The sequence below is a fragment of the Anoplopoma fimbria genome, chromosome 9, assembly GCF_027596085.1.
Source record: "Anoplopoma fimbria isolate UVic2021 breed Golden Eagle Sablefish chromosome 9, Afim_UVic_2022, whole genome shotgun sequence".
Taxonomy (NCBI): domain Eukaryota; kingdom Metazoa; phylum Chordata; class Actinopteri; order Perciformes; family Anoplopomatidae; genus Anoplopoma; species Anoplopoma fimbria.
The window spans coordinates 15,897,262-15,969,350 of NC_072457.1; positions in this window are offsets into that span (position 1 = coordinate 15,897,262).

Here is a 72,089-nt window from a genome sequence, read left to right on the forward strand (position 1 = left end):
GACAGAGGTTTTTATTTGACAGCAGTTCCAGTTGGGTAAAGACTTGTAAGAGGGGGTAGACTACGCTTCAACTTGCTTCCTTGTTTAAACTCAAACCCAGAAAACCACAGGGATTAAACTTCTGTCATCCCAAACTTGTCCTGCTCTGAGGGACTCACACACGCACACACAGAAAACACACAACTTCTGCAAATACAAAGTGTTTTCCTGGGAAGAACTAAAATTCATGCAGTCCTTCCACAATACTTGACAAGAAGTGGCAGTCCTGTGTGATCGTGTGTGTGTGTGTGTGTGTGTGTGTGTGTGTGTGTGTGTGTGTGTGTGTGTGTGTGTGTGTGTGTGTGTGTGTGTGTGTGTGTGTGTGTGTGTGTGTGTGTGTGTGTGTACATGCATGTGTTGTGTGTTTCTTTTGGCTCACACCCGGCACGCCTGCACCTGTTTAGCAGAGTGGAACTGAGAACAGGGCTCTACTCCTGCCTCTCTGTCCATAGTTTTGATGCTTGTAGAGCAGCGGGAGTGAAGGGGCTCGCTCCACACCATTAGGCCTGGGTTGGGGTGAGGGGAACTGGGGGAGGCTCCCTCGACTCTGCCCCTTGCCTCTGTACAAACGCCAGCCCCCCTCAGGACATCCAGGAGCTAGCTAAGGGGCCCATCCACTGAGCTGTCACCTGCCAACAGGAGGCCCTTAGTGGGAAGAGAGGAGTCTGGAGGACTGGAATTACAGTGGGAGGAGGAGGAGGAGGAGGAGGAGGAGGAGGAGGAGGAGGGAAAAATGTCAGTTGGCAAGTCTCAATGCATCCTCTGATGTTTTTCCTTTAATGAGAAGGTGCCAGAGCATCCAGCTGAAGGTACCAGCTCTGCCAGTTATTTACATGATGAGAATTAATCTAACTATTATTTGCTCATTTCATTGTGTATAAAATCAAAAAAATGTCAATTTCCAATTAGCCTGGGACAACGTTTTTGTAAAATCATGTAGTTTGTACAGGCAGCTAAAGACCTTTCTCGGTCCTACCACCAAAATCTAGTTTGAATAAGTAGTGAGCTGGAGATAAAAAGACATTGAAGCATTTCATCAGAGATGCCTAAATTATTAGCCTACACTATAGTGATGTAACAGAAGGACGGTTGTTGATCCGTGATCAGTTCACGTTTCATGATGTTTTTTAATTGAATCTTGTAAAATGTAGTTTTTGGTGAGAAACCTGCATAAATAAAAAAATTTTTTAAGGAGATCTTTTCACAGCAATATAAAATATACATTGGAGAGAATTTTTGATGGTTTACATTGACTTCAGAGCGGTTGAAAGTCTTTTTTGTGTAGGTGGTGGAAAAAAATAGTCTGGAGCCTTGTTTACCAGCTGCTATAACAAATCAAAGCAACAAAAACGCAAATCTGCATTGGACAATATGGATCATTGATGATGAGCAACTGGCATTGGCTGCAAAAAAATCAAGATTGGAGCATCTCTAAAAGTTAGATTTGCTCCCTTTCTTCTTTTTTGCGGACCCGATTCCTGACTTTTATGATCCGTTGCACCCCTAGCTGTTGAGTTTTTTCGTCCATGTCCCCTCCTTTCCTGCATATGTCTGAGAATAAGTATGGAAACGTGATACATTTTGGAGAGTATGACGGGAAACTTAATCTCTTCAGGCATAGCTGCCCAACTGAGGCATCTTCCCGCTCTTATCACACCATTCTTTAACACTGGGTCAAGCTTGTATATGCTACTTGTCTTTTTGATGCCTGTTGCCATTTCTTCTGTAAGGCACTTCTTTATGTTGGGCAGATGATTGATTTCTCTGCTTTCCAGCGTAATGGTTTGTCCACCCACTTTGGCTTTGACACTTTGACACAACATTTCCAGTGCCTTGAATGACTATGTTTGAGGCACTTATAGTGGAATGAAAGTCTCTTATTTTGCGAGTCAGCAGTTTTAACGTTACTTTGAGTTCCAGATCCCATGCTACTGCAAATTTCAGTTTTCTCCAGCTCTAGAAGTACATAAGAAGCTTGTCTATAAGATTCTCATTGCCTTTGGCAATAACTGTACTTACAGTAGGGTTAGTTTTGACCTCTGTGTCATCGAAAGAGAATGAGACGAACTCCAGGGGAAACTCTCTGACATCCACAGTATATTTGGGCCATGAATCCATCTCAGTTTTTACATAAACTCCTCAGCTTTCTGACACCTGGAGCCAACATCAGCAGAGGTGATCTTTGTGTTTTACATATCTCCATTGAGTCATCTCTGCGGCCTCCCTAATGATGGAGATCCTGTTTGCGACAAATGTGTGGAATCTTGTGTGTTGGTTTGCTATGTACTTTAGCACTGATGGCTAACGGGCCAAAACATAGGGCTTTCAAGCTGCAGCAGCTAGCTCCATCCTGGAGATTGTAATGTTCTTAAGGGGAGCCCATTTTTGCCTTTCCCATCATGAATGAAACACGAGTGTTGTTCTTGTCAATCACCAATCTCAAATAGCTCACAGTGCCATAACCTTGCTCACTTACATCAGAGAAATGTGGAAGTTGTGCACGTGTGTGTCTGTCAAAGTCATTGGGCTTTAGGCAACTTCTAACCTTGAACCAGTGATCTTCAGGAGATCTAATATCCTTTTAACCCATTGCCCAGAGTACATCTTGGAGAGTCCTTATCCCATCCGTAGTTCATGCTCCATAGCCCATGCAATAGCAGTTAAGAAGGCAGAGTTATGGGTGAAAGAAACCATAAAGGATCATAGATGTAGCTGACCATAGACAATATCCCCCTCCACGTGTGTGCGTGTGGCTTTATGGCGACATTAAATAAAAATTTGTCATCTTCCACACACCTATGCACACCAAGTGCTCTCTCAGTTGGAGGTCAATCTCTCTCCAGGTTGAGTGCTTTCACCTCTTTAGCTCTGTCTTCTCCTAGAATTAAGGACAGCACTAGCGGCTGTTGGTTATTCATGTGGGAGTTGGAAACATTCCCTGTGACATGCAGCTGTGAGCCCCTTGATGAGCTGTACTGCTTCAACCTTCTTTAAGCTGTCATCAACATAGATATTGTTCAACATTGTGTCAATCACATCCGGTCAGTGTTTCCTGATATCCTCAACCGTCATTCTGAGTGATAAATATAGTTTCCACAGCTGGGTGATGAAACCGCTCCAAAAAGGTGAATAATCAGTCTCAGGATTCAGACTTCAGACTAGTGAGGACAGTTATGAATTGAGTTTTCATAGGATTTTTCAGTGAAATCAGTATTGTTATGTGTGACCAGGAAGTCATGATGGTAGAGGGTCCTTGCTGCATATGGGTCCTCTCATTGGCTGTTAAGGATTTGCAATGGTTTCATTACCTTAGGGACATTAGTGCCAATCAGAGAGCCAATGTCTCGATTGATGTCCTTTGTGTAATGTCCACCATGATAAATCCTTTTGGTTGGAAATATTTGTTTTGTAAGGCATGGTTTTGTGGGGTGTAAAACATCTAGCTCATTCACCTCAAAACCTGTCACCATATGACTACTGACAGTCTTTTCTTGACCCATGGGGCCGAGAAGGATGTTAGTTCTCTTTTCTGTCATGTTCGGCTGATACATGAGCCTGTTTTTGCAAAATTAGACGGAACTGTGAGGGTAAAGGCATGCGTACGTTTCCACAAATTGATTGTTGGATTTTACTTCAACAGATATAAAGACAGCACACACTCTTTTACTACGTGCCAAATATTCACACATACTTTCATAGAAATCTTTGCAGCAGTCTTTGATGTTTAACTTGCTCACTTGCTTCTGATGTCGTTCCTTGAACAACTGAATCCCAGTTTGGTGGTTTTGATCAGTGGCGGGCCGTCAGGGCCAGCAAGGCCTTCTCTGCTGGCCTAAACTTCATCAGAATATAAATTATATATTTTTTCCACAAATATGTATTCAATTATTCCCCATAGTCTATTCTCTTCATTTCATAGCTTTTCACTTGGTTGCGCTACTTCCAGCCTCAGGTCGAGATCGGAGGGCTAGAGCTTTTATCCAATCGTATTTCAGCCATCATGTGTTGCTAGGGTCCAAGAAATCTGCCCTTAGGCCTTCAGAATCAACAGGTTCGTTCGAGATGAGCCAGTCCTGCACAGAATCGATCACCGGCGGTCGCCGCACAATGCATGCCGGTTAGATTTGTGTCCGACTTGATCCCGACTTGCTCTGACGTCATGAACACGTGGGCAACGATGACCTCACAAGAGCGAGGCGGCTGCAGGTTTTAGAGCCAGGCGCCGCAGACCCCGTTTAATATAACTCTGTTGTACTGGACTATGTTAAGGTGATGCAACGCCCAGTTATAACGCGTTTCTGTCTAAATGTATATTTTCTAGAGCCATGGCGTCATAATGATGGCATTAAGAGGTGGATTCATTCAGGTAGGACTGTGTAGGACATCACTGAAGGCCTAGGGGTGAAATGCACGGCCCACTACTGCTTTTGATTGCACACTTTACATGACTGTTCCAGCAGTCTTTGAACATGTGCCTTTGTAAAAAAGAAAAGTAAATAAAAACAGATTACCCTTTCCTTTAGGAAGCTTATCTTCTCTCTGTGCATTTTCCATACAGACATGCATCTATTGTATGTTTACCTGAACAAAACAGACAGACTGTCTTTTTTCAGCTTGAGGGTGAGGGTGGTCAATGTTTCTTTTACTGGTCAGTGTTTCCTACAGGGCATTGTGACACTATGGTGGGTGGACATGCTCCCCTGTAATACAAAGTTAAATACATCATTATAGTGAGTGCAAAATCAAGAGGCCATGAATATCTTTGTGCACTTGTTCTAGCAGTGGTGGATTGTAACTCAGTACACTTAGGCCAACACAATTCTGTAATGTACTTGTGTAAAATTTGAGGTACTTGTAACCAACTTTACTTGCTTATTTCCATTTTATGTACGTTTTTTAAAACATTGTTTTTATTATGAAACTGCTGGAATAAAATTGACTTGGCGGTTCACTTGATGTTCAGTGAACTTTACCAAATCACTGAATCCGACCTCGCTTTTTCACTTTTCCTGTAGCACTTTTCCAGGAGTTTATAAGTCAACTTGGGTCTAGAGCTTTTAGGTTGGAAGATTATGGAGGTTTCTCCATAGTATGTGATTTTCTTCATGACATTACATCACCTTCTTAAATATAGGGAATAGGCCTCTGAGGCTTTAGAGTTCTTAGGTTTGATGCGGCACACTGACTGGGCCTCTTCTAAATATGGACTAGCTATCTTAAACTTGTTGCCCTAATTCTCTTGGAGGAGGTATTTTTTCACTTTAAATATCCCCTATCTGGGTCTATGAACAAGCATTTTCTGACATGTTCCTACAGTTCCCCAAGTCTACTGTTCCAAATAGTACAACCTTTCTTTTCTGCAGACAGTTTTGACTTCAGTGGTGTGCTCGAAAGCCCTCAGAAATGAACTGTTTTCAACTGGACCCCCTTCAAAGACATTGATGTCCTTTTGGGGCAACCAGGAATGATTCTGTGGCATAACAAGAGAGGCAGTAATGAAATTTGGGGTCTGTGAAATGCTCCAGAATTGTGTCTGGTATGGGGTTATTGTGTTTCCTTAAAAGTTCTGTCCTCTGTTACGTTTCTTGAATAAGATGCTTTGCCAGACCACGTGGCATCAAGTTGTTTTTGAACTGAAGGGTGTGCTGTTTTGGGCTCTCCTTGTGCCTTCGTAGTTCTCCTATACGCTGATTTTCTTGTTGTGCATGCGATGCTCTACCATTTCAGAAATGCTTTTTTTCCCCATTTCGTCATAACATTCATTAATTCAACTTGGATTCCAGCTCCAAAGTTTCCCGTATTTTCCTTAGTTGCTGCATCTGCTTGTTGAGTTCCTGCTCTTCCTCATCTAATGCAAACTTGTCCTGGGAGAGGGAGTGGGTGACACTCTTTAGCGTGCCTCCCTTGAGACCTGTTTGAAACTACAAATGTACTGTTGCCAAGAGCAGCATGATCATCAGGCCTGGTTGTGAAACACAAAAGCCATTTAGTCAAATTAACCGTAGAGTCATCAACATTGTGTATTTTGGATTGAAATCAAGCTTCACTCTCACATGTTTTCATTCACACCCTTCAACAGCGTTTGCTAGTTCAGGTGTGCTTATGTAGAGCTTTCCAATAAAGAGAACAAATTCTCTCTTTAACTTCCTCTGTTTTTTCTGCGTGTTAGACATATAAGCCTGCCTTTTTAGGGTTAGCATGTTTTTGTATCATGTTCCTCGTTCACAACAGTTACTAAGGTTTCATCCGTCCGTTGTCTTCCTCTTATCCGGGGTCCTGTCCTGGGGGCAGACGTCCCTCTCCTCAGCAACACTTTCTAGCTCTTCCTGGGGAACCCTGCAGTGTTCCCTAGTCAGAAAAGATATGTGTTCTCTCTAGTGTGTTCTGGGTCTATCCCGGGGCCTCATACAAGTAAGAAGTGCCTGGAAAATCTCTAACGGTAGGCGTCCAGTAGGCATCCTGATCAGATGCCCGGACCACCTGAGCTGGCCCCTTTTGACGCGAAGGAGGAGCAGCTCTACTCCGAGCAGCTCTACTCCGAGCTCCCTACGGATAACTGATCATCACCCCATCGCTGAGGCCGAACCCAACCACCCGGCTCATGACTATAGGTGAGGATCGGAACGTAGATGGACTGGCAAAAAAGAGAGCTTTGCCTTTTGGCTCAGCTCCTTCTTCAACACAACCGTCCAGTACAATGCTATTAGAGCGCAGTCCTTTTTTGTTAGACAATCCCAATGAATTGCCAATTCCATGTGTGTCAAATGCATTCACATAGTGCTCCTGAATAAGCTTTCAACCGCCCTTTAACCAATCAAGTTTCAGGCGTTACTTTTTACATTTTGAGTCTTTGCAACTTCATTTACCCTGTGTTGTGTTGAGTCAGGCCGCAGAGTCCATTGTCCTTTGTTATGATGTCTCTCTGTTTCAACAAAACACCTATCCTTGAAAAGAATCCAAAGCAAGTTTTAAGACTAATGTAGTCAACACGGTATCCATTTGTTGTAATCAATTTGTGTTAATCACTCTTGGGCTGACTGAGACATTGAAAGTTGGTTGAGAAAAATGGAATGTCCAGATGCGATTCAAAAGTTGAATTAATTTTATTTATTTGCACCTTGTTTTAGAACGGTTGCAAGAGAAAAAAATGCTTGGCGGTAGCACCTCTCCTTTACACACTGACCTGCAGGGGTTACCAGGCATATGTTACGTACACATGCATACACCGGGTTGCTATGTGTGTGGGTTGACGCTAATTCAACACCATATGCGTATACGTAGCATTGCACAGAGTGTGATGTATGTGTGTGTGTAGCGGGTGGAAAACTTCACGAACCGATCCATTAAGCAGTTAACTTGTTGCAACTATGAAGTGATAATAGCTGCTTATTTCAAAAAAGCAAAATGAGGAAAGAGAGGAGGAGGCTAGTCGGGAGGGAGAGACTTCATTACTCACTGATGATGTCGACAGTGCAGGCAGGGAGAAACCGCCAGAGCCAGTTGATTAAAACCTGTGATGGAAGAAGTTTCAAGATCTTTTATTTAGGTAAAAGTTATCAAGATTTTAAAAAAACGCATTGTTACAAGTAAAACTCTTGCAAGTATGTATAATTAGAAAATGTACTTAAAGCTATAAAAGTAAAAGTACTGACTGAGCAGTTAAATGGGCTCTTTTGTTGTTTCATTATAATATATAATAATAGATTATTATTGATGCAGTAATATGTAAGATGAATTTTGATGTTGTAGCTTGCTACAATAGAGATATTTCTTATACGTTTTGGTGGTTTTATCCATTGCACAGCAATGCATTCATTTCATATGCTCATTACAGTGTTTTAAAATTTTCATCTGAAAACTACTATTTAGTAGTAAATAGAGTCATCAGCTAAACGTGGTGGAGTCAAAAGTACAATATTTGCCTCAGAAATGTAGTAGAAAGTAGTATAAAATGTAAATACTCAAGTAAAATACAAGTACATCGAAATTGGGGCCTTGCTGTTATTCCTGAGTGATAGTGGCACCTTGCATGGTAACCTGCCATCAGTGTATGAATGGGTGTGAATGGCATGGCTTTTTAATTGGTCTGAAGACTAGAAAGTCCGTTTAGCAACAATAAACCATGCTTTACCCAAAAGGGGTGCGACCAAGTCATGAGCTACGTACCTGTGGAAAACTTAGCCTGCCGGCTCTGAGGGCGTTTGGGGTTTCCAGATGGTTGTGAAAAAATATATAAAAAGAAAACATATTCTAAATCTAAAATTACATGATTTAAGCTGGGAAATGTTTTTTTTTTTTTTTTTTTTTTTACAATACATTTCCTGCATTGATGTAGATTGCGGAATTAATATCATTTTTAATAGAATAGACATTTTAGGGGCGGCTGTGGCTCAGTGGGGAGCAGGGTCGTCCCCCAATCAGAGGATCGGCGGTTCGATCCCTGGCTCCGGCAGTCCATGTCGATGTGTCCTTGGGCAAGACACTAACCCCAAATTGCTCCCGCAGGCTGTTCCTGCGGTGTGTGTATGAATGTTAGTTAGGGTCCTGATGGTCAGGTGGCACCTTGCATGGTAGCTCCTGTCATCAGTGTATGAATGGGTGTGATTGGGTGAATGATTAGTAATGTAAAAGCGCTTTGAGTGGTCGGAAGACTAGAAAAGCGCTATACAAGTACAGTCCATTTACCATTTACCATTTATTGATTGCCATGGAAAGTATCAGAAATCTACAGTGCCTACAGCACTTTGGACCACCCTTATGGGTTGCCAACGGCAACCTGATTATTTTTGGAGGTCAAGACTTGAAAAGGTTGATAACCATTGACTTAATAAATGACTTCAATCAATTAACAAAATGTCAGTTCAATCCTATTATTTTCTGTTTGTTATTTTCTAACACTACTGACAGACTTGATTTCAATGCTGTTTAGGAAGTGCCTAAACCACATAAAGTCTATTTATGTACAACACCGTATGTCTTGTTTATTTATCCTTTAAAGAGACAGTTTTGTCCGTTGTCAGCAGTGTCTCGTCATGTGCTCTGTCAGTACTTACAGTCATCTTGACTTGGACAGGTGATTGATGGCTGCCATCATTCTCTCTCAACCTGCTGTAGGAGTTCAAGATAAAAATGATCAGCTCACAGACGGCCAGCTTGTTGAACCCTTCAAAATGCAGTCTAGATTTTGAAAAATGTATGACTTTTTTGTCTCTGGCAGCAATTGTATTGTATTTTCCCAATAGGTAGACAAATGCAAATGTATTGTTATTCATATTCAAGATATATCCATCTGCTCAGCATTGGATTGATGGATTTACCACACAAACAGATCTGCAGCAGTTTGGTTTTATTAAAAACTCCTCCAGAATCACATACTGTACCGTTGGTGAAGATGCTAAAGATGGTGATAGCTGATGGCAGCTGCTAACTGGTTAGAAATGTACTGGACTGATGCAAGTATGAAATTAAACAGGAAACCTACACTAAATGACCCAGACCTACAATGCAACCTTTGGCAAAAGCTGTTGAACAAATATGATCAGTTGCTCCAGTATGCGTTAATAAATGTTCTGTACAGGGTGTTTTAATCAGAGCACTTATATTTATATAAAATATAAAAAGTGCACACACACACACACAAAATCGTACCCACAAAAAAAATATATAAACGGTGATTTTTTTATGTTGTAAAATATACTGTACTTGGCCTCTGTCTAATGATATAATTCTTAATCAAATATAAATAAATAGGACAAACTGTCCATATCAATTTTTTTTTATATTTAAGTTTTTCCTCTCTAAGACTTGAGACTACATCCCAGTCGATGCTTTGTTGCTCATAGTGATCATAATTATTACTGTGAGATAAAGTCAAGTCAAGTTTTATTTCGACAGCCCAGAATTAAAATTTGTCGCCGAGGGCGTTACAATCTGTTCATCATACGACACCCTGCATCCTTGATATGGAAAAAAAGGAAAATACTGAGAGAAGAAACCTCAGCAAGAGCAACAGGACAGAGATATGTCCCCCAGGATGGAGGGGGGGGGGGTAATGTTGTACAGTAGACAGACATGGCATCAGTAGAATTCCAACATCAAGCAAGAAAGAGATAAGGTACATTATAACAAGTAAATTATTTAATTTCAGGCAGAAACTAAGAGTGAGAAGAGGAAGGTGTGAGTGTGTGTGTGTGTATGTGTGTGTGTGTGTGTGTGTGTGTGTGTGTGTGTGTGTGTGTGAGATTTAAGGCAGACAGCGACATAATTGGACACGCTCTATCCTCACATGACCCTGAAGAGGGAAATGATGATAGAAATAATTTACATAATTACAGTATGTCGATTTGAATCTCTCAGAACGCAATCTGTTGTTACCTTTTTATCCATTCTTTCATCCACTGTTTAATTTTATCAAATAGAATGACTAAAACGTTTTTACTGTTGAATTGAAAATAGTTAGTATTCAATTCAATTCAGTTTATTTTGTATAGCCCAGAATCACAAATTACAAATTTGCCTCAGAGGGCTTTACAATCTGTGCACATGCGACATCCTCTGTCCTTCCCTCACATCGGCACAGGAAAAACTCCCCTAAAAACCCCTTTAACAGGGAGAAAAAAGGAAGAAACCTCTGGGAGAACGACAGAGGAGGGATCCTTCTCCCAGGATGGACAGAATGCAATAGATGTCATGTGAACAGAATGAGCAGCATAACAGAGATACAACACATTCAATGTATATGACATAAATGATTCATATAATAAGACTACTTATAATAACAGCAGCAATTATTACAGTAGAATTATAGCCATGAAAATAGGGATAGTAATGTGACTAATAATAATAATCGAAGTAGCAGTGGGTGTCAGTATTATCTTCAATTACCACGAAACTGCCCTGTTTCCACTAAAAATGTATACATTTCATCACAGATCAAATAGGGTTCATAGAGAAAAAACTAAAAGGGGAGAAAAACTATTCAAACAAACACGGGACACAACACGTTCATTTTGTTTACTTTAACTAGTTCTGAGACATATAATTAACAATGTTACATTACCAGTTCATCAACCTGAAAATATTAAAGTGAAATAAATGCTATTACTTGAATTATTATTAGAAGCAGTCTACTTGGAAAAAAAACACTACATGTAAAAATAAACTATAAATTCACATGTTTACAATTAGTCTTTTTTTATATGCATTTTATGTTGTCTTCATATCTTCATCATCACAGTTTTGGGTGAATGGATGACACCGCTGAAATGTGCAAACACTGTTTATTTATGTAGATAATAGTGCACGTCTCTGTGACATTTTATAATGCACTCATCGTTTTTCTTTGTAAATTTGACACATTTTCACATCCTTTGTGTCTTTTTTGTATAAATGTATTTGTTTTTCCTGTTATACATTTAAATTCCCATATGCCTTTTCTAACGGGTGTTACTGGGAGGGTCGGTGCTGCTGTGGTACTTTCCCAGCTTGTCTTCCTTAGTGTCCTCATCAGTAGATGGCGCTACAGAGCTGCTGTCAGGATTACTGTCCAATAAACACACACACACACACACACAGGTACACATATGCAGTGTCATATTATGTGCTCATATTTAGGAGCATGTACATATTATGTACAAAACATTGTTTAATCCCTGTTTATATATGAACGTGTGTGTGTGTGTGTGTGTGTGTGTGTGTGTGTGTGTGTGTGTGTGTGTGTGTGTGTGTGTGTGTGTGTGAGACACAGAATGATTTATTTTTGTTTTATTAAAGCTCCACCTCTTTCAGTAGATTTTTCAGACCTCAGAATCTGAATTTTCAAACCTCAAATCAGGTTTTTTGTAGAAAGCCAGCAGTCATTTTTGTATTGTACTTAAAACACTTTAAAAAAAATAAAATGACATACAGTGAGTAAATCATGAATATCTGGCAGAATTTTTGTGTTTTTAGTATTTTCAATTTTCCATGAAATTCTTTCCTTGAAAGACGAGTGACCTCAAGTGACTCCTACTCTCTCTCTCTCTCTTTCCCTTCAGCTGCCTCCATCTTTCAATCTGTTGCTGAAATGCAGGAGTGGAAAACAGCTCATGTAAGTCAATTTGATTGTATTCCTCCCCCTTTTCCTCCTCATTCCATTTCCTCTCTCGCTCCTTGCTTCCATTTCCTTCTCGATACTTCATTTTTCCCTTCCTCTCTCCTCCCCCTTTACTCGCTGTTGTTCCTCCCTTCCATCATTTTTTCCACACTCTCTTATTCCCTCATTCCATGTGTTCTTCATTCTCTCCTTTCTCCTCAACCTCTTTCCTTCCTTCTGGTCTTCCCTTCTTCCTGTCATCCCTCCTTCCTCTACTGCCATCTTCATTTTTTTTTATATATCTGTCTTTCTTTTTTTCATCTCCTTCTTTTTTTCTTCCTCCCTTTCTTTGTTCACACCCCCCTATTTTGTTTTATACTTCTTACTGCTATCCCATAATCCAAAGCTCCACAGAGGGGATCCGGCTTCCGCTTTACCCACCCTCCTATTGAGGCTATCACGGAGTGTGTGTGTGTTTTGAGTTTGTGCATATGTGTGTGTGTGTGTGTGTGTGTGTGTGTGTGTGTGTGTGTGTGTGTGTGTGTGTGTGTGTGTGTGTGTGTGTGTGTGTGTGTGCACGTTTTTGTGTGATACACTGAATAAGTATTGTAGCCAGTTTGTGTGTTTTCATGTCCAGGTTTCCAGCAGTGTATATCATTGTTGTTTAGTAAGAGACAATGTCATGACTACTCCCTCTGAGATGTGTGTGTGTGTGTGTGTGTGTGTGTGTGTGTGTGTGTGTGTGTGTGTGTGTGTGTGTGTGTGTGTGTGTGTGTGTGTGTGTGTGTGTGTGTGTGTGTGTGTGTGTTGTATGTGTGATACAGTTTATCTGTGTATAAGGAGCCCAACCAATACTGGATTTCTGGAATAGATGCCGATATTATACGGTTATATATATTTATCGCTAAATCTACAAATGTTTTTATATTTTTGTATATACTCTCTTTGTGTGTGTGTATGTATGTGCATATAAATACTAACAAAGATAGCACTACATTCCACACTTTGACAACAAACTCTTTTGTCCAAATTAACATCAGTGTACTGAAACAGTAAACTTTATTGGGACTGGATCCAGAGTGTTTATTCCCCTTGATGGAGGCAAAGGTCAGGCATAATGTGCAGTCATGGCACAAGCAAAACTAATGGCGGGCCTGAGCCGTGAAGACATCGCACGACTTTGCATTCTGCTGAGTGTATTGCTTCGTTACGGAATGCCCAAATTTCCCATCATGCCTGTCCGGTGCCGAATGCTTGATTGAGTAGTTTGTTAGCAGTCCCCCAAAATCTGTTCCTGAACAAATATGAGGCGAGAAATTGCCAACCAGTCACCGAATTTTTACTCATATTAGATCTAGAAGGCTTACTTTAGAAGTTTGTCAAGATAGTGACAGACTTTCAAAGCCAGCTATTCATGACGCCGGTGACGTCAGAGAGACAGTGGGGTAGAGCAAGCATATCATCACATCTAACTTTGTTCTGACCAAACCAGAGTTGGTGATTTTTGGATGTGAAAAGACTGTACGAACCAAGACGGTTTGATTGAGTTTGAGTTTGAATAAAGTTACAATTGGTGGGATTAAAATGATTGTTTTTTCAATGTAGTCTGGTAGGATGTGTAGAATATAACTGCTGATTCTTTTGCGACAAACTCTTTGAATTATGGCTTCAAAAGCAAAAAACCAAACCTGAGTTGGTGATAGTTGGAATAGAGGAAAAGAAGCTAACCAAGGCAGTTTTGATGAGTTTTTTTGTGTCTGTAGAGTTTGAATAAAGTGTTTTCTACAGTCTGTGAGATAAAATGATCATGTTTTTCAATGAATCTAGTTGCATTACGGCTGTTTCATTTAACATCTAACATGGTGAATCCAGGGTTTGTTTCCGATGGGTTTGATAGAAGTTTGTTTTACATCCGGGCGGGGTAAAATTGTTGTGTTTTTTAATGGAGTCTGGTGGCTTTGAGGACAGCATATTAACTGTATGTTTTGTACATTTGCAAATTATGATTGTAAAAAAATCCCTGTTAATTTTAATTATATTTAATTGACCTACATGTTTTGAATCTGTGAATGTTCTTTTTAAATTAAATTCCATTTATTTTGTATAGCCCAAAATCACAAATTTGTCTCAGTGGGCTTCGCATTTTAGGAATGCTAAATCAATATTCCTAAAATAAATTGTAATGTGCTGAATCATTCTATATAATGTTTATTTTATTTTAAAACACACAAAATGAACATTTATTTTGTAGACCTGCACACTCACCAGGCCGTTCCAATGTATGCTCTCTGAATGCTAATGCCTAGCCTCTGTAGGACCACAGTGTAGTATTTCAGATTGCTCTCATATGCAACAGATGATAACATTAAAATGAGCATATAAAGATGGGAAAGCACATGGAATAAATTCATATCTAGTTTTAACTACATTGCAGATGTAAATCAGTCAGGACTCAGAGAGTTCCCAGTGTCTTCTACATCAACACACATCTGACATTTTAACATCATCCCAGATCTCTGGGGTGTGTCTGAAACCACTCCTGATTAACCATCCAGTGCTCTGCATTGACTTTCCATCATTTCAGTGTCAGTGTGAAATATATGGCCAAAAATCTCAACGCAACAAAAGAGTGGTTTCTGCTAAGAATCCAACTACTGGCATATGACACTATCATTTATTGATATTGCAAAATTATGATGATTTTTAAGTGCCCTAGACATAATTTACTGCTTTCTGTAGACTACAGAGTGTATATGTGGGAAAAGTAAATGAAAAAGGGATTTTGGACACAGTGTGGGTATAAAGAGGGGTATTTTTTTTAACCATTCATAAGAAAGAAGTGGCCTAGACTTCTGCTCCGTCCCATATTAATTATTATATTTAGTTTTTATTTCTTTCGGTGTTCTCGTATTTTATTCTTTAGCCGTACTTGCTTATTTGATCAAACCCGTGGCTTATATGGGTGCACACTGAAACATGCCTACTAATGTTGTATGAGTCTACAAAAAGAAAGGATGTGTAGGTGTGTGTATCGCTGTGTTTTGTTCTACTTTTGTGTGTGTGAGAAACGGAGGGGGATGCATGTAGTGTGTGTGTGTGTGTGTGTGTGTGTGTGTGTGTGTGTGTGTGTGTGTGTGTGTGTGTGTGTGTGTGTGTGCCAGTCACCCCAGGGTGAGGGGATTAAGTGTGAGCCAATGCAGTAAAGGTTAGCGCTTGGTCTCTCACTGAGGCCTCTATCACACACACAAATCTCTGAAAAGACGGGGAGAGAGAGAGAGGGAGAGGAGGAGAGGGAGAGGGAGAGACAGATGACATTATTATGGGCCCACAGCTCTGCTACCCGAGGGATGACTTTTCACAAAGCTCATCAAGTCGCCATGGATAACTGATAAAATCACCCCACAAATCCTCAAGACACAAAGTAATTGAACTAAACTGTAGATGAAAAAATATTAAGGGAAACTTTCTTCAACATAAGCAATGTTGACTTTTTTTAATCTTTTTTTCCCCCTTTTTATCATGGATCATGTTTGGGGTTTTGTTTTGTTGAGCTCATTTTGCGTGGCAGACATTTTAGGATATTTTTCTACCTCTTCTGAGGTCCTACAAAATGGCGGACTGGAGGATTGTAACACGACGAACCACCAAGGAGGTAGGAGCGTGTTGTTACTGTGAGAGAGTGTGTGAGTGTGTGTGTGTGTGTGTGTGTGTGTGTGTGTGTGTGTGTGTGTGTGTGTGTGTGTGTCGGGTTAGACTCTGAGCATGGCTGGAATCGGTGCAGCAGCTGCCTGCAACATTTTGAGGTCTTGCTGTGAAAATAGACGTAAAGTCTGTCATTTTAATTAGAAACAGGTTGTCAGACTGGGGCCTTGTCCACTAGTGGCCCTGTTTTTTTTTTTATTTAGTAGATATTGCTTTTAGCTATTTGCTGTGGATATATTTTCTTATTTTGTCAAATCGCGCAACAGTGATACTGAAAAAGTTATTAACTTATTTGTAGTTATCAAGTTTGATTAATACAAGAAAATCCCTTTTCAGACATAAATACTAGTTTAAGTTTTAATAGTCGCCCTCCTCCTTCAGCTGATTTGAATACTGATACACCTGTAACATTTAAGTCTTCATCTGCTTGTACATCCCTTTCATTGACAAAGAGACCATACACAATGCAAGCCAGCACATATGCCATTCATGTTTTCTCAAATGTCTCTTTTCACCCTTTCTTTGTGTGTTATTTAGTCTTTCTAACTTTATTTGTAATGTTCTCATGTCTTATTCTTAATATAGGGAAATATTGGATTACTGTAACTATCACTATCCTTATATTCTAAGTTTTGTTTAGCTACAGCATATATTGCTATAGTATAATATAGAAGTGTAAGACCACAGGGTGGTTTTGGTCAACAGCCATTGAAACGCTTATATTCTGTAGAAAACTGCTGTTTCCATTTTTCTGGCTGTTTGCTCACAACTACCAATTTTGCTTTGTCTATCAAAAAAAACAGTTTTTAAATGTGCTTTAGAAATAAAAGTTCTCACCTGCTGCACTACTCTGGAGAGCCACGATTTCCAAAGACATGCAAGCATCCCAAAATTATTTTCCCGTATTCTGGTAAATTTTATGCATCAAATTATCTTATGTCTTTATTTAGGTAAAGAAAAACACAAAATTCAGGCGCCAGCTGACAATCCAAAATAGAATAGAATGTAATGCATTAAGGCTCTCAGGCATTCTAAATTGCTTTTATATATTTATTTTCCTGAAGATCACTTTTCTCATTCAATGATATCTCGGCTGAGTCAGCACACATGGAGTCATGATATACTATTTCCTTCTCTTTTGTGACTTTTGTTGGAAAAGTAACTTTAACTTCATTTTTAAACCCCTGCACTTTATTAGCTCACGTGATACACTAGGACTTCTGCTCACGTTCAAAATGTCTACACATACTTTACAGATCGCACTTATCTGTTCTCTGAAAAGTCATAATATTAGGAGAATATATCTCCTAATATTTTAAGAATAAAATCTACCCGTCCTATAGTCCGCTGTGTATTACGTTATTGCTCTGCTGATATGGTAGTCTTCCCCCCCCAAATGCTGACAGACATAACAACATTTGGAACTTTTCAGGCTCTTTATTGGAGGTGAAAAACAGAAACTGAACACTTGTGATCAGGCAGAAATCTCTCCGCTGAAAAAATCTCAGTCATATTTTGTGGCCTTAATTGTAGGCCCGCAACGATTTTTACCAAGGCTGTAGAGAACTAGTACACCTACCTTCCTAGTAACCGCCTTGCCTTTGCGACAAACTAAAAAAATGAGGATGACCGACCCAAACGTGCTTTCAGACCTTGAGTCTAAATGTTAACCGTTACCGACTCTTGTTTGAAAATCAAAGTCTTGGCCCGTGTCTCTCAAATCTCCAACACTTTCACTGTACTTGTGTCACTTTTGACTTGGAACGTAGAGCCATGACCTATTTTTTTTCCGACTGTGATGCATTGCAGAGATATGACTAGCCAATCAAAGCCTTCCCTGAAACAAGATGGTGTGCTGTTTTTCAAATACAAGAGAAATTCAGTGACGAGTGAAAACTGGCCATATTTTATCGGCCACAACTGGCTCACATTTGATCCTCTGGTGCCAGAACATAGTCACAGGCAGCTGTATTCAGCACCCACCACATGCACCGAGACTTTCAAGTTTGGATTTACTTAAAGCTCACCAGTGACACCAGGTATTTATTGCTCATTCGCAAAACAGCATTGGAATTTGGAAACCGAACAAAGAATCTTGAGTTTGACACAACCAGAGACATATTCGATCTTGAACTTGACCTGCTAGCTAACACTTAATATATAGATCATCATTGCTCCTCGATATACAGGAACAGCGTGTGTGCTTTTCATAAGTTTTTCATAAGGTTTCATCTGTATTCACAGTGTGATTTTGAACCTTTTTGTTTGACCTTTGCTACAGAAAGCTGTTATTATGCCAGTGTATTGTAAGTCCAAGTTTTCCCAGGATGCTAATTTTGCCATTGTGTAAAAGCCTCTGAACCAGCATTTAACCAGTCACAGGGTACTAAAGGTCTCCCTATGAAGTAGTTTAAAGTAGGTCAGCAGCTCCGTGAGGCAGCGTGAGACAGGTGACATTGCAGATTTTTCAGACATCCCTCCTTACACTGCTGGATTCAGCAGTCCTACATCATGATGTGGAAACAGAACTAGAAAAACATATTGAGTTGCTGTTTTCAGTCGTTTTAGAGGTGGAGCAAAGTGAGTGGATCAGTTTGACCCAGATATCTGTCCAATTCTAAATCCCAGTAAAATGACACACATTCAGAACTTCAACGTCCAGTCCTATACCTTTAAAAATGTGTACCTAAGAGAGATCAATATGCATACGTGTAGCCAGCTGTAAAAACCTCTTTTGTTTCTTTCACCTAACCTTTTCCAACATCCTCACAGATGTATGTCCTGTGGTGTAGAAGTTGCCTATGGTGTCAAACTTTCCTTAGGAAGCCTAGGATGTTTCCCAATTTTGTTATTTTGTTATCCTAATTCTTACTTAGCACTGCCAGCTTTATCATCCTTAACTTACCAAAGAAATTGTTTTTAAGCTTTAAAAAAGCTGTTATTAAGTTTTAATGCAGGAGAGAAAGTTGCCATTTAGATTCATCAGTTGTTATCAGTTTATCCAAATAATGCCTATTTGGAAATTTAGGCCGCCGTTTTTGGAAGTGTGAGGAGACGCTGGCTGCATGAGTCCAAAAAGCATATGTCGACAGTGTTCATGTAACACTCGTCGCCAGAAGAGGTAGACACAGGTCAGCACTGCATGTTTAATATATAAAAACAACAATAAATTAAATCTAGAAACAACAATTTGGGGATAAGATTGGATGACAGACTGGTTGAATTCACCCTCCAGATGAAATAGTATTTATAAATGTTCAAAAAGTACTGTCGACATGTGCTTCTGTATGCCGAGTCAGACCGGCAGGTTTGGTAGTTCCTCATAGCGCAGCCATCTACACCAAGAGTCATTACAACATAATTAAAAATGTCCTTATCTGTGATTTCAGGACATTTCCATACATCATCCTCCCAGTAATTGATGGCTGTTACTATCATGTGATGTGGTACTATAAAACCATAAGATTGCCGTAGTGAATCGCTGAATGTCCCCAATATCTTTGATTGATTACAATGCTACTAGCACTTAACCCGAAGAACAAATACAATTGTGTTCAAACAAATTGGCGGGGCAGCATAAGGTGAAAATGTACTCTAAATTAGTTGCTATGGTTACAGAACTGCAGGCTGGCTTTTGAATGTCACACAGTATAACAGACAATTAATAAGGTTAGACGGACTAGAGTAAAATAAAGTTCAAATCATTCCACGCTTATAATCACCACTGAACATCTAAATGTCATCCACTCCAAACTTCAACTGTGATGTTTATTTGATAACATATTTTCACAATACACAGTTTATTAACTATTTAAGTATACTTTAAGGATACGGATAGGGTCTTTGTATTACGTTAGATTATTTTTAAAAGAAAAAAAAATCAAGGCCAGTCCACGAAAATCTACAGCGCTACCACAATTCATCTTCCCCCACCCCCCTAACTGTGCAATGTCACCTTATGTTGTTTGGGTTAGTGGTCCCGGTGAACAGCTAATTTTAGAGCAAGCCACCAAGTTGTATTCAAGTCAAAGAAACATTTTCAGTTTATTTCGTTAATATATACTCTACACTATTAGCTCCTTGTCCACGATAAAAGACAGGCAGACAAGGAGAAAAAAGAAATCATTCAAAGTTACTTCACCTTACTTACCAAGTGGATGTTCTCGCTTTTAAAATAACCCAGCGACGTAACTCTCTTCATGAAATGAAATTGCACACTTCACGATCCATGTTATCCCTGGAATGTGCACCAACATTATTGGTTTGTAAGAGTGGCATTTACCAATGTAACGGGATGAGGAACAGAACTAACAAAAGCTTTAGGAGGGAGAGAGACGGAAGGGTAAAACAGTGTGTAGACCCAGCTCATTCTCAAATGTAACTTTGTGAATTAAGGGTCCATTTCCATTAACCAAAAAACTGTTTGTTGAGTTTTATATTGTTTCTGTGGAGTTTGAATAAGTTGTATTAAACGATACCCCGGTGACACAACGCCACACACACACAAACACACACTGCCGACTGAAAAGAGCTGAACTGAAATACAACGAGTTTTACCAGCGCCTCTACGATAGTAAAATAGTCCCATAAACTATTCCATTTTATTTATTTTTTTTATTTGAAAAAGATGACTCATCAGAAGATGAAGACTTACTGTGATTTAACACCACCGACCCACTGCTGCTTTAGTTGTTACGAATTCATGCCATGGAGCAAAACAATGTTCGAACACACTGAACTTTGTTTTGTGGTCAGATCCCACATTTTCCAAAGACATCACCACTGTTTGTAATTTTAGGGCAACGTTATCTACTACATTTAAATTTGATTGATTGGAGCGACCATTAAAAATATTGGCTTTGAGTACAAACATTTAAATGAAATGAACAGCTCGATACCCAACTCCACCAATCCGCAGGTCATGAGTCCTTGGTGGTGATTCTTAACCCTAAATTGAATGTAATGTGAAGCGCTTTGAGTGGTCCGAGGTCTACAAAGGCGCTTTATGAATGCAAATTAATGAACCATTTAATCATCAACAGTAAGATATTTGCGTGAGACCAAATGAATGTTTCAAGCTACTGGTGCTTAAATGGAACCTACGTGTGTGTGTGTGTGTGTGTGAATGTGTGTGTGTCCACCTGCCCATGTATCCTTGACCACTGGGTAATTGAGCCAGCGGGGGAGTGTCTCTAAGCCAAAGGCCACTTGTCTCCACACATTCAATTCCCTCTTCATTAGCAGTCACATTACTTTAGATTAGCAGAAAGTGGACATTTACAGGCAACGCTGACGCCTGTAATTAAAATTAATTTAAAAAGAGACACAAAGAGAAGTAATTACTCCAAGTGTTAAAGGTTTTCTCCCCGGCAACTTCTCTTATCGTTTTATTGCTCTGTTCTTACTGAAGGAAATATAAATGCAAAAGAGAGTGGACTTAGCGGGGAGAGAAATTAAGCGCTAGCGGTCGCTCATTAATGACTTCACCTGATTATTGGGAATGGGAAGTGGCCAGTAAAGGTTGAGTAGTTTACAATGACTTTTTTTAATTAGAGTGGATTTGCTCTGATTGAAATTAAATATAAATGGCTTCTTAAATAGCTTATCACAACCTCGGTGACTTGGCAAGCTCACTCCGCTGGCTAAAAAGTTTTCTGTGACAAACAAGGAGGTGGATATTCCTGGAAAAAATGATTTTCCATAAATTTGTCAAATTAGTATTTAGGTTTGGTACAGTACCTCAATGGTGAGCACTGACACAAGCAAGAAGATTCTCTGTCCAACAGCATGCAGCCCGGTTGGCTGGATGTTTCTGTTTTCTGTCTTTGTGTTAGCCCTGTGAGACACTGGAGACCCAATGCATCTGAGACAGAAAAGAGAGAAGGAATGGATGGATGACATGTCTACACAGATATCTGTCCAGCTTGTGACTAGACAGATAATTAATAATACAGTACCTTCACCCAGAGAAACACAGGGAGGTCAGAGGTCTGGGTCCATGGGGCTGGTAGCTTTATAGCCTAAGGCCATTTCAATAATGTGGTTAGAGGCCTGGGCAGGGACTTGAGGCCCATCCTGCCAGAATTTCTGCAGGGAAGACTGACGTGCAACTCAGCTGGTGCAGGTCAGGGCTAAAAAGAATACTTCACTCACAGAATGACCATTTGTCTATCAATTACTCACCCTGTGTCACCTTGAACGGAGAATCCAAAAAACGAAACAAGGCAATATTCCTGAACCTTCTCTACATCCACTTGAAAAACAAGAATTTGATATTGCACAATTTTGCAAAATCTATTTAATGATGATGGTAATTGTTCGATGCTGAGGTAGACCAGTGTGCGCTCAAAGCAGGTTCCGGTATTTAATCATGTTTCCATGATAATAAGGGCTTTTTTTAAAGTGCGCCTTCATGTTTGGGAGAGATTATGGAGATGGGAGTTGCTACCTCGTTTATCTTTTGATTTTCCGAACATTCACTGAAGTTTTGTCGTTTCTCTTTACGGACAAAGTTTGCATGATAACCACAGAATTAGATATGATAAAACGCAGGTAGTAAAACATTTGGTTATGTTTGGGAAAACTGTTCCCATGGTTAAAGTGGTTAAAGAACTATTTCTTAAAAAAGCTTAGTAATTTCCTAAAACTGCTGACCGCTGTGGTTGTTGCACAAACAGTCACACAAGTTTTGATAAGTTGATGATTCATGAATAAATGTATAATAATAATAATTAAGCCTTTATTAGTCCCACAATGGGGAAATTATTTCTCTGCATTTAACCCATCCCGGAGGAGCAGTGGGCTGCTGCAATGAAGCGCCCGGGGAGCAACTTGGGGTTAGGTGTCTTGCTCAAGGACACCTCGGCATGTTGCCGGTAGAGGGGTTTGAACCACCAACCTTGTGGTTACGGGACAAGCGTTCTACCTCATGAGCCACAGCCGCCCCTATACGTCACGATGCCCCCATATCTTATTAAATCTGCTATTTTCAAGTAACACAAGACCCATTCAGGCATGTTACAGACACAACCGGACTGCATGAAAGAGATGAAAATGTACATTTTACAAATGTACATTTTATTTAATAGTGCACAGCTAAGGGGGGGGGTAGGGCTTGATGATTAACGGTAGCGCCCTGGAATTTCTTGGGCCGGGCCCCCAAATTCATAAGTAAAAATAAATAATGAAATAAATGTTATTTTATATGGCCAGTCCAATATTTCTACACTCGTTTTATTCAAGAATCTTTTTGACAATTAAAGGCACTGCACTTGTAAAAAATGTTAAAACATGAGAAAAATGTAAATCGCTATAATTTGTTAGTGAAAGAAATTTGTGACTTTTTAATTCATTGCTTACGTTTTGACAAGCCTAACCCATTAAACAATATATCAGGGCAATGTAAAACTGAAGCGATACTTAAGCTTTAAACTAATAAATGAAGACAAAAATCTAATAATCATCAAAGTAGTTATTCAATTCAATTCAATTCAGTTTATTTTGTATAGCCCAGAATCACAAATTACAAATTTGCCTCAGAGGGCTTTACAATCTGTGCACGTGCAGAGATGTAGTTATAACAACTACATCTCCACAGATTGAGCTGGTGTGATTCTTCAGTCCAGAAACTAGCCAAAGCTCTTCCCCTTTAAATTGTGGCACCCCGGCAGAAAATCCAACCTGATAAAAATCTGTTTAGCGTCAGTGCTTTTTAAGACAAGCCACTCAACTCTCACTGTGTGCCACATCTTAACCCTGCCCCCCCGCCCTCGCCTAAAATGTCCCCCTCTGTGAGGCACCGTTTAATGTGTGTGTAATAGATGAATCCATCTTGGGGGAAAAAAGCCTCGTCCAAACCCTGCTGTCCAAAATCCACTGCCTCTGCCACTACATTTGCTAACACACAACACACACACACACACACACACACACACACACACACACACACACACACACACACACACACACACACACACACACACACACACACACAGATAGCCACTAACTGCAGCCTGCTTCGTGTAGATAAAGGGAGATGTGTGGTCAGTGAAGTATACCTACAACCAGAGAGAGAGATTGATATATACATATATATTTACCCAGAGAGAAGACGGAGAGGGATAAGCGAGGGAGAAAGAGGTATAAAAAAGAGAGAAAGGTGCTCATGATGATATCTCTAAGTGAATATTTACTTCTCAGTGTGTAATATTCGCCTGCTGCGTCTCAGTGTGACAGCGCATACACACACACACACACACACACACACACACACACACACACACACACACACACACACACACACACACACACATCGCTCGCCTACTGCCAGGAGCCACTCACTTCTGTGTGTTAACAGTTGATTTTCAGTTGATTTCACAACATTCCTGAATAATCAAAGGGGCATTTGATCACAGTGGAAGTCCTAATCTAATGTACAGGCCTGATGCAGTGTGAAAACATTAGTAAAAGACATCAGGAAGTGATCAAACATGGAGGAGCGTCTTTGTAGATGAAGCAGGTGGAGCTACAGGTACAAATCCGGTTTTGGCAGGAGCAGTTTAAGCAGTGATCACTATTTCATATTAAGGGAGGGACCTGAACAAAGAGACTGACTCTCCTCCTGGAGTTTACCTTCATGTCGAGCTGACATTGCATCAAGCGTTTTCTAGTAGAGAAATTATATATAGAGTAAAGATTTCCTCAGATTAAAAAAAAAATGTTTAACTATTCTTGAATGAATAAGGTTTCATGTTAAATGTATTTCTGGCCTGTAAAAAAATCCTGAAAGTCTGTTTTCTGTTGCACAAGTGTGCTTAGCACTGAAAGTGTGTGTGTCCATATCCTGATATATCTTCTTGCTCTGTGGTATAGAGCTCCATTGTTGTCCAAACACTGTTAAAATACTACTATACCAATGAGCCTCAGCTGCCCTTGGTGATATGTTCTTTCATTACCATGATCACAGACCATGTAGTTTATTTTGACTAAATCCCACATACACCGTGCTGCAGCCACAAATACACACAAAGCACCAAATATGGATTCATCCACAGCTGAAAGTAGTCCCCAACAAATGCAGCGTTTCATCCTTTTGAGTAACTTCAAATAAAGACTAGATCCTGTTTTAACTTCATGTTTGTGACCTATTTTGCGATTCATTCAACACAATTTCTCATCCTCTCTTTGTCTTTGTTTCTTCTGGTTTTATAACATTAGTGCAAAATAATCAGATTTTGAGTGACACATTTGAGTTAGTATTGGCTTCATTATCAGTTAAGAGAACGTAATTGTGAATCATTATATCTCTGTGATTTAATCATGATATGATTCCATAATATGAAAGACAATAAATTATTCTATTAAATTACCCTGACCTATTGTTGCGTACATGTCATTTACTGGGTCCAGTAGCACAATGTTAGTGTCAAACCATTGGAGGTTTCTGCAAAAGTAAAAGTTAAAAATAGTTTCACCAGTCTTGACTAGTGCCGACCAATGAATAGAATTGTCATGGCCATCATGAAGTGAGATGAATAAGAAAAATAATTTCTAGCTAGCTCAGCTAAATGTGAATTGTTAAAAACAAGTGTCCGGTATTTTCTTTAATGAAGGCACTAAATGACTTTCTCTAGTATGCAGAGTTTCAGTGTATTCAATTTTAACTTAGTTCTGTTTTTGAGGAAAAACAGGCCAACATGTGAAATGCATGGCTTATATGCACACTTCAATATTTGTTTATTTATCGCAAGTCATATCGTCATTGCAATATTGAACGATGGCCAAATGCAGTTGTTTCTCATATTGACTCTCGTTTTTTTCATTAGCAAACATGATTAAGAGCCGGGAAAGCTGCATCCGTAGTGACAGAAAACTGTGTGAGCAAAAAGTCCTGTCTCGCTGAAAGGGACGGTTAAAGAGACAACTGAGCAGCATATAGAGATAATCTACCTTTTGACATTTGAACTTGAAACCGGGTGCTGAGCAGGGCATGGCATGGGGAGGGACTGTTCCAACTGTGAGAGAGAGATGATGGAACATTTAACCTTCTTAATTCACACCGACGGCGTCAGAATACCTCTACCCTCAACACTTCTGTATTTTACATCAGTGCTCTGAGTCTCTTTTCTGCCAGTTATCATCAAAGCAGGGCCGTGTTCTCCTAAAGCATCTACAGACTAGGATGACTGTAAAGCCCATCTTACACATCTTCTTACATTTGCTTTGGAAAAGCATCTTAACTAGAGACACTCTGAGAAACGATCACAGATTACCAGGTTCCTCTTGCCAATACGCAGAGAGCTGAGAGCATCTTAAGAAGCCCATCAGTCCAAGTAAGAACTGTATAATACATGACATTTTTCAACGTGTCTGTTTAACAAGTAGCACACCTCATCAGTGGACAGCAGCACAGCTACAAAGAAACAAGATTCAGGCTGTAATTTATCACCTAATAAGGTTGTTATGGCTATAGCAAACAGATTCCTATTGACACAGAGAAACATTAACATTCATTTGAGTTGTGCTTGTGTCCACCTAATGAAGAGTTCAGTACTCACTCTTTTTTTTTTGACTGTCTGAGATTAAAGTCACACGTTTAACAGAAAAAAACCGTGATCACAAATGAGTTGATTTACTATATAAGTATTTATTTACGCTCATAAACATTAAAAGAAGACGAAAGAAAACATTTATGCGTTTGTTACAAAACCTTTTCCTCGCTAAGGTGGTCCGTCAGTAAGGGCATTGGAAACAGCAAGCTTTAGGATTTATATGAAGACACATTGGCAAAAAAAACTTTCTTACCCTAAAAACAGTAAAAAAAAATTGCTCAGAGAATATTCAAGTGCTTTTCATGTTCATTTTCAAATTGAATCCCAGACATTGTGAGTATTTTTCTTGGAAGGTGGAAAACAAACCACAGAAAGTACAATTACTCTCTTTTACAGAAAAGCTTGCTGTATCAGACATCACTTATCTGATTAATATCTGCTTATCAGTCACCGTCATCCTCCTCAAGTCACCAAGTGACTGATTGTTAATGGAAATGAGATGCAGGTCCATTTGACAATGATGGGACAATATGAAGAAAGACGGGATGTAATAATTAACTGTTTCACCATTACCCATGGATTTTGATCTTGATTCGCTGTAGCAATTATACACCCACAAATCAAATGTACCAATCTGTTCTCACTCCTCGGGGTGCGACACACCCAACCGCAGCGGCCGGAGCAACTGACGTAGCTTAGAGAGCGGGATAGTCCACAGGAGGAGGGGTCAAACAAACACAGGACTTTCATCTAGGAGACCGTTGTTCGATTCCCTAATTACATAAATTTAAAAGCAAACATTGACATGATGTCACGAAGGTCGTTTGTGTCGTCACGTCACACGCGTACTACTTTTCCTAAACCTAACTTAGTGTTTTTGTTGCCTAAACCTTAACCTCCAGTGAAGACGGAAGTTCATTTAGAAATCACGCTAAGCATGTAACTAGTGTATATTGACGGACAGTCACTGACATGTGCCAAACATGTCACTGACTGCCAAGCTGCGTTATTTGATGCATTGATGTGATGATATGTTGATGTACACACATCGTACTGCTACGTTCACAGCTTGCAACCAATACGTCAGGCTTGTAATACAGTGGGGGAAGCCCTGACAGAGTATTCCAGACATACAAACAGCAGGGTAGACTTACTGGGAAAAGATTCTGCATGTGTCCTCCACAAATACTGCAACTGGGGGCAAATGATGGACTCAACCTGTTTTTGCATCAGCTATTGTAGCAGCTGGACGGCTTGTTGGGCAGTTCAACCACCCATGCATGCAAGGAACTTATCTTCCATCTTCCGTTACCGCTTATCCAGTTAAGGGTCGCGGGGGTGCTGGAGCCGATCTCAGCTGTCAATGGGCGAAGGCAGGGTACACCCTGGACAGGTCGCCAGTCTGTGGCAGGGCAGACATATAGAGACAAACAACCATTCACACTCACATTCACACCTACGGGCAATTTAGAGTCTTCAATGCACCTAACCTGCATGTCTTTGGACTGTGGGAGGAAGCCGGAGAACCCGGAGAGAACCCACGCTGACACGGGGAGAACATGCAAACTCCACACAGAAGGTTGTCTAGCCCGGGAATTGAACCCGGGCCCCTCTTGCTGTGAGGCGACAGTGCTAACCACTACACCACCGTGCAGCCCGGAACTTATCTTGCTCATCATTTTTTTTTAAATTAGAATTTTTTAGTGGAAAACAAATCGGGAAAGCAGTTTTGGGATACTTTAACTTGTTTTGGTGGTAAATATGTTGAATTGTATTTACAAGTCAACCTGTACTATCAACCCTTAAAGCACCAAATTTGTATTTCTTAACTTTTCTGTTTCTGAAGGTCTGAAAGGACCCCTGTTGTCAGTATGTTATTGATTTTACGAGATAATAATTGGATATCTGCAAATACAATTATGAGACTGTTTCCAACAAAGACAAGTATTTCCAATTAGGGTTCCTATTCTTAAAGCAACACCTTATTAAATAACTCGAGGAAAAAGTCTAGATTCTTAAATTCCTTTTCTTCATTGTGGTAGATTGGAACAATTTTAAAAGGTAACAGTTTGATTCAGTCATTTCTTACATTGCTCTATTTCTTTCATGCAACAAACGGCGAGAGTAGAAGTGTGTGTACAGATATCCTGCATTACAGTTGAAATTACATATAAAGTCATGTGGCGGTTAACCTCTGCAGCATTTGTTCAGATGTCATTCCTGTATGCCATGTCAGAAATGGTGGTAATATCAGACGCTCATGTAGGTCAGATGTGGAGAAAGAAGTTCTGGAAGCCTGTCACAAGATGAAGAATTTTACCCGACAGCTTTGGAAGTCAGCTTTAATATTCTTGTGCTTGCAACTTTTTGAAAGCTGGTGGAAAAATTAAAGTTTGGGGATTTTTGCAGCGTTCGATTGACAGCACACATCGTTATGGAGGAGAAATCACTGACTGCTCACTGCTGGAATATCTTTCAGTAAAAAGCGCAAAGAAAAGAGCAGAAAATAATAAAATAAATAAACTTGTCGGGCGTACAGCAGCACGGAGATCAGGAAATTAGTGGGACGAAGAGGAGGTGGACTCTGTATTTACATCATGGTGCTAGGTGCTCAAACAGTCTTTTAATGCATTTTTTAATGCCAGGATGTTGGCCATATTATCTGCCCAGAGAATCATTTTTGTTGCTGCTGTTATCATGCAAATTAAAACGGAATGTACTACAGGAATGTACTACTGTTTTTGTTTAGTTTAAGTCTTTTTTTTTATTACAAATGGGCTACAACTGCATTTTGTTGTGCATCCCTTTGTTGCATAATGACAATAAATGATCCTGGAATCCTTAAAAATCAAGGTACTGTGCTTTCAGAGTTCACCTGTTTGATCTCCCTTGACTTCCCTTCGATTAGAGATCATGCCATACTTTGCCTTACCATAATGGCACAGTGATCACCAACATTTTCCTGACCTTAATAAGTAGTTGAAGTTGCCTAAATAAGGCAGCTGAGAAAGCATTCCTTTAAACATGCCGATGACAAACAGCTAAATCAACATAAGTTGAATAAACAAACAAAGACTTTCGATTGTGCTGTTAAAGATAATCCACATTGTTCATGGTGACCACAGACTTCTTTAAAATACATACTAAATTCTGTCAGCTACCAGCAGGGGACAACTGTATATGGTATGTATACAATGAAAATGCAGAGGGGCAACAGGTAATCAGCCCCAGTAGGCAATACATTGGTGCCGTCTGCTTTGGGCTTGCGTACTGTTGCTTTCCCATGCTCAGGGCATTACACATTGTGAGTGTGGGGCTTTACTCACATAGAGGCCTCTCAAACCAAGAGCAAGTAAAACCCCATTTTAAACTATTCTATCCACTCACTGACCTAAAATTGTAGAATAATAAAGTAAATAAAACCATTTCTAAATACTTTGTTAAAAATACAACAGAAGAGTAGTTGAATTTGAATAAAAATACATTGCAGCCAAACCAACTAATATTGTTTGAATAAAGACGTCAGTCAAAAGTGATTACAACTGTGACTGACTTCATGCTGCACACAGCGTCGTTCTCCAAACAACAGCAGGACCCAGTCGGCAGTGAAGAAGTAAAGATGCAGTCTGTTGGCTGCAGCTCTTCATCTTAAGTCTTCCTTCTTTTACCATTAAACCATTAACCATAAAACCAACTGTTGCAAAATGTTTTTGTATACCCCTTTTTAAAGAACAATGTATGTCAGCACCGACCAGCGCTGTGTTCCAGAAGCTACACTCTGCTATGTTTGCATTAAAAGCTTAAGTTCTTCCCAAAATCTTTTAGTTTCACGCTGTTAGCGACAAACGCTAAGGTTAGCACACTAATCAGTCAGTCATGCCATGAGTGCAAAACAAACACACACACACACACACACACACACACACACACACACACACACACACACACACACACACACACACACACACACACACACACACACACACATATTGTGATATATTGTGAACTTCACCTTCAATATCTTTAACTAAATGTTTGTGGAATATAAATGCTGTCCTGTTGTGCCACACAAGTTGTTTAATGTTATTCCAATAGCCATTTGAATTCCTTTTTTTAGCCACTGCTCCTGCATAATTTAGGTTCCCAATTTGGTTCTTGATTTTTATTTTTATATATTAATTATTTATTATTATAAATAATAATTGTATTTATGTTGAAAAATGTTGCTTATTTGGAAACAACCAGAGCTGCTCATGCGTCTCAAACATAGCCAATAAGATGGAACTAACTTAAGTGAAACATTTCATTTTTTGAAATGAAGATGCTTTCCAGTCTATTGCACTAGAATGGACAATGTGCATACACTGCAATTTTTAGTTTTTTAAATCCTCCTGTAGTTTGGCTATCCCAAGTTTAAAGGTATTTATGATTTCAACCAGTTAAAATGGTACAAAGCTAACAATGAATCATTGAACTTCAATACCAAAACAATCAACAAGATGATTTCATAGGAACAAGCAGCCATAACCGTTACTGCCTCATCATCGTCACCATCTTCATCATTATCATACAATGTGTCAGTTCCTGCAATTTTTGAGGGAAAGTTCTTCCTCAAGGTCAGCCCTGTTAAACTTGAGGAGAAGAAAAAGTGCAGACGCATCAGAGTGAAGCACCGCGAAGAGACCACCCTAATGCAAGCTTTTTGTTGACGGATGATTTTATTAAAATTCATGAAGGGGAAAAAAACAAAGCAACAACGAGTGGGCTTTGAACGACGCAAGCAGCAAAGCCCACGTTCCACATCCCAAGTAGCCTAAGCTCCACCAAAGATAATAGACCTGGTTCTAGATGCATTTTATGGTGTTGTGTGTGTGTGTGTGTGTGTGTGTGTGTGTGTGTGTGTGTGTGTGTGTGTGTGTGTGCGTGTGTGTGTGTGTGTGTGTGTTTGTGTGGTTGGTCAACCTTGCAGAAAGCAGTTTTATTATGTATTTATGTGTGTGTTTGTCAGGCAATATTGAGAGTGTACCTGTCTACATGTGTATTAAGGGATATGTGCTAAGTGGGATTGGATAATACCTCCATTCCAGCTGATGATGTGTTACTAATCTGTCCTGTCTGTATGAAAAGGTCTGGCTTTTGTAAGCACTGCACACAGTGTTCACCCTGGTTTACAGAGCCGAACAGTTAAAGCTTTCCAAAATCACACACACACACACACACACACACACACACACACACACACACACACACACACACACACACACACACACACACACTGTCCATATATACAGAGAAACACAAACTCATTTTGTTGAAATGACTTCAGCTTTTTCTGACGTGTGACTATAAAATAGAGAGTATTTATTTAGTATTGAGTAGTGGAGTGCTAAAATATAAAATGTGTCCTATATCAGATGGGCACTTGGGTAATGGTCATAGGATCATACTTGTTCAACAAATGAATCCTCTGAGGAGCAAGAATGTGCTCAGCAAATTGTGATGATGACAATCAGTCCATTTACATATTTACATGTCTTGTGTTTGTGTTGAACCATCTTCTCATAGCTATTTTTGAACACACCATTATACAGCAGCTCACAAAATCAAAACAAGTCTTCATTTGTCAGATTTACCCAAATGGCTCCATCGTAAAAAAAAATCCCAGGTATTTCTGCTTTTTAATGTCCTTGCAAATGTAAGAGCACAGCTTTTCACTTGTCTTTATTTATCCCACGGAACTCAAAAGTCTGATTGTGCAGTATCTCTTTGTCACATTCTTCCCTTGAAGTACCTGAGGAAAAAAACATCTGGATCAAACAATGAATTCAAAAGTAGCTGGTTTCTTTTTTTGTTCTTAGCTGTGGCATTGAAGCAAATTAGAACGAAACATTTTTTTTCAGTCACCATTTAAATTAACTCATTTTATTGCATTTACACTGTTAAAATACCCACTTTTACAGGCTGATTTATCTGTTATTGGTTTTGAATACTTTTTCCACCAAATATGTTCTTATCAGTGCAACAACCAGACTCAGCAGTGCCTTGATATATACTATGTAGCTGATAAACTCTGAAAGGCCAAAATAAAAACAAAAATAACACCGTACCAAATCAATTTCAATCTTTGATTTGAGTTAAACTTGTGAAACATGTTTAGTTGCAAGCATCAAAGTTCTATCACTGCTTATGTTGCATTTAAAATGCCGACAGAGAACTTTCTGAATGTGGGGATCCTGAGAAATTGGCTCCAAACAAAAGGTAGGTCGACGCAACATCCAGGACTGAAAAGGTTGATGTCTGAAGCTTTGTTTACGCAGATGGCGTATGAGCTATGAGAGCACAAAAAAGGCATTGATGCTCAATGCGTCGTTGCCTGCAGTATTCTCTGAAATCCTCCCCAAAAAATGTGTACTGTGAAGAATCAAAATGATGGATACCTTGATACTACTGTTAGGACCTACTATCTGTGTTGGTTCAAAAGTCATGTATTAAAGTACATTTTTGACATTGAATTGGTAGTTGGACAAAAAAAATGAACAATCCCTCATTCTCTTTATCTACCTGACTCGTACACATAACCCACTTTCTATATCAGCATGGTTTGCCTCTCTCCTTCTTCAACACTTGTCTGCCTCTCCATACTTCCTTTTATCGCTGACTGACTTTCTTTCTATAATCCATCCATCTCTATTCACTGCTCTCTTATCCCCTTTTTGAAGTAAATGCCCGAATCTAGTCTGTCAGGGCCGAATGACTGATTACAGTAGAGTTTAGAGGTGGCTGTTCATCATATCAACATCACTTATATTCAGTCAACTCAGCAGCACTTTGGTTCGCTTTTTCTTTCTTTCCTCCCCTCTATTGTTTCACTAGTCTTGATATACACTATGCAGCTCATAAACTTTGGAAAGCAACATAAAAAAAAAACAACCTTATCAAACCAATTTTAAATTATGGATTGGAGATCAATCTTTGAACAATACTGAGAATAAGTTACGCATTACACAACAGTTCCAACTGTGCTAACAGCTCTAACAGCGCTAACAGTACAAACTACGGCAAACATTCTGACACAGCAAGCTCACATGCACTAACATGCACTATAAGCACTCACGGCCGACCTGGTTATGTCAACAAAGCAAGGGAAAGCTCTGATAGAGGGAGGGTTTGTGTATCATCACTCTACTTTATCTTTACAGAGCAAATAGTTGTTTGCTGCTATATTAACCCTCTGAACGTCCTTTTATTATATATATCTGGCAATCTTGGATAAGTGAAGTGAAAAATGTTAGGGCATTCTATCTCCCAATAAAAAAGAGACTGGTATCTCACAAATGTTTGCAGTGGTTAGAGCAGTTGTGAATCCTTTTCATTTCATTTTTTCAAAACTAAACATTATTGATTTTACAAACATGAATGAGATTTGAAGAAATTGTGAAATTCTGTGATAACACAAAGTTAAATACCCATAATACTTTTCACATTTTCTGTATTTAATAGACAGTCCTAGTAACTGGATGAAAACAATGGTAGTGACATAAAAGAAATAACAGGGACTAAATGGGAAACCAAATGAATATATAGATTTACTATAAAGTTCAGCTTCTACATTGATTGATCATACACAGGGTTTGGCTTGTTTTTCTTACATGTCTACACAAGGCCTACATGCAGCAGTAGCCATTATGTTGCTGTTGGTTACTGTGATTATGTTCTACTCTGTTTGGAATAAGCTGACAAAGACATTTTAATTAGGAGCGGCAATTGCGAATATTTATCCAAAACAATGAGCTGAAAGGTGCTACAATGTACATACACGTTCACATTACCAACCCGCTCTCTTACAAAACGAAGTTCCCATACAACTAAACTGCTTTCTCAATTATGTAATTAGCTTGCAGTTTTTAACTTATATATTGTGAATTAAAAACTAAACAATACAAAAACACAACAAAATCACTTGGTTAGTTCAGGCAACAAAACTACTTGTGTAGGTTTAGTGAAACATCATGATTTGGCTTAGAATAAGTAAGTTTGTTGCGATTTTGAAGTTGGAGACGTAAGATAAAGTAAGTCAATGTCGACTTTTGGATTCACACAGTACACACAGGGTGTCTCTTGTGTGAAAGTTCGGTGTTTGTGTGACCCACTCATCCACCATACCTCCACCCTGAGGCAAAGAATAAGTGTTTGAATTGTGAATACATAAAAGACACCTCTTTCAGCCTAAACAAACAACCTGTTTGCCTGATTGACTAAGACCATGGCTCTAAATTAACCAGCATTTTGGAGTGACCGCAAAAAATCAACTACTCTGGGTCCCTTGTTTCATTTCATAACAATATCATTGTCAAGTTTATTTATTTCAATACAACTATGCATTTTGTGATCTAAAGCCTTGGTGTAGGCAAACGTACAACTTGCCAGATCACTTTATTTAACACTCATGTAAGAAGCTCTTTCGTCATAGAGTGATCAAATGAGACGGATGACATATTCTGTGTGTCAGCGTAGCAATGGTGTGATGAAGTCAGCAGCACGACTGCTTTAGTCCATCACATCAATTCTCCACCGTGTTCAGAGCTACTGAGATAACATGGCTGGACTCTAGAGCTGAAAGGGAGATCAGTGATCTACATGTATCACAGAGTCAGTAACTTACTGCTGCTTAGCTCTGTAATCTTACAAAAATGAATGTCAATCCAATAACGAAATCTGGCTAATATGTTGTCTGTTCACATTTGCCATAAGAGTGCATTTTTGATAAGCAAGAGTTGTGTGGTAAAGGCAGGAGTTTCTGATGGAATGAGGCATGACCTGCTCTGTTGGATATTCCTCCGCATCTCTCCCTCTGGTTCTCTTCTTGTCATAACCTGTCAGGATGACTGGCGACAGAACTTAACCAAGCACAAAGATGCCTCTGTCCCCTTTTATGTTTGTCTTTAGCCTCTTTGACCTTAGTTGTCTTTTGAATTCATTCTGTGCATATTTTACCATGCACATCTCGATATCTCTTTCTCTCTACCTTGCCTCCTTTCCTTCTTTCCTTATCAGATTCTATACACACATTAGTGTCAGATCAAGTTTATTTTCTCCTGATTCAGCCCTGATACTGCACCAAACCTGGGACTCATGTTTAATTGGGTATGCAGGCCTCCCATATGTCTGTGTTTTCAGTACACCCCTGTCAACGTTCCTCTCTGAGTTTTTTAAAGCAGCAGTCTTACTGTATCAATATTGGTTCTAGATTATGGCAGGACAGCTGCAGATTTAACGTGTCGACTTTTTGCAACACTAATCTAATGCAAATGTAATGCTAATGTGGCAGCGGAAGTGGGCCTGGAGGGAGGGAGGAGATTTGATGCTGTCAAAGTTAAAAATAACAGTGCCAGTGTGGGTGACAGTGCTCATGCTTTCACTTGAATTAATATAGTGTACCCTACATGAAAGTTGTCTAGTTTACTTTTTTTTTTTTTTTTTTAAACAGCTTTAAAAAAAAGCGCCTGAACTTGTCCAAGGTTCTCATAATTCTCTCCTCAATTTACAGTATATTATATAGTATATAGTATACTATTTATATCTATGGTTCTGTAGTACTGAACAAAAAAGCGAATCCCTCATGTATAGGCTACGAACTAAATATTTGATGCAAGGGTCTGTTTCATGAATCGAACATGTTGCGGATCCCTCAGTGCAGGGATCCTTATGCATTGCCTTTGATAACACCACCCAGTGCACACTATGATACTTTAAGGTTCAGAGGAATTTGGAACACACATTTGCTAATTATTCACAGATGGAAATTCTGCATACACATGTGCAAATTATAAGTGCTCTTAGCAATAGTACTATCAAATAATTACCATAATGTCTCCCTGGCGGCCATTTTTAAAATGGCTGCCAAAACTACTGCAGGGTTGGATCAGTCTAGTTTAAGATGACTGTAATTAAATTTCACAGCAAGTAACCGTTATGATAAATATAAATACGTAACGGTACAGAGAAAGAAAATACGCTTATTCTTTCAAAAGCTATGATCAATTTGTGTCAGTTAGTACCCGCAAATCTGAAAATATTTTGAGTTATGTTGTCACGTTGCACACAGTGCCTTGTTTTCCCATCCTGGCTGTCCTGCTGCACCTCTTCTCATCCTCTCTCTGAAATGCTCCATTGTAGCGCTTGCTCCTCCCTCCAGAAAAGCAAATTCTGCCCTGATTGGTCAGCTAGCCCGCTCTGTTGTGATTGGTCAACGTTTCAATTTCAAAAAACTCTTCCTCCGGAGCTCCAGCTCCGTCTCTCTCTTTTGTTGTTTGAGGGCCAAACTAGCCGGAAGGAGTTTTACGCCACTTCTGTAACATTATGACCTCATAAAGTTACGGAAGTGAAGGAGATAATTCAATGGAGCCGTTTCAGGCAGCTCAGGAGCTTCTGAGGGGGAGGGTAACTCCTTTTAGGCATGACTTCAGGTTTTACACTCTACGCAGCTTTTACATGTACAAAAATATATATAACACACTAAAGGAGAGGGAAAAAGTGGAAAAGCATAATAGGGCCACTTTAAGGGTTGAGAAAAGCTGCACCAGAAAAATGATAACATTCATTGACTAATGAGAAAACATGTTTAAATGTAACTTTATTACAGATTCTTCACCAAACAGTGAATGTAGATGTATGTAGTTCGAGGTCAGCACTTCAAAATACTGAGTACTAACCTCTGTTGGACAAACAATCTTTTGATCGTTTGATCAATTTAATGTTCAGCTGATATCTGTATTGTAAAAAAGTAAATGAGCACTTACAATTTGTGATAAAGTAGTGGCATTATGGAAATGGTTTTTGAAGTAAATCATTCACACTATGATTTATCAATGAAACGCATTGATTTACAATAAAAAAAACTTCCAGGGTAAGTAATGCCTCATTTCCACTGCATGGTAGGGCTGTCTATGAATATTCCGAATTTGAATTTATATTCGAACAGTTAAAAAACAGATATATTAGAATATTTATTTATAATTTGTGGATAAAGAAAAGCAGCACTTCATCGGCTGTCAGCGTATCGCACATTAATGCTCCGAAAATGAAATGTAAAGTTAGGTCAAGCTAAACGAGCAATGATTCATTACCCATAATGCTATCATGATGGTTCTATTCATTATCTCACACTGATGGACTATTGTGTATTGTATTGTATTATGTATTGTTTCTATTATCAGGTGATTGTGATGTTCTCTGTCTACCTGCCCAGGGACAACAGGTGTACAATTATTTTCTGTCCATGCAGAAGTTAACCCTAAAAAATCATAAAATAGATGATGGCAAAGAACTCGGCCACAGAGAGGGTGACGAATCGTCCTAACAGCAGGCACTCCTAAGTCACACTTATACTCCCAAGTGAAAGCAGTCTGTATACCCATGTCTTACTGTATAATAAGTGTTTAGTTTGACATTGTTCTTGATATATAACTCTTAAATCCAAAGAATGTTGTTTAACGATATGCAGGAAAGTTTTTTACTTATTTTTTTTTAATGCACCTAGAATAGACCCATTTATAATTTAATCGGGGGAATTAATTTGTGAATTATGTTTTAGGGTGGATGTCTCCAGGTTAAGAGGCATTGGAAGCCAACCGCTTTGCCTTGACAGCTGTTTCTGTCTAACAGACGTTTTTGTACTTGGTAAGATTGCAGCAACCACTCTGTCCTTAAACTATCAGTGTAAACTCTGTAAATGGCCATTCACTCCCTCACAGATTAAACAGTTGGCAGTTAAACAACTTAACAGCTAATAAATACTTCCAAAATTAAAAAGCTCACAGCCAAACTCCAACCAGATAACAATATGGTTTCTCTACACAATCAATGGGTTCCAGAATATTCATATGAATCTGGAAAAAAGGACCAGGTGATGCTGTAGATATTAAAAATTACCAAGATGCTGTGAAGAAGATTATTAGCCAAATACTACCAGCAGATAATGATGGTGTGAAATCAAAGAGCTGTTTAATGGAATGAAGGTTCAGGAGATGTGTATCATCACACCTAAGAAGACGTAGCACTCAGCCAAGTATTCAGGGCCAAAATAATTACCCTTAAACACCAAAGTAAAAAGTTTAACTTCTTCCCTCCAGGAGCCGCTATAATGACTACATGATATGGTAATTAAAAGATGATTAAAGATTAGGAGTTTCTGTAATTACACCTTTAACTGAGCTAATGGGGCAATCAGAGAACATTTGAGATTGTGAGTTTTTTTCCCATCTGCACTTTTTTTTATAGCTTCCAGGCAGTATATTTAACATCATCTTATTTTTTTTCTTTCTTTTCTTTCTACATGTTCAAAGAAAAAAAATTGTCGGAAAGAAAGAGTCACAGTGATTCTAGGTGAAATTTGCACTGCTCCTCGAAACAGCACTTCACTTTTTCAAGTCAAAATTTGGCTTGAGAATTTGGACAATCTTCGAGCAATTATACCCTCCATGGTCTCAAACACACACACATGAAAACACTTACAAATGCACAAACAAAAGACATCTACTGCTTAAAATTCAAAATGAACAACCACAGTCAGGTTCAGGCTTTAGTTGGATGTCGACCGCTCTCTCTCGTATTCGCTCATTTTTATTCTCTCTCAAACACACATACACACACACACACACACACACACACACACTCATGCACACACTTACCTCGTGTCTTCTGGGTGTGGATTAGGCCTTGTCCAGTTTAACCTTATAAAGCTCCATGACAGGCCACTAAAGGCTTTATGTCAGCGTCTGACCTGAAAAACTACTTGAAAACACACACACTCACACACACACACACACACACACACACACACACACACACACACACACACACACACACACACACACACACACACACACACACACAAACACTCACACAGGCAATGAGGCATGCATACAAAGACTCATAGAAACACTCATTAACATACAAAAAACACAGTCTCACACACAAAATAGGCAACTACACACGGATTGTCAGGTTAATTAGGTTGCTGGCATTAGTCATGGATTCAAGGGTGATTTATTGTCATTATGCAACACAGGGATGCACAACAAAATGCAGTTGTAGTTCATTTGCTGACGTGACAAAACAAACATTAAGGCATTTCTGTAGAGCATTTTATTTTTTTCATCAGGAGCAATGTAAACAACAGCAACAAAAAAATGATCTGGGCAACATGGCCGATATCTCAACATTAAACAGGCCCTATTATGCTATTTTCCGGGTGCATATTTTTATTTCAAGTTACAGTTACAACATGTTTACATGCGTTAATGCTCATAATCTGCCTTGTTTTTCTCATCATTCTGTCCTGCAGCACCTCTTCTCACCCTCTCTCTGAAATGCTCCGTTGTAGCGCTTGCTCCTCCCTCCAGAAAGCAAAGTCTGCTCTGATTGGTCAGCTAGCCCGCTCTGTTGTGATTGGTCAACGTTTCACATTTCAAAAAACTCTGACAAATGACAAATGATCAAAACAGCTCACAACAGGGTTCAAACCCAGGTCTCCGGGGTGACAGACTGCTGTCTTAACTACTACACCATGTAGTTGTAAACTTTAGCTATATCTTTTATTTTCGAGGGCGGGCCAAACTAGCCGGAGAGTTTTACGTAACTTCCGTTACATAGAGTAGGGCTGTAAAACTTGGCCAAAAGTTACATTTGAATATTTTTTTATAAAAAATGCAGGTTCCAACTATTCAAGTAACAGTTTTGGCACATTACATCCATGTTAACGGTTAACTTGAATTTGTCGGACACCCTATTTATATTTATTCCTATCGCTCATTTTCAAAGTACGAGGAACAGATGATTGATGAAGTTAAAATGATAAGTTATCTTTAAGATAATTCATCATGTCAGTACAACATACAAAATAAGGTGGCAGCTGGCTGAGCAAGATCGCCCGGAAATGTTCCTACTTTGCATGTAGGGATGCTAATTCTGACAATTTTTTTTCTGACTGATAGCCGACTGTCTGGCATAATCTGTAAGGGTTTCAGCCAGTGTATTACAAGTTCACTGTAAGGTTAGTGACGGTCCTAGAGAGAGAGAGAGAGAGAGAGAGAGAGAGAGAGAGAGAGAGAGAGAGAGCGTTAGTGAGACGATTAGTAGAAAAATAAAAGTAACTTCATAGCTGTTAACGTAACAGTGCAGTGTCTGCACAGTTTATTTCAAGGCCCTAGCCAAGTTCCTGCGTCTTGCTTGCCACCTGGTGATTAAAGTGAAAGAGGGTTAGTTTTTTTAGAATAATTACTCGTTCAGATTACCTGACAATACATTTCATTTTTAGTTAATGAAAGTGACCTTGTGTGACTCCAGTTATGCGGTGCCTTTAGTGTTTGCAAGGCAGACAGCCTTAGCTCTGCGTTAAAAAAACAGCTCTCTATTTAATTGGAACAGAGTCTGCCCAGACACACACACACAACATTCTGCAACCATGAGCAGTTACAGATAACGGATGGATGAAATGCAACCTGAAAAAATCCTGTCCCTGGCACTCTATGGGGCTCCGATTATATATTCCCATATGAATGTAAGATCAAATGATACTTAAAGTAAGATAATAGCTGCTATTAGAAGATGCTACATTAACTATGCTTATTATATTATACAATTATACAAGCTCTTCTTTTCTCTGTCTCTCTCTCAGACACACACACACACACACACACACACACACACACACACACACACACACACACACACACACACACACACACACACACACACATACATATACACAGACACAAACACAAATCACATTTAAGAAAGCAGCTGGAAAATGTCTAATGTAGTTTTCAAGAACTTTACAAATAATGTTTATCGGAAGTATTTTGTTTTTTTGTTTTATATGAACATTACATTCAGAATATCATTATAATTTGTCATTTTAACAAATAGACATATATAGCAAAAAAAAATTAAAGGATAATATCAACCAGCCATCATAGCAGCTCATCTGATATCTTTATCTGCAGATCATAAGGAAAAACAACCTTTCAATGCAGCCACAGAGGCTTTCTCAACATTTGATGAAGAGAGGCTTCACAAGATGAAAAACCTTTCCTGAAACACCTTCAGCTTTATAATGAGGCTTTTCTTAGGTCCTGGGAAAATGGAAATGGACACCGAACGTTCTCTATTGCGTATGAGCCAAAGACAAATCAGATGCAAGGTTAAAACTTAAAGGTGTAAGCTGCCTTGACATGTTTCTAAATCTGGGTTCACAGTGGCCCTATGCTGTCTGTAAAAGGAATAAAAGAATATACATCACTTTTTGAAATACATTTTTATTTCCTTAAAAAATGTTCCCTTACATTGCCAGTAGAGTAGAAATTGGTAGATTTATGTGTTGCCCTGAGTACTCCTTTTATTTTGTAATGTTGTGATATAATATTGTCACCACAAACCCCCCCAAACATACTTTCATAACATTTTTAGGCCAAATACCCCTAGGTATGAAGTCAAAAATCACTGGATCACCCCACTACATTTTTCAATTGTTGTTAAATTCCTCTTTTAACCGCTAAAAATATTGTGCTAATCTTTAAAAATGTATGCTTTAGAAATTCCAATCCGACAAAACGTGACACAATTAATAAAGCCTCCTCTGGAAATCTTGCTTTACATCATATTGAGTGGTTTCAAATCTCATCCTGCTCCAGTGATGAAGTTGTCACAGTTTTGCTTCCATACAGTCCTGTCATTAGCTGTTCACCTGCCTGTCACTCTGTCTCTCAGTTCACTCTGGCCACTCCCAGTTCCACTTCCAGCTCACAGCCCAGCCCCTTCTCTCTCACCACACCGTCCCTCACCTAATCAGTATTACTCAGTGCACCTGTCTGCCACACCCACCTCATCAGCACCATCCCTCTCACCTGCTCACTCTGCTGCACCTACTCCCTCCAGTATTTAAACCCCAGTCAGTCACACACTCGCTGCCAGATCGTTCACCGCATTCATGCCAGACCTTCCAGCAATTTCCCTTGGACTGATTTCCTGTTGCCGACCCTGCCTGTCTGGACTTCCCTGCCTTGCCTGTGCCCCGGTCAACGACTCAGCCTTCTGTCCCCGACCACCAGATTCCTACCTTGCCTTTGCCCCGGTTAGCCGCCTTAGCCTTCGGTCCCCGACCACGAGTTTAGCCTCCGCTTCCTCTGGTTTCCGTCTGCCTGCTTCCCTGACGGCTCGGCGCTCTGCTAATAGGAATCCACTATGTGAGTGCGATCCTGCCTGCTTGTCTGCTGCGTGTTCCGCTTCACATAAAGTTTCTGAACATTACTCCGTCTCAGTCGTACTGCTTTTGGGTCCACACCACATCCGTGACAGAAGTACTGTACTCCAAGGTGTGTCAGTACACTGTGATGTCACTGTTGGGTGTGGTTCTATGCGCAACGGAGCAAACTTATGACCACACCTAGCAATGATGCTGGATGTGATCACACAGACATTATTTCTTCATCTTTATTTCTTCTAGGCCTGGTGGTTTTATGATGTGGACGCTGGTTATATATCTGTTATTTTTATGTGTTGTTGCTGCATCCTGTTTATTCGATCAGAATTGCTGTGCAGAGTTCAAAGCAGGTTCCCCCATGGGTACAAATAACGTGTATCTTGATATACTTATGTCATAATCTCTTCATTGTGCAACATTTTGCACTTGGCATATATCAACAATAAGTTTGCACTTAGCACTTTTATATTTTATGGATCAGACAGAGTGCTTAAAAATTAGACGATAATAGCTGTGTATTACATCACGTTTTAACTTTTTATTGGGGCTTGAAATACTCTGATGGAAACAATCATCTCTGCATTTCATTTGAAGCTCAGCTCTTCTCTGCCTCCTCTGTGTTACAGCTACTAACTATGGCATAACCGGCAGACAACGTTCATTCAACTATGAACAGGATGAGCATTACAACATCCAGCTGAGTGAAGATCACATTAGATCATCAGACCTTTGTAAAACAGGGCCCCTGGTGTAAACAGATATGTGTCGTCTAACCTGAGTAGAGCCTCTCAGCTGGGAAAGAAAACAGCCAGACTCATTAAATCCACTTGATCAAATTATACACTTTAGTGTAAAGTGGCAATACAAAGTTAATATGCCTTGCCAACAGGTTCCAAATGGAATCTGCAAACTCCTTCATTGAAACCAATTGGAATTGAATTGAGTCTATTTTACATGCAGACTTTACTGTAAGTTGCCAGAACGGGCTGAGTACCCTCCCTTCTTACCTCCCAGACTTGGATCTACACAGCGAGGAAATCTTTCCAACATTACAAGATTTAATTTTATGTTATAGCACGCTGTGGCAGATGCTCCTTGTATAGCCTACAGGTAGGAGAGGTGCAAATTAACTCCCGATGTCAGCATTTTCTCTGTGTTCACGTTCCAGAAACCCCCCCCCCAAAAAAAAGCAGGAAGAACATAAATGAAAAACATTTAGGAATAATTTTGGTCTATGCTTGGAACTCTGTGAGCGGCTATTTTTCTCTACTCGTCTCGGGTGGAAAACTTGCAGCATGGCCCTAATCTCCGAGGGACGACATTAGATGAGTCTGGCTATTTCCAGGTGCAGCTCCTGAGGGCCCCTTTACCTTGTCAGTTTGTGTGTGTGGTTGCTGAGAGACCAAGGTTTTGTGTTTTTAATTTCTCCACTTCCCCTAACCTCTTATAGGGGTTTGTGTGTGTGTGTGTGTCTGCCCTGACCACCAGGGAAATGTGCGTTAACAGGTTCTAAAGAGCGCTGATCCCCAGCTAAAGCATTAATGTGAGAACTTAATTAAGGCGACAGTAAGGAAAGCTATTATAGGTAAGCTGTTAGAAATTAACCAGTCAATCTAAGGGTGTCTAAATTGAATTTTTGCTGAAGCGTCCGGCGTTCGACTCATCAAATCTCATCTCCTCTTGCTACCTCTGACCCCCTGGGTTCAATTTAGGTGTGAGTCTGTGTGCATGCCTGTGTGTGTGTGTTAGCACAACACAACATAAAGATGTACACTTTTATATTAGCAGGAATACAGAACTCAATTAAGAAAGCGCTTTTGCAATCCAATTAAAAGTCTTTGGACAATTCTTGCTCTTCACTCTGCCCCCTCCTCCCATACTAATAATGAAATAACACACACAAATCCTCTCTCGCTCTCTCCACCTTGTCTTAATAATGAAACAACTTAAAAACACACCAGGGTTTTCAATGAAGGCTTTAAAAGGTTGCAGCCTGCTCTTCTCTTCTCCCTCTCATTCTCTACAGCTCTTTTCTATTACTTCATTGTTTCTCAGTGTTGCTAAAAGGCCAAACAATTGACTGAGTGTATTGACTCGTGGATTGAAATGAAGCGGCTGCTGTTTGAACAGGTGTCAGAGACAAAGAGGAGTCTTGTCTCATGGTAATCTGGCTATTTGATTAAAGACTAATTTAGCCAATCTGTTCATCAATAGTGTGTGTGTGTGTGTGTGTGTGTGTGTGTGTGTGTGTGTGTGTGTGTGTGTGTGTGTGTGTGTGTGTGTGTGTGTGTGTGTGTGTGTGTGTGTGTGTGTGTGTGTGTGTGTGTGTGTGTGGAGGGCGTACGCCTCGTTAATGCGCTCGTTTGCCTTGCGTTTCCATGGCCACGGGAGACAAGACACTTGGCGGTGGCCATCCGTCTCCCTAGGCAACCCCTGGGCACGCTCAGATCAATTCTGTATCCCATAATAACATGTGCGTGCGGGCCAGGCTGTGGGTGTAATTACCTGGTGTGTCTCCGTGGTAACATAGAAAAGGCTTTTATTAAATTAGCCCAGTGGGTCGGCATTTATGGAGAAGTGTCTGGAGAGGCAGAGAGGCTGGTTATACAGTAGAGCACAGGGACAACTTAGCCAACATTCATCATCCAACATTGAGGGGCGGCGGCTGAATTAGCTGGGAGTCACTGCTCAGTCCAGAGAAGGGCAAAGTTTGCTTCACGCAACAGACTCTCTTGAACTCTTTGAAAGAAAAGAGTTCTATTCCAAAATGAAATTAATTTAAGAATATACATACATTTTAACAGGGTACATGCATGTTGCCATGGAGTTTTGAATGAGCCTATGGATATTATGAGTCTTTGGAACTCACTGAACACCATTCTTCAACCAGCTGACTCTTTTCTGTGATGAGTAATGCATAAACTTGACAACAGAAGTAAACCTTAAGCTTCTGAAATGATCACTGAAGTTAAGCTGCTGTTCCTCGTGCATTAATGTGCACAGTTTGCCAGCTGTCTGGTCCTGTACCTTGTACGATTTAATGTGACAAATACATAGACTGATTGATAACATAAAGTTTGCATGCAGCTTGAACTTGGCTATAGTTGCGAGGAATATAACATTACCTGTGTTCTCTCTGCTGGGAGTCTGTCCCCAAGGTTGATGAGAACAGTGAGAGTGAACCCTTAAAAACAGCTGAAAGAGAGTAAAGTGTCCATAAAGCAGAGGGTCGCCACAATGGACAAAAATGGTCAATTCTTGATGCTTCATGATTCATTTTGGTCATCTTCGTTAATGGTGATTGTAATTTAAGGCTGGTAGTGGTAATCATAGCCTTAGTCCGAGGCGCACCGCATTTTCAACTATCTCAAATTTTTGCACATCCACGTCAGCATGAGACTATCCGAGCATCTGATGTAGTAAAAAGAGCTAGAGGGTCAGCATTCCATACTTAACTTATGCTAACTAAATAAGTTACGTAACAAGCATGCTTATTTCAGGTAACAAATGCACTTAACCCAAATCATTGTCTATTTCTAAACTTCAGCGAGCAGTTTTGTTCCCTAAACCAAACCAAGTAAACCTATGGTGGAAGTTTATTTTGAAAAGACACTGTATGCATGTAACAACAGGAAACTGACAGGCCGTCCCTGACGCTAGAGGGGAACGTAAGAGCGTCATAGCTTGAAGCTTAGGGCCACTGATGGAGCGTCTGTATTTGGAGAGTTGGTCGTGAGAAAGTGTAGAATGGGAAAGTCAAGATTTTATATATTTGGCTCTTTCATTTTGTATGATGAGGTCATGATTTAAGCAGTATATTTCTTTACCTTTGTATTTATATCCCACATTTAACTGAAATAAGCAGATGTAAAAAAATCAGTGTAAAATAACTAATACTATTTATACAGATGGAGCCAGTCAAGGAGTAAATATAAAGGTAATTGCAAGTAACTCAACAAGCCAAATGCAGTAATTAACTCCACTCACTTTCCTTTTACTTTTATGATCATTTACATGGTGCAGCTTAGTTTATTGGCTGAGCTTTGGTTGAAAAATGAAGCTGAAGATTTCAAACAAGACAATAGCACATTAACACCAGCCAGGCAGTTCTTTTGGCAGTTAAGTCAAGTAATGTGGAAATTAAACACGGTGATTCAGAGGTTGGTCAAATTAAACTGGAAAAGTCTCAAATTGTCTGGTGCCTGCCAGGGGACGGGGCCAACAAAGAAACATCATGACGGGAGAACTGGAGCACAAGGACAATTTCTTCTCTCTGTTGAAGACTGTGTTTCTGCTTCATTGGACACAACATTTGGTGTCTGGGGCTAAAGGGAAGATGAGAGGGAGGAAAAGAAAGAGAGAGAAAAAGGTGGTGACAGCTGATAAAATGTAGCTTGTACTTATTTCAGGCTTTTCCAAATTCGGGTCATTAAGAGAAAAAGAGCAGTTTTGAGCGGGATTATGGGTTAAAACATGTGATTTGGATGTGCTGCATAGCTGCTGGAGATTTACATATTTTCCCCTAAAAGGAAGAAAAATGTTTAATATATGTCTTCAAAATAGGCCTCCTGATTAATGATGTCTCTGTCGGGTTACAGACATCAGTCAGGTATTGCCAGTACTGTGGAATGTAGGTGGATCATATATCCCAGCATGCACTGGGCATCTAACATCTTGAACAGACTGCAAACAGATCAACATATCCTGTATACAAAGATAAACTAACAGGCATAGTTAGACTCCTTTTCAGCTTTATGGGATTAGTTAGAGTCTCTTAACATATTGTGCGTAAACACAAACAATAACCGGTGTACACTTGGCAAATGCACAGCACTCAATGTCTCCCTGTGGAGGTAAACACCTGTGAACATCAAATAGACTCATCAAACTGTGACATGCAGGACTTCATCCACTTCTTTGCTGTTTAGCTACAACTGAAGTCAGACATGCACACATTTATGAAGGGTACGCTTGAAGCTTAATTACTCTGCGGCTGTGGGAGGACACCTGCCACTAGTGTGCAGTGGAAATGGATTTTTACAAAAGAATTCAGTCCGTTAACAACACGTTGTTTATTGACATTATTGCCTACTGGTGTCCTGTCAGAGTCGTTTTTTGAATTCACTACCAGACGGGAAGCTATTCATTTCAGTTCAGTTTAATGCACTTTGAAAATCAACTTCTAAAACTTCAAACTTGCTTAAGATACGAAACCCATCACCTTTTACTTTTAGAGTCTCTGCATGTTTGTGTGTCAAGAACAAAAGAGAGATTTTGCAAGTCAACAAGAAACATGTTAATACAACACATTCAGGTAATTCCTCCTACTGTGTCCAACAACATAGTTTGTCAGGGCAAAAAGTGGTGAATCTTTTGCTGAACTGAGAGTCTTTTCAAAAGTCCACATACACATATTCTCCTTATCAACATGCAGCTCAGCACTGCATTTCATTTCACATCCAAAAATGCTTTGATGCAACCAAAATGTTTAATTAGTCTAAAAATAAACATATATTACTACGGTATGTTGTCTGAGTATCTTTGATAATGTTTTGGTTTCACATAAATCAACATTTATTTACTACTGAAACCAATCCGAAATCAAGCAACAGGCTTCAACATGTTTCATTTAGCAATTTCAGTTTTAATTTAATAAATTGCAGACTTATTCGCACACTTGAACTTAAGCGCTACAGTTCAAAGAATTGTATATTAATTACACATAAGGAACATGTATAGGATCGCTACCATTTTACAGGAGTGGCTTACCTAAATTAAGTTAATTCATCAAAGTATGTGAGTGGCTATACGATCATCAAATTAATAACCTCTAATTACAAGGTCGTAAAAGGCCTTATGCATTGTGCATTTATCTTCCAAAACCTTACAATATTTACTATGAAAATTGTGTTTTTTTTGTTTTGTTTTCTACTTTGCAAACAACATTCACAGCTACAAAAACAAAGCAGTTTCTTGTGGGCAAACTTCCTTATTTGAGTCCTAAAAATAACCACTTCAAAACAAGTGGCATTCGTCATTCATTGAGTGGAAATCAAATTTGTCAAATGTGTTTAAACTCTCAGGATTGTATCTGTACAGCTCTGTGTTTTTAAATTCATGTTCAATTTGTGGTTTGAGTGGTTTCACTCTCTGGTAAAAACAGAGGGACTGCAGTTTGTGCCACATGCATGTGTGTTTAAGAGTGAGTTTATCTGTCTGTCCTCTCTGCAATACAACAACAGATCAGCAGCCTTGACCGAGTCAATTTGCTCTGCTCTCCCGACAATTTATCTGTTCCATTTTGACATGCAGGTAATTCACTCTGACAACTCCCAGAGTCGTCGGAGTAAGCCGCTCTCAGAACGTGTGTGTGTGTGTGTGTGTGTGTGTGTGTGTGTGTGTGTGTGTGTGTGTGTGTGTGTGTGTGTGTGTGTGTGTGTGTGTGTGTGTGTGTGTGTGTGTGTGTGTGTGTGTGTGTGTGTGTGTGTGTGTGTGTGTAACCTGGTGTGTTTCTGTCAGCGTGTGATGAGCGTAATGGGCCATGCAAGTTATTTATATGCATCACAGTCAGCAATTGAGACGTACAAATGGACTCGGTTTTGATTTTCATCCAGTGAGCACTCCTGCCATCCGCTCATTGCCTTGATTAAGGCTGTCATGTCTACTGGTTGACTGATTAACGCTGTCACCAGTCTTCAGCTCGCAGCGCCACTCTACATTCTGACTAAAGAACGCTGCCTCACACCATCACAGGTGATTAGCATGAGGGAACCACATCATGGTGCTATTAAATGCCTTTTCTCATGCTAAATAGGGATCATTTTGCAAATATTTTGGTGCTATTTAATACCTGGGCTAATTAAGTTTTTTGTTTTTTATGCAGCCTATTTAACTAACTTTACTTTTTTGTTGCCATGTACGACTTTGATTGACTTCTGCTGATGTATCCTGTGCAACATTTATAGTATATAAAGGGTGTTTTGCTTTTCCTTTGTGTTATAGCAAACAATGTTGCGATGTTGAACCCTTAATTCACAGCAAAACTCTTAAAGCCAACATTTATAAAACACGGAAAAACCCACTAAATCTAGGGGAGAGAATACTTTCCCATTGGCAGTAAAGGAATATGCATTTCTGTTATTTATTTATTTTTTTGGTCACATTTAACGTCAAGAGTACAGGGTTAGTAAACAGCGAAAAGTGTGCTATTGGCTTCATGAATTAACATAATTGTTCTTATCCCTGTTATATTTATTATATACAGTATTTACTTTAATGTGCGTCATATAGCGTCGCACAAAAAAAGGAGCTAGATAATAAATACCTGTGGCTAAAGCAGTCATTTGTCCTTGGAATGAAGGCCGATTGGATCCTTTACGGCTCCAAACGAAAGTCAGATGTTAGTGACTGTTTGTTGTTTTATGGTCCAGTGGGAAAAGGGCCTCAATACGACACTTTAACCGGTGTATCTAAGGTGTTCTTTTGAAAATATCTATAAAGGGCAAAAAACATTGGGGTCATGTGAGACGCATCCCAACACTTGCACCCATTTTCCATGTAAGCAGCATCTTCATTTGTATCAATGTGAAAAAACTTGCAGCACCGTGACCGCCTGCCTTCCACCCATAAATAACAATCCCAGATTCATGGGAACAAATAATAATAATAATAATATAAATAAGTTATGTATACTTTTGAATGCAGAATCAGCTGACTTGTGGCATCCTTCTTGGCTGATTTGAGGTGTCTGCTTTGCCTCAGTTTCAGTCCCAACTCAACCTTACACCTCACTCTGTCGCCGCTTCAGTAATGGGTCACTGATATCAAAGAACTGCCACACAGCAGACATTTCTCTTCTCACTGAACATGTGTTTTATAACTTCTTGTTACTGAGAGTGTGGGTCACAAAATAACATCATACACTCAGGATATCTTGGCAGCTGGGTTGTCACTGATTCCATTACTAGAGATACTAAAGGTTTGTAGCTATGAACAAAATGAGACCATATTTACCAGCTGTGACAGCGTGTGACTGGTGTTCTTTTCCCCTTGTGAGTCTGCGTGAGAGTCATGTAGGGCTGTCCAGAATACTATGTTTTGGGCTCCCGGGTTGGTAGCAATTGTCATCGGATACTATTTACTTGCACAGGTACGGAGACTTCAGCTGAGCCTTTTCGGCCTGAGCTCCACTCGGACTATGCTTTGACACAAGCATAGTCCGAGTGGGGGGCCTCTGGCTCGGCTTGTCTCCATGACATGACCCAGAAAGGACTCCACTGTGATGTGGGTGTAGTGCTGCAACACGTGTCTTTCAGTTTCAGTTCAGTCACCTTCAGTTCATTTTTGAGTATTGTTTTTGTTTGTATTTGTATTTCTTATTGCATGAGAAGCATTTCCATAAAAGGTTTGTTTTGGGGCTTAAAAAAATCAAAATGAAATAAAAAAATATATCTCCATATATATATATATATATATATATATATATATATATATATATATATATATATATCCAAATACCAAAATTGAAAACCGAATAGCTTGCCAACTAATTAGCCAAATAGTTGAATATTTGTGTCCAGCCCTAGAGTCATGATGGCAAGATGCGGTCCTGGTGACACCTACTGTATTGGGACTACTACAGAGATGTTTGGAGCACAACTCTAGGTGTTCATGCATTTGTGTAAATGTGGACACAATTTCTCACCACCAAAAAGTCACAACCGTGCAAGATGCAGTTACGAAACTTTACAGGTGCGTAGTTGAGATCAATGGAGGCCGAGTCCGAAGATCTGCATGATCAGAGCTAAGGTGCTGGAAATAGGGGCATAGGTAGTGGAGAATGGGCCAATGCCACCTCCACATTACGCTGCTGGTTTGATTCAATCGCCAGATCAGCTTTATCGGCCATGTATGCATTTGCATGAATTTGACTCCGGTTTCTTCTGCTCACTAGTACACAGAAACAGACAAATAGACAAAAAACAAGGAGATCCAGAAAAACAAAGGATAAACATTGAACTATTCTGTAAACCTGAAATATAAAATGCAAAAGTATATATATATATATATATATATATATATATATATATATGAACATAACACACAAAAGACAACGACAATGTAACTGTAGGTAGGTTGCAGATGGCTTTTTGTTTGCTTCTCCGGATGAAACGCATTGTAAAGAAAATTCCTACTCCCTCACTTAATCTTCCCATTAACTCCGATTCACTTATGAGCAGGAAATGGAGGGAATGACGGATTAAATATCTGGAAAACACTGACACATGCACACAATATTCAGCACATCCAATCATTATTACTGCAGGCAGATTATTAAAACCAGTGATGCCATTGGGGAGAAAAAAATGTGTTGACCTTTAAGTACTAGTAGCAGCATCCTTATTTTTGGTTTTATTTCCTGTATAGTTGGATAATTGCCATATTGATGTATTTTATGCTGCCCTGTTCACTGCACTGAGCTTTAAGCAGAGAGCACCTTTTGAAATGATGTCTTCCTTGGTATGCACGCTTTATCTTCATTTCCTCTTAGAAAGAAAGAAAAAAAGAGAAAACGAGAGGTTCAAAGAATCCAAGATGAGCCCCTGGTGATTTGGTGGTGACCGGGTTACCACACATCCATATTTGGGCAAGGCAGTTCAATTGGTCAATTGGTTGTTAGGCGAGCCAGTAGGATTGTCGTAGTATCTTTGTCAAGTGCAGCAATTGGTTGTTTTTTAAGGAACTCTCTCTCCCCCACCTCTTAGATACACAGCAACCAATCACACAAGGGTATTATAAAAAGAGGTGTACGGCTCACGCTGTTCCCTCTTTGTTCTCTCATCCACTCTCTCTCTGACACACACACACAAATCCTGTCACTCACACTGCAGTACATCTGTTACACTGTATAATAATAATGTACAGTTGGCTCCTAATGTTCACTCACACACATTTGTGTGAACTATTGTGTGTGTGTGAGAGAGAGAAAAGGAGGAAGAGTGTTATATGAATTATCATTTAATGACCATGCATGATCTTAATTACGTGTCTCATCATAAAGTCCCTTTTCTGTCATATTCTAAATTAGATTGCAAAACTGTATTATCTGTATTAGCTTCCTTTTTGATTCCTTTTTTGATCAACTCAGTGAAGTCACTATCCAAGTTCTATTTAGAGAGATATTTGTATCAATGCATTTTTGAATATTATACAGTGGGCATTTTCATACAGACGTCCAACCCACGCAGTCCGCAAAGTCAAATATTTTGAGCTGAATGCAGAGGTCTACACGGATCCTCACAGACATGGGCAGACACTATTTGCACCACGAATGCAGATGTGGATATATCATTTGGGATCAGGCATTACTCCTCTAGCAAAATAAAATGCAGATAAATAGTTTTTACAGAAGGAAGGGGCTGTGACCAATGCTTTATCTCATGGTACTGACCTGACCTTTGACATTGATACCCTGCATGTTAACCTTTCATTGTCATTTGGGGTAGTGTTGTGGCCTTGTGGTGGCTGTCTTAAGGACCTGTCTTACACAATTAGATCTAGGTTTTTAGGGGTTAAGTAAGCTCAAGATTAAAGGTCTTTATTTAAGCTGGTGCTTGTTACGTGCTGGAGCTTTGAGCTGGCAAAGCGGCACTTTCAGTGGGTGGTCTTTTTTATCCTCATGCACAGCCATTTGGTATTTTGAGATAAGGTGCAGGCCATTTCTTTAAAGGGGCACTTCACAGATTTTACTCATGAAGATCAGCTTTCTTGTGTGACAGAGTACTATGGTGCCTGTGAAATCATTGAACAAGGTTTTCTCTGGCTCTGAAGGGAGCTTTCTGCAATTTGACAAAATGACCTTGATGACGTCATCACGCTATCCTCTCGGTGAAACTTCCCTGAGGTTAGAAACAAAGGTTAGAAAATGTTTAAATAGATAAACTAAACTAAAAAAGATAATTACAAACATTTAAGTTTAAGTGTTAGCTCTCTTGTTCTGTCTAAATGCGTGCATGCTGTCTGTCTCTCTAGTACTTTTGTTTTTCTTCCTCTCACACTCACTTTAAATGATCTATAGCACAGGGTCTAAGTTTAGTTATGCATTGCACAAGTTAAGTAAGTATGTACAATTGTATTCATATAGCACCTTTCAAAACCTAGGTTCCAAAATGCTTTCAAAAAGGATACATTATTAAAAGAACAAACTACAAATGCAACACAAACAGGAGAAAATACCACTATAACAAAAAGACAATAAAAGCATCAAAATAGGAGACATGACGTAAAAACACTCAGTCCCCTCAAGTTTTCAGTCTAGAACAAGGTACAAGGCCTTGTTCAGACGACCTGAAGGGCAAAGCAGAGGTATAAGGCATGAGTAATTCACTTATATACTCTGGATCAAGACTATTCAACGTTTAATAGCTGAGGAGGAGGGTCTTGAATTGAATCCTAAATTTAAGTGGTAGCCAGTGAAGGGAATCAGAACCGGGGTGCTGTGAGAGTCATATGAGGACGTAGTAAATGGTCTTCCTACTGAATTTTGGACTAACTTTAGGCTGGTGACAGCATCTTGGCTTAGGCAGGACAGAACATAACAGCATGGATAACCATTTCCAACTGCTGGAAACGTAACAATTTGTGCATTTTTTTCATCATTCCTCAGCTGAAAGTAGCATGACTGAATGTTTGCCTTAATATTTAAACTAATTTCACCTTGTAGTCAAAAGTGCCGCTTAGGTTTTAACAGTTGGAGCAAGCCTCAAGTGGCCATTTGATGAACTGCAGGTTTTTAGCACTTCAGTTTGGCAATGTGAATACGTAAACCAAAGCACATCTTACCATCTGAATAAGCTCTTTAAATAGCGGAAAAATACATTGACGTTAGACCAGTTTTTCTTTTGGTCAATGGCTCAATCACTTTCTGCTGCCTCAACATAGCAACGAGCCAACAATATGCCTGACATCACGTCATTTTAACACCAACATGCGCACGGGTGCACAGATGGACACACGTTCTCATTTTTGGTGCAGGGCGTGAAAATGACAACTGCATTGGTCTGAAACTAGCAATGACAGGCTTTGTGCCGTTTGTAACAAAGGGTCCATTGTCTTTTTGGAGAGGCATTTTATTGATGTTTAAATGTCGGTGCCATGCATCCCTTATAGAAAACAAGAAGCAGAGCCCAGCCTTTGTCCAACACACGTCCCTCGACCCTGGGAGAAAGGAGGTTTGTGGAGAAGGGGTTGGCTGGCGTGAAATGATCCATTCATATAGAGCGTTGGTGTGGACCTGACCCACATTGCTGGGTCAGTGTTAATGGTGTGAAACATGTAGATAAATTACTCCTTGTTTACAAAAGACTCTATATGATGACTATGATGATATGCTTCACAAACGTAGCTGCTCAAAGGGGTTATTTTTTAGTTTCTGCTTTCTGTTTTCTGGCTGATGAAAAACTATTTGTGTGTTAGGATTCTTGGCAAATTTTACCGACTTGAACATCGAAAAAGAATACATAACGTTTGTAGTTCTTTCTAAATTACATCTAGTCATGTTGTCATTACAGATTACACTACAAATTGTGGAGATCCCCCCGCCCGGAGCCAAACTGTCCCTGCACTTTGCTCCGAACTCCTTTCATCTAATATCATTGAACCATTAATAACATTAATCCAGTTCCTATACTGTACAACTGTTCTCTGAGGACCAGAGCAACACACATTAACCAAATGTGTTATCTCCTCCTGAGCTCATTTAATGGAAGGTGCCATATATTTGCTTGTTCTGTGCACATGGGCATCAGTTTTCCTCAGGGGAGAAGCTTTGATAGTGGAAGAGAACACTCCCATTCTGCCACCACATTATCAGAGCACAGTGGCAGAGAGTGCTGTGCTTTTTATAGGGAAGGAACAAGGTGATTTGATTGGTGATGTCCAAAGCCTCAGTGACTGATAATATATTCCATCTAATCCATCTCCTACTGGGCTAAGGAAGGCATGCAGTCAATGGAGGGCCCTTGGAAGTGTAGTTACACAAATGTGTTGGTGTCTCCCACTGTGTTACCTCTGCCTCACCCAGCCCTCTGCTGATCTGTAGAATATTGATGAACAAAGATCAATGCACTTTCATTACAAAGGCGCTAATACATAACAGAAAAAATCTCCTTCTTTCCATCATCCTCCCTTTTCCTGCCGCAGGTTTTTTATCAGTTCATTCTCTGGTGTGATCCTTCCCTGCCCCCTGGGGTGTCCACACACAGTGTACATGCGCACACACATTCACACAACAAGCACATCCATAGCATGTTTTTAAAGTATTTTATTTTCATACACCCCAAAAAAAATGGAAATAATCGCAACAGTGTGACACATAATATACTTGATTCAATTTTAAGTACTACAAATTTGAGTAAAGTGTATTGAATACATTAATTCAATTCAAACAAAAAATGATGTGATTGAAAAAATTAAAATAACAGTAAAAATGTGTTGGATTAAGTTACTGTCAGCCAAATTATGAGTTATATAGACCAAAAATATTTCGTAAATCTTAATCAATTTTAAAAGGAAAACTGATTTATGTTTACGACAAATTTGATCAGAAGTGATTTATATTTACTAAATCACTGGTGGAAATTTGGGTTAATGGAGTTGGATTACTAAATCAAATAAATTATATCAACTCACATTTTAGCACATCGTTGCTTAATTCAAAACATTCCCATTTCTCTTCTGGACTTAAACTAATTGTTTCAATCCAAGTTCTAATTGGTATCACAGCACTTTAAATCTGTTCAGTAATATCGAGTGTCACTTTGTGACCATCATTTTTTCAAGTCTAATTAACTCTATACTATTCCATCTTGGTGCCACAGCTAACTTGACTTGGGCCAACAGATCCCCATGCATACAAAGTACAGCAGGTAAACATTTATTTGTGCACATTTGTTTAAACATGCTTATCCAACACTTTTCATGTGCAAAATGTCAAATACAAAAATAAAATAGAGAAAGGGGTTATAAGAAAACAAAAATAAAAATTAAATGTCTAGGCGTGTTAGTGTTTATATTACGACTTTTTTCAGACTGCAATTGTTTTCTTCCAGATTTTATATTTTATTTATAACATGAACAGATTAAAATTTTCAGGGCCAATATGTTTTTTTCAAACGGCTTACAGTAAGATTTAGAAATTTCAATTGTTTGGTTACTTGGTGTCTGGGAAAAGGCTAAGTATTTCTATTTGCTTTACTTCTTCATTACTTGTTAAAAGGGGACTCACTTCAACGAGTGCAAATTACTCACTTAAAACATCAGATTTGCATCCCTGGTGTGCACAGTTGGATACAAGAACAGCTGCCTGTGCATCAACCATCATGCCACTCCCCTCAAATTAGTGTGGTTAATATACATTTCCTGGACAACATCACTGAAACTCAGATGGACTCCAGGAAGACAAGAGGCAAACCTTCTAACAGGGATCCAATGAAAAAAGAGTTGAACAATACCAAATATGACAGCTTTAACAGTGACTTAACAATTCCCTTTCGTTCTGCTAACATCCCTTTTGTTAAACTAGTATCTTATTTTTGAAGCTGTTCACTTTCGGGGACAACTTTAAGCAGTCTAGTTCCAGTAGGACTTTCTGGAAGACTTCAAACGTGTCCATGAGCTCCTTGGGATGGGCAAGATTCACTGCATATGCCAACCCAACAAGCATGGAGCAAGCCTTTGGAAAGTTACCCAGAGGAACCAGAACCTACATGCCTTCTACCACGATACCGACGTCGTCGGGACCCTCTGACGTCTTGATGTTGTAGATTTTCATCCTTTGTACAGCAAGGACCTACGACACATTGTCTTCATCAGCATCCTGAAATAGCAAGAACATTGTGTAATAAGGACTTTACAGCCAAAAGAGAAGGTCCTACATCTCCAAAATTGCCTCCAACCCTTTGGTAAAGAAAACCTATAGCTGTCAAAGCTGTTGAACATAATGCACCCCATTTACGAGTGATTTAGAAATTTCAGAGAAAATGTATTGTAAAAGATAAGATAAGATAAGATAATCCTTTATTAGTCCCGCAGCGGGGACATTTGCAGGCTTACAGCAGCATAGAGTAAAGTGCACACAAGAGACATAGTAAAAGAAAGACAACATAAAAATAAAAAATGAAATAAAAAAACAAGTATTATAAATAAGCAATAAGAAACAGTAGAAAAACAACAATAACTGAAATATTATATTTACAGACAGAAAAACTATTATAACTATTATTGCACAATTGCATGAAAAAGCTTATTTTCATGCAATTTTTGTTAAAAAGCATCCAATAAGCCGACTAACAAATCAAAAAAATACAAGATAATTAGGTTGCAATATACATTCTGAAAAAAATCACAACTATATAACTTTCTTGTACTACTGAAAAGTAGCATTAAGAAATGGCCAGACTTGCCCATCAACCTAATTTAAAGGATACATTTGTTTAAAAGTATGTAGTTACCAAAAAGTTTCTTTATATTCAAAACTATACCTTTAACCTCCCCAAAAAATGTCTTTCTTATGCAACTTGATACCTTACTAACTTATTTTGTGTGGTCTTAAAAAGCATATCTGTTGAGTAGAACATTATGTCAAATCAAAGAACAGAAGGAGGTTTTAAACTTCCAAATTTTGAACTGTATTATTACCCCTCACAGATGTTTTGTACGTATCATATTATCAATAACACAAGTGAAGAACCTTGGATGATTATTGAAAGCAAACAATTAAAGCTTTACACACTATTCACAACTCCATTTACAAAAATAATGAATAAGTATCTTGCTTCATTAAAAATAGGACATTAAAATCATGGAACAAAATTGAAAAATATTAGGAGTGCAATTTATTATCCCTAGGAAACCACAGATTGTAATAATCCATCAATAAAAGCCCAAAATTCGACGCTCCACTTAAGCATGGAAGGAAGACAATGTGTGACTCTCAAGGATCACTGATGATTCCTTCTTGCTTTATAAAAAAGTCAACAAAGTGAGATACAAAATCCAAGAATGGATATCCATTGCTTGGGATGAGAGGTATATGTGTTATGTGCGAGAAGAATCAATGTGATAGAATGTACATGTGTCCATGTATTAATGTTTTATGTTGGCTGGACACCATTCTAGGGTGGCATTCTGTATGCTATTTTACAAAAGAATGTATATGTTTGTTACAATTCGACTGTTAACAAAACTTTATGATGGAAAGCATTAAATAAAATAAGTCTAATTGTATTTAAAGACAAAAGCCCACTGTACACTATCTGCTCAACAGCAAAGTGCACCAGATACAGTCAGAGACCAGCTGGGGAACAGTGGTGCATTCAGCAGCTAAAGAGAGTCTGTGGAGACTAAAATCTGAGTTAACAGAGTTAATATTGTACTCACATTCATCAGGTGGACACAAACATGACTCCAAATAGTTTTCCTTTGCTTTATGCTTAATTTGAGAATATATCAAGTTCACCATATCAACCCCCAAGTCCCAGTGAAACGGAAGTCAGAGCGTCTGTAGCTTCTGTACTGTGAGTACCAGTGATATATGAAATTATATTATAAAATATATGAGCGATGTAAAGATACAACAGGAATTTAAATCAAATCCATCACATTTGATCGGTACACTAAAACGTGGGCGGGCTTAAAATCTAGCTCCATATGGAGCTACAGAAGACTGTGGCTCCAGAGGCTCCTCCCATGTCGCTTAAAGTTGCAGATTGATTGGTGGATGGATGCATGATACTATCAGTTGAAATCTGTTGGTACTAGTTTACGTAAGCACACGTCATATTTTTTTTTAGATGAAGAAAAGATGATTGCATTTTGGGATAAAATAGATTTTATTTTTAAAATATTGTGATCTAAAAATCTTCTTTCTCTAATACTCACATGCAATGGCACACACAGCCCTACTGTACACAGAGCGTGTGCCTTGATGTGCAACAAGTTCAGATGAAGAGAGTACGGTGAGGTAGTCAGGACATAGAGAACAATGAGATCAGGAAAGAGGCCACCAGATCAAGGAAGCGTTGCAGGGAAATCAATGGAAAGGGATATAAATGAAGTACTCATCTGGATCTGGTGTTAAAACAGATCAAATCAGATCCAGGGACAAGACACAAGAGAGATCCAAGTTGGCAGTCATTAAAACGTTGCTTCGTCTTCCATCTTCAGTCCAAGTGCTGTTCCACTCTGCCTTACTAGCAACAGCCTTTGAAACATATGAAACTGTGGCATGTCTTGCCTTCACTCTTTAATAAAACGCTGTCTGCTGCTTAAAGGTAAATCTTCCTGGGCTACATGAATGACATGATGTGAGTTAGTGTTCAACAGTATATTCCTCATCAGCAATAGCTTAGTAGAATTGTTTTGATGTGAATATTTTTGCCCTGCATGTGACACTTTGAAGATGGCCTTTTAAATACGTGGTTATATCGCTGTGTGTTTACTTTTCTCATTCAAAAGGTTCGTCTCTCCTGGGTTTTAACGGTCTATAACAAAGGCTTTTGTAAAGGTAGTTTCCACTGCTTGGATTAGGCCATTGGTGCTGCACTGCCTCATTAGATGTCCGTCCAACTTCTTAATTACTTAGTACCACCATCTTATAAATGGGGAATGTTGAACCCTTTTCAGTCAGAATATGCTGGGGTAGACTCCAAAGAGAGGTTGGAGACCTACCTGAACCCTGGTGAGCTCAACTCGTCTCCCACATCGCGACTTTCCTTGACTGGGTGGTGGGAGCTGGACCTGCTGGTGTTTTTCTGGTGCATTGCCAGCCGAGCACAGATGGCTCACAGTTGGCATTTGTATCAGTCAATTTAGGTCAACTTTCAAATATGGACAAAAACTACACCAAAACATTTCAGGGATGAGGGCAGGCAGCAACTTACGGTTCTGGAAAGTCAAACCAAGCTGCAATGTTAAACCTGCATTCTCTCTAATGGCCATCTGGGTTGCAAACAGAATGGAAGTGAATGAGAAAATGACCCTACTTCTCACTTGATTAAATACCTCTGTAATCATTGGACTCAATTACTAGTTTCAAGTATTTTTCAATACAGTAGGGTGTCCATTTTGTATATCAGACTGGTCTCATCCAGCATACCTAGCAGTGCCTGCAAAAAATAATGAGTCGTTACTTGTAGTTATCCCATCAATTTTTGTAATCCTCCTCACTATGAATGAGGAACTATAAAGAGTGCTGAAGCACAAATGGGGCAGGCTGGAGTTTCCTGTGAAGACGGAAGTTAATTTTGAAAAGACCATATGCACGATTGAAAATTGACACGTTTTGCTGTTTTTTGTAGGAAAAATGGGCAAAAACGCAATTCACTTTTTTGTAAGATATAATACAAATCGTTGCATGAGGATTCGCTGCTGAATTATTCCCCCATTCAGAGTAAAATAGATCAAAAAGCAGGGTATGTGTTGGGGCTTACCTTGTGATTGGCAGGTCGCTACCACCACCAGAGCCTTATATGGCATCTCTGCATCACTCCATCACCGTCCAAATACGGTCACTTCTGTTCACTGGTTGCAAAAAGTCAAGATGGCCATGGCTGTAATCCAAGACTGTACCGGAACGCAAGGCTTCAAAACCGCAGTTCAGAATCCAATAGGTGACGTCATGACCACTACGTCCACTTCTTCCATACAGTCTACAGGTGAGGGTTGTGCCTGTTATGATCTCAACAAAAAGGAGATTCTCGCTACTATGTAGCATGCCAGCCTTCCTGCTTTGCTTAAATGTTAAGGCTACCACCTTAAGGACTCCGGCAGTCTGAAAAATGATCGTCGCACTGCTGAGGGAATGGACAGACCTGAACAGAAGCTATAATGCTGTATCAGCTGTGTGGCACTGGGAAAGGAAGAGGAAGAGGAAGAGGGAAAATGGCACTTACTTATGCTAGGGAAGCTAATGAAAGGATGATGTCATGTGACAGGAAAATGCAGGAAATCACTAAACAACTGGTGGAGAGATAGAAATGAGAGGTAACAGGAAAACAGGGACTAAATGGAGGGAGAAAAGGTGACAGGTCAGACGGTCTACAGGAGGCCTGGACTGTCCCCATGTGGGGTTAACATATATATTGCCATCTCCACATAATACAACCATCAGGAGCTTTGTTCCATGTCAGACTTTGATAGTATGTGACATTTACAGACAAGATGAACCAATAGAAATTAATACACAAATAAGGATCTGTGGCTCTCTCCATTTGTGCTCCTTTTCTCTGTTTCGTTTTACCTCCAAGCGAACATTATCCTTGGCCAACCGTGAGTGTATGTGTGTGTACTGTAGTTCAAAGGCAGCATCAGTCAAAGGCCTCCTGCCGAGTGTGTCAAACTAAAAAATCTCTCTGAACTCCGAATTAACGGCATCTCCCTATCTCTTCTCTTTCGTCTCCTCTGCACCTCCGCGCCTCCTATTCTCCTTTCCCACAATTCTCTCTTCTTTTTCTTCTGTTCTGTCCACCTCCTCTCCTCTCTCATCCTTTCCTCATTTCTTTCTTTCATCTTCCTTGTATCGTTCCTGCTCACCTTTCCTGTCTTTGTCCGTCCTCTCCAGTTTGATTACTTTCCCCCATTTCCGCTTCTTCTTCTCACTCAGTATTTTGTGTTTCATGTTTAGCTCCCTCTCATTTTTCTTGACAACTGTTCCCTTCCTTATCATACCCTCTGTCCTCTGTTATTTTGTTTATTCCAAAGGCTTCTATAAGGTTAAGATTTCCGGCATGCTAAGTGAAAAAAATGACAATCATGAGAGTAAATCTTTGGTCTTCCTAGATCCTGCTGTAAGAAATGTCTACTGACCGCTGAGTTTTAATGATCAACGTCTGTCAGAAATGTAGGACCAAAATTCTGACAAAGTAACTGCTGATACGACTCAAGTCTAAAAACCAAGCAATAGGAATATGGTATGACATGACACAGAATACATCTAACACTGCGAGCACCATTTGTTAATTATTATTTTTTGCTATGACCAAAGCATGTTTTACTGACGCCGTGAGTTGATAATGTGTCTCTACGTAATGCTGCTCCTGTAAAACCTTCATGGGACTCCACAGCTCAGCAAGGCAAACAGTGTCATTAGAACGACACACACACACACACACACACACACACACACGGACACATATCATAGCCTTTATATGTTTTATTGTTTGAAGCAGCTACTATACTGCACAAATAAAGATTGACATATATTATGATTAAGAGATGCACGCTCCTGTCTATCTACATGATGACATGAAATACTGAAAATGTGTGCCGAATGCAAGACAATGTTATGGGTATCAGCACAGCTAATTTCTGAATATGTAACTCATATTTTCCAACATAACCTCAGCCATCATTAGTAAAGGTGGTAACAAATCTGATAAAAAAAATGATCGCCCAATATCAAAATGATCTTCTCTCGCAAAGGTAAATCGTTAATGAACAGTTTCCATACAAACTTCAGATTTTAACAATATAGTCTGATCTTTGATAGCGTTGACCACTCTCTGCTTTTACAAAGACTTGCTTCTCTCAGTTTTGACCATGGTAGCTGCCTGTGGTTACAGAATTATCTAGGTCTCAGTGAGTCAAGATAGGTAATATCCAGTCCTCTTTTCTCACCATGACATAAGGAGTTCCCCAGGGCTCTGTCCTTGGATCAGTCTCATTCACTATTAATGTAAAAAATATTACCTCTTCCTTGTACAATTGTAACTCTCATCTTCATGCTGCCACTCTAAATCTCCAGCAAGCATTTAACCTTCTTTAAAAACACCTCCGTGATTTGAAACTGGTTGTTAACTTTGCCAATACAAAATGGATGTTGTTTTTAAATACAAGAAATACTGAATATGTAAGCTCTGAGATTAATTTAGCTAATAACACCTTAATAGAGAAATCAAGGCATTTGGTTGATGAAAAACGTACTTTCAAAGTCCATATTGAAATGTTTTCAACAAAGCTGAAATAAAGCTTGCTTTCCCTGTCATAGAGGAGTAATCTCTTCTGTCTCTCCTGTACATTGATGACGGGCTATTTTAGTCCCTCTGCATTTCTCTATGTTCTTCTCTTCTCTTCTCTCTCCATCTTAAATTTTATATTTATTTTCATCACAGCTCCTACACCTCCATTTCCTGTCCACTTTTCCTCTTCTCTTCCATTATCACACTTAAAACAACGGCGAACATACTTTGCAACGTATTGAGACCTGACGTTTAAAACCTTTGACACATTTTAACCCAGTTTGTTCTTTGGCTCATACATCTAAACTGCCTGAGTTTGTCTCCATTTTTTTTCAGTAAACCTCGTCTGTCTTTCCTCTTTCCTGTTCTATTTTTCCCCCTACATGATGTCACCTTGCCTAACTGCCCTCTCTTTGTTAACTCTTTTTCTTTGACATCCTCACTCATTTCTCAAATAATTTTGTTGCCGTGACAACTTGTCCTTGTATGTCCTCTCTTGCCTTTTTTTTTGTTAGCCAGACTTGTAAGATGTGAGAGCAAACAGCAAGGACATATGACGAGTGAAAGACCACAGCACTCAAAGATGAAGATGGGCAAAGAAAGAGGTTTAGGTGGGAGAGGAGAAGAAAGACGGTAGGAGAAAAATAAACTACAAAGGAGGAGTAGGAATAATAATCTGAAGGTTATAATATCCACATTTTTAAAACATTGTCAGACAAGTTACCTTTTATAACAATGTCCTGCATTAGCAGGTTGTTCAATTAAATTTCCTCAGAACTATGGAGCCTTGTAACATCCCCAAATGTGTTCCATGTCTACTCTGCTCTCATTATCTTTGTTTACAGCTGTCTGTTTTCATTCCACCATAACACATCATAACAACTTTATAAGGTGATGCTGACATATGCTGTGTTTCAGCTTGCTCCACAGCCCCCTGTGGCCCAAAAAATGGGGAGGTGTATGAAAAGCACAACATTTCTGGTTGTAAGTAGTATACATGTAAGGCTTCTTGCGTGTCATTTATAAGCCACCTTAAAACTGGTGAAACTGCTTTTCGTGTGAAACTTAACGCCACATCGTTACTGTGAAGTGTTGCGGTATTCTACAAAACCACTTAGTTAGGTTAGGGACAAAGATGTCGGTTCACGCTTTAAATAGCTAGGTCAATATCAGTAAAATACGTAAGTAAACAACGTAACATAAGTATGTTAAACACATAAAAAATACTTTAGGGCGTAAGCAGTCTCTCTCAACTTGTTATACTAAGTCACTTGTTAAGCATGTATCATACTGCCGTTAGTACAGACTATAGTGCTCTCAAATGACAAGGCTTTAAGTTAGGCTTAATTTAGGGCCTGGTTGCCATTCCAGGTTGCTCACGCTAGCTCTGCTGCGTCACCCGGGCCTTCCTTGGCTCCACCAGCGATCCACGTCTTTGCCCATTGTTTTACTTAAAAGCACTTGCCTCAACTTAATTTGAAAATAAAATTCATACTGTATTTTCTTATGTGTCACTGACCAGTCTTAACTTACATGTCGATAAATATCATATGTCTGTTACTATGGCTGGGTCCTTCCCATTCATGTCCCATTCCTCCAGGTTGTTTTCAGTAGTCCAGGATGTTACTGCCTGTACGGGCCTGGCGGGGTGGTGCCGTGATGTGGTGTGACGTAATCGCAACATTGGACTCGGTGGTCTAGTCGTCCACACACTGCATGTCAGGGCTCCTCTCTGTGGAGGGGGAGCAATGTTTTGGCACGTTCTTCCGCTATGTACACACTCTACAGCAGTGGTTCTCAACCTTTTTTCAGTGATGTACCCCCTGTGAAATACTTTTTCAGCCAAGTACCCCCTAACCAGCACAAAGCATTTTTGGTTGAAAAAAAGATGTAATACACAGCGCTGTGCCATCAGTGTCTGATTTATTAAACTGTCAACACTGACTATTGCATTGTTGCATTAAATTCACTTTATGAACTTACACTTATATTTTATTGAATATTTATTAAATAACTATTTTTAAAGGATTTTTGAATGGATGCTAATTTTAAATATATTTTTTAAAAATCTCACGTACCCCCTGGAGTGCCTTCCCGTACCCCCAGGGGTACACGTACCCCCATTTGAGAACCACTGATCTACAGTATACGGCCGCTTCGATGTGAGACTCTATGTTGTGATTTTGGCCGGGTCATGTGACAGGCCAGGAGGTCATTGGCCTTAGCTAAGAAGGCAATAGGCAGCGACATCTAGCGTTACAGTAGCGGAGGAGAAGGTTGTTTGACACAAAGTGCAAATTCGAGGCAATTAAAAGGACATTTTTAAAACTGTTTAAAGAAGGAATCTTTTTTTTATGTATCGATAGTAGTTGCGGACATATAAACATCATCGTTAAGAAATTATTGCGAAAGTAAACTTTTTCGATATTTTTTTTGCACAGCCCTAAAACACGCACACAAACATATAGAAATGCAGCACAGTTATCTAACACTGACTTTTTAGCCCTCCTCACCTGTCAGGAATGAAACCATGCTGAGCTGTATTCGTGATGGGAACATAGAGGTTACTGTGCCTGTGTGTGTGTGTGTGTGAGTGTGTGAGTGAGTGAGATGACAAGGGTGGGAAATCTTTGTTGTGCTAATCACTCTATTCTCAGCTGACATCTGTGGAATACATGTTAGACACACACATGCACACACACACACCCACACAAGCTGATGTAGCGATGGCTTCCAGCTGTTTCTAGACTTCGCACTAAATATGCATGAAACGTTATATACAATTGTTCAATGAAATATTAATCACTTTTAGCCTAGTTTTGAAGAATCATGTGATTATCAATGATTATTTCTGATCATACACCTTGATTCAATCTGTCCCAAATTGAAGTCAACCTTCAGCCATGTTGCTGATACTGAATGTTGGAATTGAACATAAATAGTCAGGTGTGGACTCATCCTCCCTTCATGATTCCTTGGATAATGGCAGGGCCAGTCTGGAATAATAATTCAGACTGGGAATCAGCCCAGGAAAATGTCCACACATTCACATGAGACCAGACAGCTTGCTTTCAACCTTTCATCTCCTCAGAGCTCTGACAGGATGAAGCTCTGGTAGCTTTGAGAACCTGGAGGCGCTGACAGAAAGAACCTCACGGAAAGGAGTACACAGGTGTTTATTTCCTGTAACATTTTGTGAATATACATTTACAATATAGACAGAATCCATTTTGAAATCGAATTGGTAACATTATGACGTGCGGAGTAAGGGCTCCAGACTGCGACTAAAAATGGTTGCATATGCAATAATTTTTTGTGATTGTGCAAGTTACAATTTCACATGGTCACATTCATGCGAGTGCACTTATCATCGCTGCTCCAGCATAAGTGGAGACATCAGGCCCTTTCTTTTGTATCCCGGCCACCCAAGTTTAAAAAAAAATCTACTTTAAGAGCTAGCAAGTGCGTAGGGGGGGTCGAGCTCACGCCGGTCACACACTCTTTCCCAAGGATGCTTCTCCGCTCGCCCGTGGTCCTTATATGCGTGATGAGTGTGTACATAGCGGAAGAAAATGTTACAAAATGATTAATTTAGCTGTTACCATGTTACATGTTGCCGAGCCAGTGACATTGATTAATACCGGTGGGGAAACTTAGGTGGGTTCTTAAATAAACTTCTCTTACCACAATTCTCTGTAACAAGCAAAAGTCAAAATCTTACTCAAGTAAAAGTATATAAGTATATAATCAAGAAATACATAAAGTATAACATTGAAAGTACTCACAAGTCAGCCAAATGGGCTCTTTAATTGTTGCTTTATTACATATTATAATATTAAATTACTATCATCGATGCAGTAAAATGTGATATGCATCTTAGAGCAGACAGCTACAACCTTTTGTATCTTTTATGTATTGGTTTGCTTTGTCTGCCAGGTCTATGCAGATTGTTATATTCAGACAGAGATATTGGCCTTCTTTTTATTAATTGTTTCCAATATACATTCATGACATTTTATTATGTTCTTCTGAACTGCTGTGTATTCCTGAATAGTTTTATGGTGCTGTATCTGAGGTCAAACTATTGCCTGAATGATCACAAGCTATTCACTTTGTCTCAAACATTAGATACCTGTTCTCAGCTCCAAATAAAACAGAGCTGCTGGCCATCACTTGTTTAACAGTCATTCAGATGTAATATTCCATTTTAGCCTTTACCTCCAATGATCAGGTTCTACCAAAAAAAAAAACAGTACAAAAATATATTACATTACATTACATTACAGTCATTTAGCAGACGCTTTTATCCAAAGCGACTTACAGGAAGTGTATTCAACATAGGTATTCAATATATATTATTTTCCAGATTTTTAAATGGTAAATGGACTGTTCTTGTATAGACCTTTTCTAGTCTTCCGACCGCTCAAAGCGCTTTTACGCTGCATGTCATCATTCAACCATTCACACCCATTCATACACTGATGACACCATGCAAAGTGCCACCTGTCATCAGGACTCCTGAGTTAGAGTCCTGATTCCATTCATACACCGACGGCACAGCCTTCGCGAGCAATTTGGGGTTAAGTGTCTTGCCCAAGGACACATCGACATGGACTGCCGGAGCCTGGGATCGAACTGCCGATCCTCTAATTGGAGGACGACCCTGCTCTCCACTGAGCCCCATATGCTTTTAGCTAATTCGGTTGACCCTCCAGAAATATAATTAGGAAACCAGTAGACACATTACATCATTTGAAATGGAATAAAATGGTAAGATTGAGTTAATTTTTCCTTTATTGATGACCTCCTGGAACTCTGCCAAGGTACTCCACTTTGTCAACTTTGACAGCCACTTAATAAAAAAATCTTTTCAGGGTTAGATTTAGGGTTAAATTCTGGTTCTTTAGCTCGGCAGCTGAATTTACTGAGACTTGCTCGCATTTCACACAGTTGACAGGCAATGTTAAATGATGTCATGTTATACTGGGTAATGACATCTCATTCTGCAAAGCAAATGCAAAAAATACGTCACAGGGTGAACAGTTTTATTAAGAAGGCTGTTATTGATAGGGAATCACAGCTCTGCCTTATTCCGACTTGTTTTCAGACAATACGACTGACTTTTCAGAAAAGTGTCATTTTCTCACCCTCCTGGCAGACTTTTTCACTTGCTTTAATGAAATAAAACTGTATCGGCAGCTTCATTCGAGAAACCCTAAGATACTCCAGTTTTAAAAGTGGTCCTCAAGCTTTAAAGAGCTTACCAAAATCCATAAATATGTGCAAGACAGAAAAGTGAAAGAAGAGAACAAGCTTTAGGGAGCTTACTGTCAGCATAACTATCTGCTTTCCACAAGGTTACACTTCATGTCTCCAGTCTACTTATCAGACTAAAATAAAATAAGAACATGCTACAGGTTGACTTGTGTGTCTTCTATCTTACATAATCAACAAGAAGGAAGTCCAGTTAGCTTGGCTCTTCACAGAATAATTTCCAAATAAACTTATTTTTTAATCTATGCTGAAGATTGAGGCAATATGACGAGATTATCATTCAACACAATATTGGTTGGACAGGATAATGGTCCTCATGTGTCCACTATAACATACCAATATATTATATGGAAGGCCTGTTATGAATTGTGGGCTGTATTCAGTCCCTCATTTCTCGTGCTTTCTCTATGCTTCACCACACTATTGTAGCATATCAAAAAAAACTAACAGCATGCTAGCATTTGTCTGATTATGGGTTATTGTGGTTATATACAGTATATGTAATTTATGGTGCGGTCAGATTGCTGCTAGACAGCCCTGTTAAAACTGGTGCATTAGTCTGTAACCTTTTTGTTGTCGTTAAACCGACAATATGGATTGAAGCAGGATATTAAGAGAAACATGTTTTGAGTTTTGGAAATCATAAATCTATCTTTTTCAATTTCACTTTTGGTCTAGGAAATAATTAGAGAGATGATAACTTGGGTGTAACAATTTCCATTCTACATCGAAAATCGTCTACAACGATAATATGTTAAATGCCAATGTAATGAATGAAGCTTTCCTGTGAACGTTATTATACTTTTTTATACTGACACGCTGTTCCTGACACGTCCAAATCTGACGCTAGAGGGGTACATAGAGCGTTAGAGTTTGAAGCATAGGGCCACTGACCAGTTCCACAAGTTGGGAATGAAAAAGTTTTGGAACAATGCCTCTTTGATCACAAATGCTTTTGCATGGACAAGCAGCTGTAGAAAGCATGTATATCAATAGCCTTTTTTTAAAGGCCACATCTTAAACCAGCATCCTTTCTACCAATGTTGCTGTCTATGTGACCACTATCACTGCAAGCGGGACAAAAACTGTCCTCTAAGTGGGAAGTCTTCCGGATTCCTGATCTGGAACCTCTTTCTTTTGCTATTTTGATCTGTCTTTACTGCCTTTGACATGGTTATACAGTGTGTGTGAGCATTACCACAGCTAACATTTATTACACACGTCTTACATCATGTGTTGTCGATGTGTGCGTCTACGTGTGTGTGTGTGTGTGTGTGTGTGTGTGTGTGTGTGTGTGTGTGTGTGTGTGTGTGTGTGTGTGTGTGTGTGTGTGTGTGTGTGTGTGTGTGTGTGTGTGTGTGTGTGTGTGTGGTGGTGAGTGAGACATAATGAGTTACTGAGAGAATACGACAAATAGAGCACCTCCATACTGTAGCTCGTCAACAGAGACAAGACAAAGACAGAAAGAAGATGGAGAGACAGAGATTCCCCAAAAACTATGAATATTTCATGGCAGAAAGTCAGTGAAATGCTGTACCTTCCTACACCTATGTATGTTTCCACACACACTCCTGTCCAACAGTGCTAGGCCAGCCCTTGTGGATTTTAGTTATTTTTCTGTAGCCCCAGAGATTCTCTATCCTGCATTAACCTCCTATCTTTAAAAATGTTTCCCAGAGCTTAAATGTCAAAGAGGAAATTCATTTCCACAGTGAGATACAGATACATTCATCCAGAAACAAATCTTGACACAGACCAACAAACCGTGACAGGGGAGTGTAGACATAACAAGGAAGTATTCCAAATAGTTATAGAGGATAAAAAGCATTCCTATGAATTTTGAGTCAAGGGTTTTATCACAATTTCAGATAGTAGTGTATTGCAACAGTCAGAGGTTAAATGGGTAGGAGATATTGGTAACAAAGTCTTAGAGTGGAGTTTTATGGAGGTCTTGTGTGTTTGATGTAGAGAAAAAGGCATTTTTCTGACTGGGGTGAATAGAGGAGAGATTTTTTACTGGCAGACAGCTATGATAATTTGTTTATTATATGTCGTAACACTAAATGTACACTTGGAAAAGTTATCTTTCTCTTGAATTGGTTATAACTATTAGCTTCTCTATTCATTTACTTCATATTTGTAGAGAAAACTAAATATTGCTCTGTAATATTTTTCATAGAATCAAAAGTTTTTGGAATATATAGATTCCAGCTATAAAAGACACATCAGTTCTTTTTCATCTCTATGATCCTGACCATCTGCTCGTTCAACCAAAGCCTGAGCAGAAGAACTGAGTTAACAACACAAGCGTCCTCTGAAGTTCCAAAGTCTTTGGCATTCTTGTGTAAACCTTTTGATTAGACATCTTTCCCCCCATAAAACCCATCTGAGGAACACACTTAATGATGCCGACATCTACAGATGTACATCACAAGTCAAAGGAATGTACACTGGCGTCATTTGTGGGCCTTTCAATTTGCTCGAGGAGCTAAACTGAGGTGAGAGCAACCTCTGCATTGGCCTGGATGCAAACTGCAGGGGGTCTATTAAAAGGCCCACCACTAGCAAGATCCTGTCCAACAAAAGTACACTGTGAGAGCAGAGAGACAACTTTTAAACGATCGGCAGTGGCCTAACTTATTGCTGTTGACACCAGTCGGCTATTAGCGTGTCTGTTGAAATAAAGTTTGGCCAACAGAACTTACATGCAGGCTGAAATTCAAACACGATGTTTTGTAGATTCATGCAGGGACTTCAAACCAAGTAAGAGTAGGTCCGCTAGCCGCTAGTCTTATTTATGCTGTTTAAAATGGCACCGACTTAGGCTAGTGGTGACTACAGTGGTTGACGTTGGTTAATGTAATTTTTTTTTATAGCTATAAATATTAGGGAGGTGGCTGTTACATTTCTTGACTTTGAACTGTTGATCACCGCTGCCTGTCACTGTGAGTAGTAGTTCACTCTGCTGGAGGAACTCTGTGATGACACCATTTCTACAACACTCAAGCAGCCCCCTTTATATTAGATTATTTAAATATTAATGTTTACTTATCCTGGCATATGCATGGATACTGAAATATCTGAGATAACCTTAAACAGATAAATTGGTAGAGCACGAAAAACCATTCAGGGCAGGTGGTAGGGGAAGTTATACGGGTCAAACAAACACAGGGCTC